The sequence below is a fragment of the Anastrepha obliqua genome, chromosome 1 (genome assembly GCF_027943255.1).
Source record: "Anastrepha obliqua isolate idAnaObli1 chromosome 1, idAnaObli1_1.0, whole genome shotgun sequence".
NCBI classification, from domain to species: Eukaryota; Metazoa; Arthropoda; class Insecta; order Diptera; family Tephritidae; genus Anastrepha; species Anastrepha obliqua.
The window spans coordinates 169,630,301-169,702,389 of NC_072892.1; the positions used below are offsets into that span (position 1 = coordinate 169,630,301).

Consider the following 72,089-nt stretch of genomic DNA (forward strand, 5'->3'; position numbering starts at 1 on the left):
ATAGCACGAAAACTCGAAAATTAAATCAAGCTAACAAAGAAAATGTAAAAATATTTTTATTAAAATTAATTTAAATTTAAAATAAACTCGAAAATTAAGTCAAGCTAACAAAAAAAAAAATGAAAAATATTTTTATTAAAATTAGTTTAAATTTAAAATAATGTTTTTTTATATTTTTAAAATAACTTAAAATAATTTTTTTTACTTTTTTTTCGAAAAAAAAGCGAGAAAATAGTACGAAACCTCGAAAATTAAGTCAAGTTAACAAAAAAATGAAAAATATGTTTATTAAAATTAATTTAAATTTTAAATAATGTTTTTTATATTTTTAAAATAATTTAAAATAATTTTTATTTACTTTTTTTACGAAAAAAAGAGAAAATAGTGCGAAATCTTAAAAATTAAGTCAAGTCTATAAAATATTTGAAAAACATTAAGAAAAAACTTAGCCATTTTTTCGTATTTTTTTTCGCGAAAAAGCCGTAAAAGTATTCCAAGTTTTTTAACTTTCAATATTTTCAATTAAAATTAAGTTAAGTTACTAAAATCGCTAAAAAAATAGTTACAAAAAAGTCTGTCATTTGTAACCTTAAACTTTAAAGACTTTTAAAATTACAGATACCCGAGAATGAGGCTCTCATAATGAGATATGCGCAGCTGAAAATACTGATAAAGTATTTAAAAATTATGAAATTCACTAATTCAAATGCTTAGACAGCAGCCTCCTAATGCTATACCCAAAAATATTTCTTTATATTATCAGAATTTTATTTGTTCGACAGTTTTGACACAGTTAACTGAAAAATATTAAATTTCCCAATTACTTTAAACTTAAAACTAATTAAAAAATATATTTATACACTTTTCCGTACAAATTAGGCTGCACCTGCTGTTGGCAATCGGGAATCAGTCACTACTGCTCCTTGATTGATGCGAATGCGCGTTGGAAGGTGTTCAAACGCATCATTGGCATATAAGTCACCCAATCTTGAGCGCGTGCGGGTAAAAGGCTACAGCAACAAAATAAAAACAAAAAGTTTTATAACTACCTTTTTGATTTAACTGTAAATGACACTTACGATATTAGACGATAGGTGAGCATGAAGAAGCCGGGTACCGCCACCTCCACTTCACGCTGCAACATGCCTTGCACAATTCTCTTCGCCACATCCTCACCCTCCAGCAGCGGATATAAATCTGAGAAACCGCTGTCGGTGGCAAACTGTTTGACCCGAGCATGCGTTTGCAGGAAAGAGGGAAATACCGTAGTAGCATCGATATTCAGTCCTTCAAGCTTCAGTTCGGCGCGCAAGACACGCATTAGGGCGCGCACAGCGTTTTTGCTACTGCAATAGGGTTCGCTGTAAGGCAGTGTGACGAGACCTGGTTATCAAAAAAAAAAAAAAGAAGCAAAAATAAAACTTGAAATAAGCATACAAAACTATGGAATTAAAAACGCTTACCTGCCACGGAGCAAATGGCGACAATGTGTCCTTTATTGGCCTTCTTCATATCTTCCAAAAATACGCGATTTGTCTAGCAAAAAAATGAAATGAAAATCAGATTTATACTGCCAAATAACAGGCATTCCAGCTTTTACCCAAAAATGTGACATATAATTGACTTTCACCATCAACTCTATTTCCTCAACTGTTGGATTCAGCTGATCCGAGTGGATCAGCAAGCCGGCATTATTGACTAGAATTGTGGCGGGGCCAATCTCTCTGGTTAGTTTTTCTTTGAGATCTACAACTTCTTCGTATTTAGTGACGTCCACCTGCAAGTTGAGACAGCGCGATTATGAGAAATATTTTTTAAATAGAACTCGCAATTTATTCACCTTATAAGCGTTTGCTTTGACGCCATATTTATCGGCAATTTCCTTGGCCGTCACCTCTGCTAGTTTATAATTAATGTCGCATATGGCGACATTGCATCCTTTGGAGGCCAATTCTGCAGCAATACTTTTACCCAGGCCGCCTGCTGAGCCTGTGACCTTCATTGGGGGGAGAAAAGAGATAAACGAAAATATTAGTAAAATTTGCATTTACAGTGGCAAATGCTGCGAAACATTTATTCGTACACTTTCAGTTCATGATATTGTTGCTACAAAAGTAACAGTAAAAATCGTTTCAGTTTTTACTAGTTTTGCTGAAAACGAAGCAAAAATTGGTTTTTCTTAGTTTTAATCGCCGATTCAGTTTCAGTTGCGCGTAATATCTCGATTGAAAGTGACAAAATGGGACGAAGTGCAGATTTAGCATTAGAAATGCGTAAAATTGTTGTTAGATTGTACTTTGAAAACAAGTCTCTGCGCGAAATTGACAGAAATTTAGCAAATCGCTTTATACGGTGCAAAGTGTTATTGCTAATTACGGGAATACTGATAAATTGGAAGCTAATCATCACCAAGCCGGAAGGCGAAAAATATGGACTTCTCGTGCGGAACGCAACATAGTAGCATCAGTCGCGCAAAATCAACAAAATAATCTCCACGATACTATGCCGAAATATTTCAGTGCCTTTCCATAAAAAAGTAAGCCCTTAAACAGTGCGTATTTGTCTGCAAAACGCTGCTTATCCAAGCAGAGTGGCACGCCGCAGGCCCTACATTTCAGATATTAACAGAAAGAAGAGATTGGAGTTCGCCAAATGCTATATAAATGAGCCAGATTCTTTTTGGGAACACGTCATATTCAGTGATGAGTCAAAATTTAATGTTTTGTGAACAGATGACCCTCCAAAAGTTTGACGAAAAGAAAATACGGAGCATAATGAAAAAAATCGTATTCCTATCGTTAAGCATGGAGGAGGAAATGCAATGGTTGGGGGGTACATAGCTGCACGTGGAGTCGGAGAAATGGTTTTTATTGATTATAAAATGGACAAACATCTGTATTTAAACATTTTGAAGAATAATTTGCATGATAGTGCCGTTAAACTTGGACTAATTGCTAAAGGGTGCTTGTTTCAACAACACAATGACCCAAAACACTCATCTTATCTCGTGCAAGAATGTCTTATTTACCACTGTAAGCAGCTTAAAATTCCACCTCAATCACCGGATCTGAACCCAATTCAGCATGCCTGGGAACTCTTAGAAAGGAGAATCACAAAACACAAAATAATATCAAAGGCGTCATTAAAGACAGCTTTAAGTGTGGAGTGAGAGAAAATTGCCGCTAATGATACTAGAGTATTGGTAAAAAGTGTGCAATGACGTTTGGAAGTAGTTCTTAAAGCTAAAGGCGGTCCAGCAAAGTAGTAAAAACTCGTTTTTTCTATTATTTTTTTAATAAAATATTCTTATATAGCTATTTACGAATAATAGTTTTGCATAAAATTGTGCCCAATCTCGTTATTGTCTTAAGTTCTCTCATTTCAGAAAGGAATTTGGAAGTTTTTGTTCCTTAAATACTTAAAACAATGTTATTTTTTACGACTATATTAAAATTTCGTTCCTTTGTATAAATTGTGCTAAGTTTCAGGTGTATCTGTTTGTAAACTGTGAGTGTACGAATAAATTGTGTGTCCACTGTATTTATAAAATCGTTAAATGCATGCACACTCCGTATATCAATCTTTACTTTAATATAAATCAAATGACTGAAATATTAATATTTATGCTGTATCAAATAATATGTATTAAAATACAATTAGTGATCGCCCATTCACTTGAAGTAGCTGCTGCTCAAATATGAACGAGACGTTATCAATAAAACGGTCCGCGGATGACATATGGCAAAAATAAATTTTTTGTTTTTTGCTAGGACTGTTATAAGCTTACATGGCAAATTTCAGCGTGATATGTCACATAGTTTGTTTTCTGTGCTACTGTAAACAATTCAAGCTCGAGTGTGTTCTTCGAATTCTCTTTTATGACTTCAATTGTCTCAAAATGTTTCCCACGGAGCGGCAACTTGAGCTTGGGAAACAGGAAAAGGTCACATAGAGCCATATCAGGCGAATACGGTGCTTGCGGAACGATATTAATATTATTTTTGTTCAAATAATCGCGAACAAGACGTTATGTGTGAGCTGGTGCATTATCGTGATGAAAGAACCATGACTTGTTGTCCCACAATTCCTTCCTTTTAAGACGAATGTTCTCGTGCAAACGCTTTAAAACGTCTAAATAATATTCAGCGTTAACCGATCGGCATTGCGGAAGGAACTCCGAGTGCACCACACCTTCGTAATCGAAAAAAACAGTCAGCATAACCTTAATTTTTGAGCGACTTTGGCGTGGTTTTTTGGGTTGATGTACGGCCCTCTTTGAACGATTTGTACCACTGGAAGACACGTGCACGCGATAGAGAAGAGTCCCCATAGGTTGTCTGCAACATTTTTAAGGCGTCTGAAGCAGAAATTTTGTTGGAATAACAAAATTTCAAACAAATTCTTTGTTCAACTTGAATTTCCATCTTTAAATTCGAAGAACACACTCGAGCTTGACTTGTTTACAGTAGCACAGAAAACAAACTATGTGACATATCACGCTGAAATTTGCCATGTAAGCTTATAACAGTCCTACCAAAAAACAAAAAATTTATTTTTGCCATATGTCATCCGGGGACCGTTTTATTGATAACGTCTCGTTCATATTTGAGTAGAAGTTGTGAAAACAAACACACACAGATACTTGCGAGTTACTGTACAGCTTAGAACTTTGCTTACTTATAACACTCATGTAGATCAGGGGGAAATTATTTCATTGGTTAGAATTTTTAAATTTTTAAATTCAAATTTAATTCAAATTTTAAGAATTCATAAGGGAGCCAGTGTATTAAAGAATCATCGACCTGCTTGAATAATGTGAATTTTCCATTCACTCTGTTCTTTGATCGCCATTATGGAGGTTGCGATCAGTGGCGTAAGTAGGGCATGGCAAGCAGGGCACGTGCCATGGGCGCCACTCAATTTTGTATATTCAATGTATATTCAATCGCGATTTTGAACTTCAGTTTTAAATAAAGATACAAGAAGCCAGGATAGTCGACTCTGTAATCTGTATACTCGCCAGCGAGAAAAATTGAAACGTATACTGTCCGCGTCCCTCTACGCTGTTTAAATTTAAAGCCGGTTAAGCTGATGACTGCCGGTGACTCGAAAAACTTCGAACAGTGTGGAGGGGCGCGAGTGCGACGGAGAAAGCAGTATGTGCGATAGAGAGAAAACAACGAGGTGTAAAGCGGTCCTTCGAAGAATCATCGAGAAAATTTGCACAGTGGAAAGAAATGGAGCTCCATTTTATTCGAAGTGAAGGTTTTGTTGATGCACGAATATTGTCACAGTTCGAGACAGAAAAACTTAAGGGGGGACCCTCATTTATCGGGTCAAAAAAATCGATTTTTTGGAAATAATTTTAATCTATTCTACAACTATTTAAGAATATACTTTCAAAATTTCAAGTCGATATCTGTATTTTTGAAGGAGTGACAAAATTTTTAACAGGACGCGACGGGTGGCCTGATCGCCTGTATCCAAAACTTTAAACGCGTTTTTCTCGAAACATCATTTTTCGATTTTGTGTACACAATTGAGAACGCTGTATTGAACCAATCAGGCTTTACAATAGCTCATTTTAAAGATAATTAAATTGTTTTCAATGTGACATTAAGTGTTTTTTAAAAAAAAAAGATTTTCATATTTTTTTGTAATTTTAAAGTCAATTTTTATGCATGAAAAATCACTTTTAACATAAAACCGGGTAAAAAATATCAATTTCGACATTTTTTTTTTAAATCAAAATGTCACATCGAAGGTATTATCCTAAAGTTTTAAAAAAAATTTGGTTTTTTTATTTCAGAAAAAAATTCAGAGCGCTAGAATGTACACAGATAGAATGAGGTGCCATGGACGAGGTGTATATTTCCATACTTAAAATGTTTTTTTTCTTCTCCGAAAATTTTTGTAGACAGTCAAGACATTTATTAAAGTACTTTATGAATTACAAAACGTTTGAAGTTATTTTACCTGAGAAAAAAATTCCCAAAAATGATGCATTTTTCGACCGTCTAAATGAGGGTCCCCCCTTAAATGACGTGAAATTTTGACAAGGATTCTTCAATGCATCAAGTTCCTAGCTACGCAAAATTCGGCTCTGCGAGAACACAGAGAGCTACATCATACGCTTAACAACTCGAATGTCGGAGATTTTCTTGGTTTGCTGAAACTAGTATCTGTATTCGAACCAGTTATGAAAGAACACCTGAGAAACGTTGAAAATAATCCTGGATCCACTTCGTAGCTGAGCCCACGCATTCAGAATGAATTCCTTCACCTTATGGCATCTGCTGTTCGCCAGCGTTTACTTATGGTAAAAGCATTCATGTGGCCAAATATTATGGTCTCATGTTTGACTCAGCTCCCGATATTGCCCATCACGATCAAATGTCAGAAGTTGTGAGGTTCGTGGACATTGATTTTGAAAAAAAAACAGTACAGGTGAAGGAAACCTTTCTTGGTTTTATTGAAATTACCGCGAAGAATGCTGAGAGACTGGCGAATAGTATGGCATGAATGGAAATGACAGAAATAAATAGACGTGCATTGTTTGTAAACTGTGACAATCACTCACTCAACTTAGTTGGTGTACATGCAGCAAAACAAAATGTAGCAATGGTCACTTTTTCTGGAACGACCGAAAGTCTGTATGCATTTTTTTCTCATTCAACACAACGTTGGGAAAAACTTAAGGAAGCTATACCAGTTGTCATGAAATCCAAATCTGAAACCAGATGGAGTGCAAACGTAGAAGCCATAAAGCCAGTTAACAACCATTTGGATCAAATTCTGGAAGTTCTTGAAGAAATGACCGAAGACAAGAATCAAACAAGTGAAACAAGAAGTGATGCCCAGCAACTAAAGAACCGAATGTTGCAGTATGATATGATTTCTTGATTTTGCTGGGATTTTGGAATAAAGTACTAATCCGCATTGACCGCGTTCAAAAGAGGCTGCAAGATCCCACGATGAATTTTCACGATGCTGCTGCAGATTTGAAGGCTCTTTAAAATTATTTCGAAAATGAAAGAGAGGCCATCGTTCATAGTTCACTCGAGGAAGCGATAATTTTATGTCAAAAATGGGACGTTGCAAGTGAAAGACGCCGAAGAAGAATACAAAATATGGATGGTGAGATTTCGATTGATGCAGGTTTGAGTGCCATCCAAGAAATGAAAAGGTCTTGAAAGAAATAGTTGACCGACTATTTCAAGAAATGAATGGAAGATTCGTACGATTGAATGAAATCGTTGGAAAATATGGATTCCTTCTTGATGTCAAAGGTCTTATTTATCAGGGAAAAGAATACGATCTCAAAAAAAAAAAATGCAATGAATTAGATAAATTCTACGTGAGTGATATTTATGGAAATGAACTTTACGAAGAAATTCTTGACTGCCCAGAAATACTCCTCGAATTCATTATTCAGTTGGTTTAGCGTGTTCCCGAATCTTTGCGTCGCAATTCAAATTGTACTGATAATAGCAGTTCCCAGGGGATTCTGCTGTTTCCGTGGCGCCGCAATCTTATGGCGGATTCTTATAGAACTCGACAAAAGAAAACGAAATGAAGGAGTAAAATTGTTTGATATCTCACTTAGTTTTCGAGATATTGAATAAAACTACTGTGGATTGCGTAGCCGGAGTTGGACTGATGAGGGTTATTTTTTTGAAGCGTGGGATATCGAAAAATTGTACTCCTATATTTTGTCTTATCTCGCTGAATTCTATCGAAACTGAAGAAAAAATTATTATTATTATAATTATTATTATTATTTTTTAATAATGCTGCACGTGTTTCCATAAGGGGGATTGTCAGTTGTTCAGCCAATTCTAATATAAAATGCCTTCGTTGGTCTGACTTCTTGCTTGGTCGCAAATGCTTGTATATAATATAAGAAGCCAAGCCAGTAATGGCAAGCATATTAAAAAAAAATGGCCAATGGCCACCGGTTTGTTGCACGTTTGCAACTGTAGCCAGAAAGCATTTTGTCCGTTGTATCAACCCCAGACTTATTTTCATTGTAGTCTAAGACAGCTGCAGGTTTATATTTGTTTGAAGTTTCTGTGGCTTGCGTGTAATGTTGTGTCGACAAAACTAGCACATATTTGTCTACTTTGGCAACGTATGATAACATAGATACATTTTCATCCAGGAAAGCAAACAAAGTCTGATATAGAGGTCGACACTTTTTATACGGCCTTGTCTTTTTGTTCAGCGGAAAGCATAGAGGAACAAATTTTCTATTTGGGCGCACTGTGCCTACGACAGCTTCCCTTCTGCATAAGAGACTTGGCCAATTCGAGTGATGTGAAAAAGTTATCGCAATATACCGTTCGGCCGGAATTACGATACCTCTCTACCAAATCCAGTACCACTCTTTCACCTTGGTTAACTTCTCGTTCTTCATTTGGTCGTTTTCCTGTGTAAATCTGTCCCTTGAGAGGGTAGTTTGTTGAAGAATCGCAGACCCACCAAATTTTTATTCCGTACCTTGCCGGCTTAGACGGAATATACTGCGTAAACCTAGTTTGCCCACGGTACGGAAATAGTTCCTAGTTGCTCATCTACTGTTATTGCTGCATTTGGAGTATATGCTTCTTGCAGATTGTCATTCATCATAGTCCAAATGTCGTCGATTGGTGCAGATTTACTCAACAGCATACGTTCAGAACGAGTATTAGCTCCATCAAAACGAAACAAAACGGAACATTTCTGTTCCGGCACAAAACACTTTATGAATAATACAGATCACTATTTCAATTGTTAATAAATACTTACTTTTCTCCGCTCAAACAAAAATGATTGCAAAAAGCAAAATCAATCATACACAATAAAATGTGCACCTGTAATAAATAGAATCAAATTCAATTCTAACGGCATATATCTGGCGCCTGTTCTCGTGTTACTAAAACTAGTAAAACTGTCGAAAATGCGGTGAGAGCGAGAGAGCGACTAAAGTTTCAACTTCTGAGTGAGAGAGAACCGTATTCACTCTTTCTTGTACTCTAATTAGTCAGAAGACCAAGTACGGTGCATGATTATACTAAAATTACAGTGGTGGCCTGTGCAGGCCATTTACCCTAACATATGACGTTTTTGTGTAAAATGTATTTTTTGCTCATAATCACTTCGCTGGAAATGGTCATAAACTTTTCAGAAGATTCATCTAACAGACCTGTATGGTATATTTTCGCCGTTTTTTGAAAACTTAACGAAACAAAAAGATATACCCCTCTAAAGTTCGGAATGGCCTGCGTAGGCCACATCACACAACGGACGGTTAAATTCTTTCACTGCCATGGACGCTACGTCCTCCAGGTACGCCTCTGGTTGCGATTTTCGATATATAGTATTTACGTTCATTGAGCTCTTATTACGTTTCTACCAAAAAATGTTCAAAATGTACAAAAATGTTTGTATTCGCACTTATTGGGCGCATTTTGATGGAATCAAATTCTGTTAATTTTTGGCGGAATAAATGAATGGCACGTCCGTTTTTTTTGTGAAAAGTAGTTAAGTGCCTACCATATTTGCGCACGACGGTACGTGGGTGTATTGTATTTATGCAGATACTTTATTATATTTATTTAATGAGCACGATTAACAGTACAAATATGTGAAGCGATCTAGACTGCACGTGAGCCCAATTTTATATTAAGAAATTATAAAAATATTTATTATTAAAATATGAACGGAAGCTAGACGCTGCCAAATATTGCCAAACATTCATTTAACGACAAAATTGAACTTTTCTTTTATTATACATAATAAATTTAACATGCATGGGATGTTAAAACTGGGATGTCAGTAAATCTGGGTTTTTAAAAATATTCTTTGTTTTTAATATTTTGCTTAAAAGAATTTCAAAATTTCACTTAGCAATCAGGATTCAAAAATTCCAATATCCAATAGCATACAAATGGTGCTCTGATGGGAAAGATTTTTGATATCACGGCTTCCTATGTCAGCAGGCGTATGAAAGAGGTGAGAACCAAGATGCTTAAATCTTGCTCCTTCGAGAGCGAGGCAGCTAAGCAGCAGGTGCCGAAATAATTCTTTCTCATTCACCATACAACTGCAACAAAAAAGAACTAGCAGTAATTCCGAGTCTCACCGCAAGTATACCCCGCGGATAGTTCCCAGTAAGGATTCCCTCGAAATTTGAGAGCTGAGATTTTGTCATCCTCAGAATATTCCTCGAACGCCTCCTATCCAAACGTGGCCAGAAGGATTTCGCAACTTTACAAGTTAGTGTACTTGCCCAGCGCTCCCTGAGTTGACGCTTAGCCCATCTTTCCAGGAGTGGAGCGCAGGTTATCAAAGGGAACCCAATCCTCTCACTTCGCGGGGAAATCACAACACAAGTCCCAAGTCCCCATAATAGAGCCCAGGGCCCTAATTGCCGCTTGGCTATCGGAGTAGATGTTCAACAGTTATTTCGCAGGTAAGTAGCCAATCAGCTGCTTCTTTGAATGCGGCCACACACTACAGTGATCCGGTCGCCTTAATTTGAGTCTGATGAAGAGCTCTTTGCAGAATACTCCTCCTCCAATCCAACAGTCGAACTTCGAGCCATTCGTGAACAGGTTAACTAGACCCTGTCCCCAAGTGTAGCACCCGACCCACTCCTCCCTTGATGGGATATGAGTGGGGAAAGTTCCGCTTGGACTAAGAGTGGTTACACAATGATTCGTTATCGGGGGAATGAATCCAAAGTTTCTGAGTATACTTGAGTGTCCGCAAGTGAGGTGGAGCCTGAAGCCCAAACCTCTCAGCCTGATTGCAGTACGTGCAGCGGCAGTACAACAGGTACCACATTTAAGATTCCATTAAGCGCTAGAGTAGAAGTGGTTCGAAGCGCCCCACTGGTTCCAATGAGTGCCGACCTTTGGACTCTCTTCAGCTTCTTAACCGATGTCATCCTCTTCAGTGAGTTCCACCAGACAATGACTCCATATAATAAAATTGGCTTTATTATGGTATTACAGAGCCAAAATACAATTCTAGGCTAGAGTCCTTATCTTTTTCCAATGGCGCGCTTGCATCCAAACAGAGCTAATGTTGCCTTCCTAACTCTCTCCTCAGCGTTAGTTTTCCACGTTAGCTTACTGTCAAGGATTAGGCCTCGATACTTCACCTTGTCAGAAAGCAACAATGGAGCGTCCCTATTGATGGGAGTTGAGCGGTGGGTATTTTATATTTCCTCGTGAATAAGACAAGCTCCATCTTAAGAGGATTAACCGACAGGCTGCAGTCCGCTGCCTATCTACGTTAAGATATCACTGCATCAAATCGCACAGACTATCTACAAACTTTCCTCGGATAATCAGTGCCACGTCAACCGCGTAAGCAATCACCCTACAGCCCCACTTAACCAGCTCCTCCAGCAAGTCATTGACAACAAAAACTCAGAGAAGTGGTGAGTGAACACCGCCTTGCGGAGTGCCCCTACTTACTGCCGACGGAGAGAAACGCCGCCCCACTCTGCCACGACCGTTCTGCCGCTAAGCATTCTGTAGATAAATTTGAAAAGTGCGGCTCCAACCCTCAACTTACCTAGAGATTCAATGATTGCCCCGGAAGAACGTTATTCAAGGCCACCTGAATGTCGAGGAAGGCGCCAAGTGCAAGTTTTTTCTAATATAGAGGCAAATAAGACAGATCTAAAATCTTAAGTGCAAACAGAGGAATTTTTGTTATTAAACAAATTATCCCAATTAACATGGAATAATTGATCTTTACAACTTACAAAGTCATAATTAAATGTTAATTTATTGTGAGTAATTGCGTATAATTGCTAAATACTAATAAACTACTTCTAACTTTTTAACATAATAAACTAGTTCTAGTTCCAATGAGTTATAAATTATTAAAATCGACTGAGGCTCGCGAAAGCTATTGCGCCGTGATAAACGACTTTTTTAAGACGGAAATTGAAGCCTGTAGTTACCACAACATTTGGTTCTAACGAGACGGCGCTACTTGCCATACAGTTCGTGAAACAATGGATTTAGTGTGTCGTTGTTTCGGTGAGCAATTTATCTCTCGTCTCGGACCAGTGCATTGGCTATCAATATCATTATTTGTGGCGGTATGTAAAGTCTAAATACTTTGGAGATTATTCACAAGATACCGACCGAAGTCCTGCAGCGAGTCATTCAAAATCGGTGTTTACGGATGGCCGAATTACGGCGCATTTGTGTGCAACATTTGAAAGAGATTATCTTTAAAGAAAAGTGCGTGTAGCGTAGTGCACTTAACAGAAGTGAAACTTTCAAGGTAGACAAAGAAAGAGGGAGCGACTCGAGCGCGAATAAGAGAGAGAGAGAGAGAGAAAGAATATATATATATTTCTAAATAAATTCAAAACATTTGCAGAGAATACAAATAGACAAAATTTACAAAAAACGGAGAAGGGTCGACCGGTGTAGGTAAACACCGGACACAAACCGTGGCAACAACGCACACTACTCCGAGCGTTTATCACCAGCAAAAACGCAGCGATTCCAGGACCGCAGCAACGCCACAAATTACCGCAAGTCAATACCAATTAATCCGACGCCGGAATGGATAGCACTTTATAGAACGCACAAGCATTAGCCAGGAAACGGAAATAAGCTCCAAAAAGTGGGCACCAAAAAAACGCCAAAAAAATTGAGACCAAAAAACGCCCCAAACAGTAGGCACCAAGCAAATATAATGCCAAAAAGTAGGCCCCAAAAATATATTTCCTATAAGTTTGCACCCACAAACAAGCACCAATGAAGTAGGCAGTGTTATTTCTCACTTGAAATTAGCAACCATAAGAAAAAACTCAGGAAAAATAGCCTAATGTGCATCTAAGATATGTATAAGGTATAGCTCTTCTCTCTCCTTTTCCTCTACGTTAAATCTTTTTTCTCTCTCGCGGAACGAAAATGCCCAAAACGTTGCATGGCCTTGCAATTTTACTCTCCATTGTCGCTCGTCCATTGACGCCTAAGAAGTTTCACTTCAATAAATATCATGAATGCTTCTACTCAAAATTAATAAAGATTGCCCAATCAATTTGAATTTTTGTTGTTTCATTTCACTTTAAAATCCGATATCTATAAATTGATCACCCTTTATAGGTATTTTAATAAAACAAAGATCAAAATCCAACTCAATCCCTAGAAATACTCAACTCAAAACAACAAATTGGTTAAAAAAAAATTCTAAAAAAAACTAAAAATGCAGACTTCCTACAACTGCGCTCTACTACCGCAGCCATGTCGCCTGATTCTATTACGTATTATTATACCTATGCGCAATAGATAACTACATACATACATATGTATGCATATTTATAATATTTTGCAACTGGTGCATTGTCACTTCGATAGTTTCATTAATAAGCTCACATAAAAGATTAAACGTGAATTAGAGGCCACGCCATGACATGATGCAGCAAAAAAAAAAACAAAAAAAACAAAAAACAAAAAACGACCGGTTAACCAGCAACACTAATGCACCAACAATATTAATTAACGAACACAATCAGTGAGCGAGTATTTAGTGGGTGAGTATGTGCTAGATAGCAAAGCGATACACACATACATACGAGTATGCATATGAACATGGACGACTGCTTGCACATTGATAATTGTTGTACCTTGACCGCCCAGTAGCCGAAGGTCGTGAATTAGAAACGGCTCACTAATAGCTGTTCGGCAATCGACTTTTAACGACAAAGTGTTTCTAATTACAAATGCGAGTAATATTGAAGGGAGAGGAATGAGAGTGATAGTGAAGGGCCAATGCCCTCAAACTCATTTGGAAGAAATATTCATAGCATTTAAAACGAGTGATTAACAACCAATGACAAATACGATTAGTTGATAATTAATTACATAGATTTTGCAAGATCTTTTGGTGAATTAAAAAATGAATTTATGCACTAGAATGGGTAGAAAGGGAGCCAACACGCAGACCACAAAACATCGTTGAGATCCGGCTGCTATTAATTGTTGGAATTCGTGCTCATAAGTATGTTTTTTTTTTTTTCATGGGCGTTGTGGTAGCGCGCTACCCTCAAGTGGCCCTTTGAAACCAGGACAAGCCTGTTGTTTCGTCGAAACTCCACACCCCACGGGACAACCACCAAGCATTACATCGTAGGGGGGGGAAAGGCGAATTAGTCGCCGGTCATTCGTCGTAATCTTTCGAGGGTCCTTAGTTTTTTCATGGTCTCTGCTATGAAATCGCATACTGCCGTCCATTTCTCCCTGCTTTGTAGCATGGATTGTACGAATGTGTCTGGATCGTAGTTTCCATCAAATATGCGCCGAAGCTTCGATCTAGAGCCATAAAAACGCTCACATTCGAAGAATACGTGGTGAACGTCTTCTATCGCGTTTACCCCACAGTAATCGCAAGTGGGATCCGATTCATGGCTGAACCGATGGAGGTATGCTTTGAAGCATCCATGCCCGGTTAAAAATTGCGTCAGATAAAAATCGACTTCTCCATGTTTTCTTTCAATCCAGCTACGCAAGTCTGGAATGCAGCGATGTGTCCAGCGGCCCTTCGTTGTCTTTTTCCATTTTTGCTGCCAAGTTTGGGTACTATAATATTTTCCCGTGCTACGATGCGTTTCGTTTCACTGTCGGCCCATACTGCAGCTTCGTTTGCCAATATCTCTATTGGATACATTCCAGCGATAACCAGCGCTGCTTCTTCTGAAACCGTTTTAAATGCGGAACAGACTCGAAGCGCACATAAACGATACGCTGCCTTTATACCGCGGAAATATGAAGGATGTTGCGTAGCCATGTGCCAAACCGGAGCACCATATAATATTTGGTTCTTCACCACGCTTGCTAGAAGTTGACGTCGCCGTTGTTTTGGCCCGCGGGCGTTTAGCATTATTCGCGATAAGGCTGCTACAGTTACTGATGCTTTTTTGGTCGTATACTCCAGGTGAGTTTTAAAGGATAATCTCCTGTCTATCATTATTCCCAGATATTTAACTTCTGGTAGTGTCGTGATGCTGTGATTGGCAACTTGTATAGTTGCCACTTCTACTTTTTTCCGGCTTGATATGAGAACGGACTCCGTTTTTTGCTCGGCGAGTTGAAGGCCGTTTTGCACCAGCCATGAATTAACGGACGCTATGGTTCGATTTGCTTTTTCGCAGATGTCGCTCAGTCTCTTCGCCGTAATAACTACTGCTATATCGTCCGCAAATCCGATAATGTTGGCACCATCGGGTATGTTGAGACGCAAAACACCATCGTACATGATGTTCCAGAGCAGTGGCCCAAGGACTGAACCTTGAGGGACCCCACCTGAAACCTTATAACTTTTTTTGCCTACTGCTGTGTCGTAATCCAGTACGCGGTCTTCGAAATAGCTTCGTATTATTGCTCGCAGATAGGGGGATACTCCGATCTCGTCCAGTGCGTCCAGTATTTTGGCCCAGTTTGCGGTGTTGAATGCATTTCTTACATCCAATGTTACTATTAAGCAGTACTCTTTGGCACCTTCGAGCCATCGGGTACCACTTATTGCCTGTTGTGCAATTTTTTTTGGCGGTATTCACCGCATCAACGGTGGACCTTCCTTTTTTGAAGCCAAACTGGTTGTCCGATATTCCCCTAGCGGAATCGATCTCGTTCTCGAGGCGGTGGTAGATTATTCTTTCCAGTACTTTACCTTCCGAGTCGAGCAGGCAAATCGGTCTGAAGCTAGACGGTTCCATGGGAGGTTTGCCGGGTTTGGGCAGTAGAACCAGCCTTTGTCGCTTCCATATCGATGGGAACGTTCCCTCCGCGAGGCATGTGTTAAATAGGCGTACGAAATTCGGTGTGGCCTGGGTAAAGGCCAGCTTAAGTACTTGGTTAGGCACCCCGTCTGGGCCAGGAGCCTTATTATTTTCAATTATATTGACTGCTTGAAGGACCTCGTCTGCTGAGATTCTTGGAAACTGATGTGAGATTAGCTTCGAGGTTAAAGAAACTAACTTCCTTTGTTTGGGGAAAAGTGTGTTTACCACTTCACTCAAGAAAATCGGGCATGTTGATATGGATTCCTTAGCAGACTTCAGCTTCTTGGTCACCACCTTGTATGCTGTCCCCCAAGGGTTGTTTTCAGCATCATCGCAGAGCTCAAGAAAGCTTTTACGCTTGCTTTCCTTTATTGCTGTCTTGAGTTGACGTCGCGCAGCTTTATACGTTTTGTCTGGCTTCTAGGAAGTTAGGTCTACCTCTTGCCCGTTGGAAGCTTCTTCTAGCCTTAATGCATTCTCCCCTGAAAGAAAGAATGCTCTCGTTCCACCAGTAAACCATAAGTATGTGTATATGTGTGTATGTGTGTATATGTGTATGTATGTATGTCTGATATATCTGGTTCATCAGCTGATAAGCACAGCGAATAATTGTGATTTCATAAACGCTGATAACGCATACATACAAACGTATGCACTTGAAGTGCCTCATTATCGGCACTGATTAAATCTTTTAGTGACACACATGACGACACGATGCGCGACAAAAAAACCAAAAAAAAAAACTTTCACTTGTTGTGTCTTCCTAAGAAGCAATGAAGATATACACTAAGGTGGAGCGATAGTACAAAGAATGAACAACAAAAGGTTGGCCGGGTGAAAATTATTATTATAGCATCAAATTTAGATAAGCCGCCAAAATAATTTCTATTTAATATTCTTCTTTATTAAGCGTACAAACGTGCAAAAACGCATATCAGTGCTCGTTGCTATAAACCAAATGGTGCAATTTAGATTTGGCTTCTCGCATTAGGCGATGGGCATTAGTTTTTGTTGCGGTATCTGCCAAAAATGATAGAAACAAGATGGCACCCATCAGGGAGTGTGTGACGCCGCATTAGCTGAGTTGTGCAGTGTTGCCAACCATTTGCTCTTTGCAATAAATTTGGTGTTTTTTTATACCCAAAATGCAAAAATTTTTAAGTTTGGTGTTTGTTTCTTTTTTTTCGTTTTTTAATTCAAAGCTACCGAAACTGTGAATTAAAAATAAAAAAAACAACAAAAACAAAAGCAGGTTAAAAAGGTCACTTTGAGAAGATTTTAGTGCTAATGAAAATTTGTTGATTCTTATAATAAATATGCAAAGCTTTCAATAGTTCAATAGAAATTTGGTATTTTATTTTCTTTATATGGGAATTTGAGTGCGTTTTTATATCCAAAGCTAGGCAACACTGCAGTAGCGAGAGAAAGGTTTGACTGCTGAAAGCAGAAGAACACCAACAACAACTGGAATCGCGGGCAATGCGACCAGATGTTAAAAAAAAGTAAAGTTAAATAAAACTGAGTGAATTATTAAAGTACATTACATTTACATTACATTTTAATTAGAGCAGGCAAGAAAAATACCATGAAGAAACAACTAAAACACCGAGACTAAATAAAAAAAAATGTTAAATCAAGTTGCGAAAATGGTAATCTGGCCTTACTGGTCACCAATTGTGCTAATATGACGTCACTCATTGTCAAATTCGCTGAGAGCAAAGTAACGGGGGGAAATGGCAACTGCTTTCCAAACAGAAGTTTGTGCCATCCTGAAAGTAGCCGAATGTATAATCGAGAGGAGATAGAGCGGGAAACATATTGGAGTTTTCAGTGACAGTCACTGGCACTGAAGGCCCGGTAGAACGCAAAGGAAACCTCAAAGATTCTTCAAGCATGTAAGGAGAAGTTTAATTCTGTCGCAAGACAAAACAGGCTTGTACTTATATGGGTTCCAGGACACTCCGGTGTTCAAGGAAACGAAATTGCCGATGAATTGGCCAATCGTGGATCAGCGATTATGTGTGCAATTTCCATAAATCGCTACAGAACTGCAAAGTGTTTTGTGACAAGTCCGAACAGAAAACTTTCAAACTTTCTACTAAAACTTGGAAGGAAAGACGTTCGGTTGATGGTCGGTATCATTACAGGACACAACCCATGGGGTCAGCATATGACCACCATTGGAATCATTGAGAACCCAATGTGCCTGTTGTGCTTGGAGGAGGCGGATAACACTGAGCATTTTCTCTGTGAGTGGCCTGCCTTTACTAGAGCAAGGCTACGAGTTTTGGGTTCCGATGTTGTGAGAATGAGTAATATTCGTTCTCTAAGACTGGAGGATATTTACAGATTTCCCAAAGAATCTGGAGAATTATCCCTATCTCTGACTCTATTCTTTCATATCTCTTTCTCTGATACTTTTCTCCTTAACTCCTTGACTATCTACCCTCTTTCCAGAGCATTAAATACAATGGGCTTTTTAGCCTGATTGTTTTAGGAGCCACCAAATCTCCTGGTGCTCCCTGGCTTGACGTTTTCAAATTTCAATTTTTCAACGGTACCACGATAGACGCCATCTCATTATTCTTTCCATCATGGGTACTTGCCGCTCTCTGCCAATTCATTTTAAACTGCTGCTCATTTTTAATTTCTTTTTTTGCTGTTAGCAATTTTCTTTTAACGATCGCTCAATATTTTGTTGCGGGCCTTTTGAATAATTTTTACCCCACGATTTTCATACCACTTCATGGCAAAAAGGTTATAATGACACGATGCTAAATCGGGCCAGAAAAGAACTGGGTCTGCATGTTTTTTTATGAATAGCAGCAAAAGTTTTCGCAAACACTCTATCAAATAAACTTCTTGATTTTTAGTGCCCATGGTAATGAACGCTTTGCTTTTCATACTACACTGGCAGATAGCTTCCCAAGCCAAGGAGTTTTTAGAGAGCTTCCCAACATTTTTAGCTTTAAGGCCCCTGTGACTCTCTTGTTGAGGTATAAAAAGCAGCGCCTTGAATCTGCTTAAAGTCTTTGACGTGGGGTCTTTGTGGATGTCTGGCCTGTATAATTTGCGCTCACGTGCTTTTGCACTCTTATTTGGTTTATCATTTCAATTATATATTTCTCCTATTTGTGTCGTGCGCCTCGATGTTGTTCCACAAATGGAGGGACCTACAGTTTCAAGCCGACTCCGAATGGCAGATATTTTTTATGAGGAGCTTTTTCATGTTAGAAATACACTCGGAGGTTTGCCATTGCCTGCCGAGAGGCGGCCGCTATTAGGAAAAACTTTTTCTTCATTTTGGTCTTTCCCCGTGATTCGAACCTACGTTCTCTCTCTGAATTCCGAATGATAGTCACGCATCAACCCATTCGGCTACGGCGGCCGCCTATCATTGGGTTCTACGAACTGTTGATATGATAACCTTGATTTTATATGTAAACCCTCACTTTTGCGCACTTTTTGTATGTAACCTTTCGACATATGGACCTGTTTTGCAACATTTCGAAGTGAAAACAAAGTTTTTTTTTTCTAAATATGACATCACTTTAACAATTCTGCGAATGTTCATCGAAATTTCAAACTTTTCAATCAGAATTTCTCGAAAATTTTCGAGTACCCAGTTTTGTAGTCTATTGAATTTTGATATTTATGGAAAGTGTAAGTTTCAAGTGGCTCAAAAATTGCGTTGATTTATGAAATTTTTTTCTACTGCCTCTACCAGAAATTGATCCATAGTAATACCAAGTGTTTTTATGGAGAGTTTAAGAACTGTATATTTTGTCTTTAATACTCAGTTTAAGATGCTAAGAGCGATTTAAAAAAATGTTAGTCCACTCACATATGGACGTATGGATGGAATAGGACGAAGTTTACATAAATTGTACGGACTTGTCAACAAAATTAGGCGCTACTTTATGTCTTGCTCTTCCTGCTTTTCACGCTTCAAAACAAAATAATGAAAAATTTATGAAAAGAATTAAATGTTTCGACTCAACTCATATTCCACCATGCTGGAAATCCTTGAAACAAAAATTATTGCGGACGATCTTTGTTAATTCGATGTGGCTAAATGCTACTGAGCCAAATTGTATCAAGTTCAGCGCGGAAAATAATGGTTGGCTGGTATCAAATGGTTTCTTAAATAAAACCTACATGGTTCTTGGGAGACTCAACTCCAACGCAAGTGGAGAGTGTGCTGTGTGATTCTGCAAACAAATCCTCCAATAATGACGGCAATTCTGATATTTGCAGCGATGAAAGTGATAGCAGCGATGATAGTATAAATGAAAGCTCCGATGATTCAGATTTTTAAAAATAAGTCACGGAATTACAAGATATATTTTTTTAATTTTCCATATACTAGAATATTTAATCTATATGTACCAAATAATTGATTTCTTGAATAAAATCAAAAATTATGTCATACAGTACTTGCACAATAGAATTTTTAACTTCCCGTTAAAAAAATTAAAAATGTGGATGTGTGGATGTGTGTGTGGGTCAACCTCGTTTCTAATTTTTTTTTTACATAGTAACCTTGGCTTTACTTTTGATCAATATTAATTTTTTGTTGTATTTATAAAATTTGTAGTTTTGAAAGAATGATTATTCTTTTGGAGTATTTATTTCTTTGGTCGATCTTGCTATTGTTTGAACTGGTGATTGAGAACACCAGCATCTGACGCATGCGCAATAGCCTTAAAATGTCGCTATCCTTGTTAGACTAGTGATGTTACGCGCTAGCTTCCTCTCACTCAACCTTCAATTTTTCCCATCTTTAACTGCTGGCAACCCTAACTTGCGGCCAGATTTAATTAGGTTGCCGTATATCATAATAATGAGAAAAAAATTAGCTATATTTTGATCTATAACAGATCAATATACGTTATGGATGTATAAATATATCGAAATCATACCCGTTTATACCGTTATACCGGAGAGGTGCGGCCAAGCGCGCAACAGCAACTACGGTTTTTTTAAGTCTTTACACCTATTGCAGTAAACCGAACGATATTTTATCTCAAAACTTGGTTAATGAAATTTTTCCCGCAAAATCAATTAACAATAATTTAATTAAAAATACTTTCGGCCACATTTCTACTGGCACCTTGGTGAATTTTTATTCTCCTAATCATAAATGTGGGTAAACATGTGGATTTCAGCATGTACTCGATGACTACACCAAATCTGCAGCCGGATCTTAGACTATAACCATTTCACCTATCTGACTCTTTTAATAATGAAAAAAGAAAAATGATTTTGAGTGATGTAAATCTTTTTGTTTTCTCCTTTTAAAGTTTCTTTGAATCTACCCGTCCACCGAAGAAATCTGAGAGTAGATCTTGTGGTGCCAAGGAGACAAGGCGGTTGCTTCTTCGCACATCAGTGCCAAAGATCTCAAGCCTAATTCGAACGAAGGCCGTGCACAGACACACAAAAAGTGGTCCGCCTCCACACCACAGACTGCGCAGAGTGTACTTTACTGTGACTTTACGTGCTCCATTGCTTGTCAGTTTGTATTGTGCAGGTGCCAAGTTCGATGCCAAAATTATATTAGAGTGAATAATTTTGCGCCACCAGCTTTTTAGTTCACAAGTGTCAAATATGATTAACATACGACGCCATTGCAAAAATTATAAATTTTTTATTAATCTGGCGCCACCTTGTAGATACCACTAAGACTTTTTTCAACAACAATGGAAAAAAAGAACCGGCGGTAATTTCTGCAAACTTATCTAAAAAACACAGTTTTTAATTACAACACCGTTCCAGTAAACGAGTGAATTTATATGTATGTATGTATATTAGGGTGCCTAAAAAAATGACAAAAAAATGAAAAAAATTGCGAATTTTCCTCTGCAATTAAAAAATTTATTATATTTTAAGACATCCGCCAAAATATTTCGGAAACTTTTAAGATTTTCGTGAGAAGGACAGCTATAAAAATATGTAGACAACCGCTTCAACCTAACCTAACTCCAAAAACGTAGTTTTATAATATTTGTTTTTAAAGATATTTTTTTAAAGAATCAACGCAGGTTTTAGCAGATTTTAAGTTTGGTTAAGGACGGCATAAAAATGTTTACGAATTTCTTAAGGGACTAGTGGCAGGCAGGATAAAAAAAAAAATCGCATTTTCTTAAAGTATAATATTTTAAAAATGTTGTTCGAAAATTGAAGTGAATCCGACAAATATAATACTTTTTGAGTTATGCAACAATTAACAAAGGGCGCTCGGGCGCTCCGGAGCAGATAGCAAAACTTTAAATGCAGTTTTCTCTAAACTATGTTTTTTGAACTGGTGATTACTGTAACTTTGAAGCCGCTTGGTATTCAATAAAATTATTACTGCTTTTGAAACATATAAAAAACTCGGGCCTGATGGAAGGAGTTTCTCTCAAAAATTTCGGTTTCTTTTAACAATTTTTGTTTTTAACGGTATTTTTCTCGAAAATCTGAACAATATTTCCTGAGGCCTCCATATTGTTAATTTTGAAAAAAAAGTGTCTATCAGGCACAAGATTATCTGTTAATCAAAGTAATTTCTCTTGTCCGATTGATTTTAGATGAATCTCCAAGGACCTGTGATGATCACCGTAAGAGACTTCTGGAGAAACAGGCTCCACAAAAACAGCGATAACTTTTACAATTATGCATTTTTTTTTTTTTTTGAAATTTTGCTAAAGTCAAGTCGAAACATGATGTATTAATGCTATGCTTTTATTTTTGTAAAATAAAGCAATTAACTAGCAAAAAAAAAATTATTGAAAATCACGAAAATAAAATAAAATAACGAAATCAATATAGTGAGATTTTTAGTGGTACTTTCAAATCGGCCCAGTTCACGTAAATCTCAATATTTTTCCGAAATAGTTTAGCACAAGTCCGTAGATGTAATAAATTTTAAAATTTCGTTGGACAAAGATAACCTTGTTTGTGTTTTTTTGCTTTGTTTTTTTTTTTTGTTTTTTTTTGTTTTGTTTCTTTTTGATTTGTTTGCCTTTGTTTTTTGCTTCTGTTTAAATTTTTATTTATTTTTTTTGTCAGTTTTTTGCATGGAGTTTTTTTTTATATGGAATGTGTTCCACCCTAATGCATGCATTTATATAATGAATTATTTACCACAGCCACTTCGCCTGCAATATTTTTGCACGCTTTTCTTGCCACAAAAGTGTTATAGAAATATATTGACACTGCAATTAGAAGCCCGATCGGCGTGAAGAACAGCGCCACGCCTAATACCAGACAAGCGCGCCCTACTTTAAACGTTTCATTCGACATTATTCGAGTTTCGAGTTTGCTAAATATTCACAATTTTAATATTCTATACAACTTTTTTGTTTTAGTTCATCGAATTGCGGTGCAAGCCGTTGCGCTCTGTGCTGCTGTTGTGCCAGCAATGATGGAATGTTTTGGCAAATCAGCAAATATCGCCGCTGATTGCAGTGGCCGTTGTGCAAGCGCTGATTGATAAGCTCTGCGCTTTGCTTTCAGTGCAGTACAGTCTGTTACGGATATATGGATGCGGTAAGAAGAGTGAGTGCTTTCAGCAAGTTTGGCAAGGTGAAAAATTTTGAAAAATAATTTCCGAAACAATGACGGCCATGCATGAAGAACTTTTCGAGAGTAACTTTTGATTTTCAAAAAGTGGGTTGGAGGCTAATTTCCTGCAATTAATATTTGGCTCTAGTCAGACGATATTTTTTTGTTTTCAACTGTCAAAGTGTTAATATACACAATTTATTTAAAAGAAATATGAAAATAATTCAGGTTTCGATAGATATATCGGTCAGTCCATAAGTTCGTGCGTTTTTTAAAAGCTACGGTACGGTTCAAAAAACTTTCATTTTCAAGCCGTTGCAGCAGCTGAGAACTACACATTCACTCTCTGCTGAAGTTTGGCGACGGAAAGTCTATGCGGAACCCATTTTCCCAGCTTTGAAACCTTTCCCAACTGAACCAGGTGCCTGTGAACTGTTCCAGGCGATAAATTTAACCTCTGAGCTATCATATCGGCTGTCAAATTTGGCTCAGCTTCCACGAGTTCGAGCAAGGCGTCGGAGTTAAAGACTTCCGGACGACCAGCGCGCGGGGCATCCTCCACGTCGCAGTTACCACTTCGGAATTTTGAAAACCACTTTTACGTAGTCCTTACACTCACGGTATTCTCTCCATGAACAGTGTTTATTTCTGCAGCAGCAGTTGTTGAATTTTTACCACTATTATAAAAAAAAATACAAAATATGCCTCTTATACGCGTTTGAGGATTCAATTTTATTTTGTAATACAGGTAAAACGTGCTTCTATCCGCGATTAAAATCACTTGTTGAGTGCACAATATATCAAAGAAAATATAAACAGTTCCGTTATATTCCGCGAGCAATTGTTTGTATGCAAAAATCGTACAAAAGTGAAATTATGGGTAAAATACGCACGAACTTATGGACTGACCTGATAATAAAATGAAAAATTTGCAAAAAAGAGAAAACAAATTACGATAAATTTTTTTTTTTTTTGGGGGGTATCCGATGGTGATGTATGCACCAATGTAGCTTTTGTTTTCCTTGTTTACGCCACTCGGGAGCATAGGGCCTCGACAAGACTTGTCTTGGTTGGCGTTGGTTTCATTAATTCGTTTTCATTTCTGACAGGGTAGGTGATTATCCTGCCGCTACCAGTCCTAAGTAGCGGGAATGCCCACCTGCCATTGCTTAGGGAAAACGCCTTCTTACTGCTTGGAGCACCACCTGTGTTTAACATTTTTCTGCCAGAAGGATCACACAGATGGTTGAGGTCTTCGCTAAATTTCGTGTGTCTGCGCTGGCGCCACTGATGCAATGTGTAACTTTGTTTTTTGCGTTGTTTTAGCAGCCACAATGCTTGTTTGTTGTTTTTTTAGAAACTTGGAAAGGTGCGAGGATCGTCTTTTACGTGGGATTCGAACCTACAACGTCTGGGATTGCAGGCTAGTCCACTTACGCTAGACTACCGAGACCGCATGCACCAATTATATTAGTTTGTTGAAAAACATAGACCACGCAATCTGTACGGGCTGTCTAATTAATATTACAAGAGCTATAGTTTAAGACTTTGATTTTTGCATTGGACCGCGTGATGAAAAATTCTTTTTCCATTTTAAAATTTTTTATGTGTACTTTATTCGCTGTTCCGTTTAAGTTGCAGTTTTTATTGTAAATGCCATTAAGCATAATGTAATGAATTCCGGCACCTTTGCACGTTGGCAACGGCGAATATCGCAGGCGATGGAACGATGAGCTGTATGAGCTTTAGGACGACATGGACATAGCGCAGCGAATAAAGATCCAGCGACTACGTTGGCTGGGTCATGTTGTCCGAATGGATACAAACGCTCCGGCTCTGAAAGAATTCTATGCGGTACCAGCTGGTGGTAGCAGAGGAAGAGGAAGGTCTCCTTTGCGTAGAAGAGATCAGGTTCCGAAGAACTTGGCTTCACTTGGTGTGTCCAATTGGCGCCGGTTAGCACGAGAAAGAAACGACTGGCGCGCTTTGTTAAACTCGGCCAAAATCGCGTAAGCGGTATCGCGCCAATTAAGAAGAAGAAGAAGAATGAATTCCGGCTTCAAAAATCCATGAAATTTTAAGTTTTCCCATGTCATATTTAAAATAACTTTGACCTACACTAAGGTCCAGTTTTTTATACTCAGTTGCCATAAATTCTGTGACAAATTTTATAACGCAAACGGTGAGAACAAATTCATTGAAAAAAGTATTTTTGTTATTATTATTTTTCCTTTTGTTCATATGCATATTGTCATATAGTTACATAGTTACATTTAAGGTTAGTCTAAGGTAATGTTAATAACAAAAGAAACAACAACTGTTAAATATTAAAAATAAAGAGAATAACTGTAATAAGTAAATAGAAAGTAAGAGCATAGTTATAAGTTATTAATGTAACTGGATTGAAATAAAGTTTAGTTCTTGAAGTGACATTGAAGAGGTTTGTCTAACTTGAATACATAACTATTATATATGCATACTCATAAATTACACTCAGTTTCGTAGCACATTTCGCTCGTTAACAATGGAGTGGTGAGCTAAGGAAAATTGCATTGCGGTGATTGCATTACAAAAATGTGGCAAAAAGGCAAATGAGATTTACGAACTGCTGAAAAAATTTAATATTTCCAGAATTTATAAATTATAAATCGTTTTTTCCAAACGTCTGGTTGCAGCGAACGAATGCAGCCATAAAAGCCGTTCGAGAAAGAATTCGCAGAAATCCCCTTAGTAAGCAGAAAAACATATCCAGGGAAATGATTTTATCGACCAGATTCATGTCAAGACTAATTAGAGATGATCTGCATATGAAAGCCATGCGTCACTCAACTGGTCATCTTTTGACAAAGCGCTTGAAGGAAATTAGACCCGACAGATGCAAGCAGCTTCTTCGGCGGCATGCGGTCAACGGCTATGAATATTTGTTTCACAGCTGAGCAAATTTTCACTGTTGAAGAAGTTTTTAATAAGCAAAACAACAATACCCATCTAAATCTTCTAAGGACGCAAAAAATTATGTTTCAAGAGTTCAGCGTGGCCACCATTCAGTCTCCTCAATGGTTTGGTGTTGAGCGTTTTGTAAAGGCGTTACATAACTTCATTTCTGCATAGAGGGGTTAAGTCCGGTGCAAAAGTGTACCAGGAGAATGTCGTAGAAGACGTGGTAAAGCAGTTGCGCAGTACTCTCTTCAATGGAGAGCGTTGGATCTTCCAGCAAGAATCCGCTCCAGCCCTTAAGGCAAAAACCACCCAGCAGTGGCTAAAAAACAATATTCCTGGGTTCATAGCCGCTGAAGATTGGCCATCTGGAAGTCCAGATCTGAATCCATTGGACTACAGTTTGCGGTCATAATTAGAGAATATGACCTGTCGAAGACCTCAAAAAGACTTGGAGAGTGTCAAATAGTCTTTGGTTCGAACAGCGACAGCAAGCGCCATGGAAACCGTGCCTGCTGCAATAGTTGAATGGCCTAATCGTTTGAAGGCTTGTGTAAAAGCAAATGGTGAGCATTTTGAATGAAAATTTAAATATTTTTTTTTGTAATATTTACATGAATAAATAAAAATAATTTCATTAAAAAAAGTATTATGATTTCATATCTATAACGGACTTAACTTGTAACAGAACTTATGGCATCATCATCATCACCTTCATTCGGCTCTACAGGTCTGTGTGAACTGTGGTCTGCAGCACAAAATATCTCCATTTGACCCGATACTTGGTTATTTACAACTTTGTCAAAGGCAATTTTAAAATCAACAAAAACGGCATACATCTTTCTCTTCTTGTTAAATTGCAGGTGCACTATTGACAGAGTTTGGCCTTTGGAGACAACTCCCTGTAGGGCATAGCAGCATCTTGAAGCAGATCTCCCCTTCCTTCTCTGATATTCGCACCGACCTCTCCATCCGCAAACTGTGCTTTGAGGGTTGTGCTAGGGCTATCTTTCCGAGCAGGCAAGATTGGAAAGAGGGGAGAGTTGTTGCGGATGTAGATGCCTCTGTTTTCACTGACGGATCCAAAATGGAGTCTGGAGTGGGAGCGGGGGTCTACTCCAAATCATCCAGCATTTCGGTCTCCTATAAACTGCCGGAGACAAGCAGCATCTTTCAAGCAGAGGTCTTCGCGATCCTGCAGGCATGCAAAATGCTTCGGGATCGCTGTTGGGAGGGAGACATAAATATATTTTCCGATAGCCAAGCTGCAATCAAGGCACTGTCGTCGCCGCATTGCAGCTCTCTTCTCGTAAACTCCTGTAAGGAGGAACTTAAACGCCTCGAACGGGCAGGAAACATCTCCCTCATCTGGGTTCCTGGGCACAGGAATATAGAGGGAAATGAAATTGCCGATGAGCTTGCCAGGAAGGGGGCGGCAGAACCGAATCCAGCTGCCCTCTTCTCAGACATCGGTATTCCTTTGGCCGTCGTTAAAGGGAAACTATACAACTTCTTTCTAAGAAAAGCGCAAGACAGATGGAGGTCTGTCTCATCGTTTGCCATTTCAAAAGCACTATGGCCTCAATACGATATAAACAGAACGCTTAAGGTGATGGGAACCCCCCGCCATTCAATTTCCAAACTCATTGCGGTGATCACTGGCCACTGGGTGATCGGCACTCACGCGGAGAAGCTTGGAATTTCGTACAACCCCCATTGCAGAAGCTGTGGGGATCCTACAGAGAAAGAGACTGTGGAACACTTTCTCTGCAGATGTCCGGCTTTGGCGGCTAGGCGCTTGAGATTCCTCAACGTACTCTTTGGGGATGACTTGATGAAATTCTCCAGCCTAGATCCATTTTCTCTCATCCGCTACATCAACAGCACTGGATGGCTGTAGACGGTCTTATCTCCTCCCTTAATCCTTTCACAGGTAGTGGTCCACTTTATGGTATCAAAACGGCACGTAAGTGCTACTTGTAGCGTACCTGGGGTACTGTTGCCATCTTACCTACCTACCTATTGACGCAAGACTATAGACATTGTCAATCATGAAATATTTTAGCCGACAACATTTTTTTTCAACCCACTGAACCAGCCGATAATTTAAAACACCCATTAGAAATTTTGCACTGCTCTGTAATCTGTGACTTCTCCTCTATAACCTTGTTTGAAAATCGGAAAAAGAGAATTTGTTTGAAAAGTGTCTCCCATTTTACCCGTTGCGTATAACTTTTTGTAAATTTCCACAAGTTGGTTCAAAAAACTCACTGGTTGAACTTTTGGAAAATATATATGAAATCCTGTTAAGCCTAGGCGCCGTATTTGCTTTCGTTTTGTTAAGCATTTTAACAATTTCGTTTACAGTAATGGGGCAGCCCAAAAAATCAGCAGCATAGAGAATGTTATTTCCTGTCTGGGTCGGATTTAAAACTGTTTTGAAATGCTCCATTAAGAAAGGCGGATTTATATTTGAACGAAAATCAATTTGTTGACCTCTTTTTTTTTTTTCCAGAGCCCATCAATCTCTGCTGCGCTTAATATCACTTAATATCAGCTGTATAATTTCGTTGACTACAAATGTATTTTTATGATTAAGGGACTTCTACGTGAAAAGATAAAGTATTTTTAGCCCACCTGTTCGTTCTAAAGCACAATAAGAATAAAAGTGGCTACCACTCATAGATGGTAGATGTTGAACCCCTTCTTTTAAATTATTTTCATAATGAAACGATGCTAGGAATGTAAATCTGAGTATATTTGTGGGGTCATGAGGCCAAGGTGGTCGCTTCTTAACACATCAGTGCCAAAGACAACCTCAAGCCTGATTCGAGCAAAGGCGGGGCAGATGCACAGAAAGTGGTCCGCCGTCTCATTATCTTCTCCACATACTGGGAAGAGTGCACTGTCTGAGATGCCCACCTTTTCCATGCGCTTTGCCCTACATCAGTCCAACCAACTGTCTGTATAGTCCCTTCTGCTTAATGACAGGATAATTTTCGACAGTCGATCAGTCATCAGTTTAGTCCATCTGCAGCCTCTCTCAGCCTGCCAAGCTCACTTGTAGGGTATGGTAACCCCTTTGCTAACCGTGGCTTTGATGGCTGCAGAAGGGAGTGGAAGAACGGATTCTGGGCCAAGGAAGTTGGCCTCAGATCCCATTCTGGCTAAAGCGTCAAAGATCTCGTTATTCGCGATGTGTTCCGGGACTCAGGTTAGCATTAGACTATTATGTCTATCGGCATAGTTCAGCCTGGATTTACAGGACTCGACTGCCCGTGAAGTGGTTATGGGGCTGTCTAAGGACATGAACGTAGCTTGGCTGTCACTATAGACACATGCAACTCTGCCTCTCCATCTGTTTTCCACAACAAAGTTCATTGCTTCTTGAACAGCTTCACATCAGCTTGAAACACATACCAAGAGTAAAGTGCAGTTTTGTCGCGCTGGATTCCATGTAGACCCCAGAGCCGGAGCCGTCCTTGGTCTTGAAATCATCCGTGATAATGGGAAAATAGTATTTGCCAGGCTCTTTTTCAGAGTTTGACCACAACAGAGCTTCTGGCAGCACTACGCTGTATCTCTTTTCAAGTACGACTCTGATGGCATGGAGTCAAGGGGCATGTAGAGAATCATTGGATCGAAGTCCATGCTTTCTCTGTTGTCCAATGCCGGACAGGATTCCTACCATTTCCCATTGTGTTTCAGGCTGTAGATGGCCTTCAAGGTCTCTCTTTGGATGAAAGCATTAAGTGGTGGTAGATCAACCACAGCTTCTAATGCCGCGCCTCAAGCAGTCGGAAAAGCTCCAGTGCAACAGACAGACACTGTAGTCTTGATAAGGTCCTCCTGACTCCCACGATAGAGAGTCTACTCATCCAGACCACTGATGCATAGGTGATAATAGGTCTTACCATAGCCGAGTAGATCCATAGGAATTTGCTAGAAGAAAGACCCCACGTTTTCCCAAAGACACCCCTGCACCGCCAGAAAGTTGTCAGTGCTTTGGATGTATTTATTTCAACGTTTGACTTCCGACGAAGTTTACTAACGGGGATTACTCCAAAATATTTGATTTCTTTGGTTAGCTGGATTTTGACTCCTTTTATCTTAGGCAGAACGATTCCATCAAGCTTCCTCGTTCTGGTAAAGAGAACAATACTAGTTTTGGTGGGGTTTGCCGATAGCCCATTAGCACAGCACCAAGTGTCAATCATATTCAGAGTGTTCTGCACTTTTCTATAGATTCAAACAGGCAATGTCGTCCTCATATGCTTGTGTATAGACTCCAGCATCGTTTAAGGTGGCAGAGCCGCACATACTGTCGAAAGTGTCATTATCAAAAGCCCCCACTATATCCAAACAGCTATCCATAGCGCAGTCCCTTTTGTCGATGGCCTGCTCTACCCTAGCAACAAGGTTTTGCAGTGCCGACTCGTAGGATATTCCGCTTTGATAGACATGCTGAAATGGAGAGAGTGGGTGAACTTTCAGCGACTGCTGTTGCATATGCAACTCCCCTAGCCGTTCGAGACTTTTCAGCATAAAATATGCTGGTGTGGACATCTCTCCCAACCTTAGGGATGAAGGAGACCCTCAGCATCCTCCAAGAGTGTGGTATATAGGTCAGTGTCAAGCATGTAGTGAAGATTTTCTTCAGGGCCACATCCCTTCTATAAGTACGATATTTTCGATTGCGAGTTTTGCTTAATGTTCAAATTGTAGTTGCATCTCAAGGAAACTCATGACTGAATGAACTTAGGCGGGGCAACGGTAGAAACTTTCTGTGGAGTTAGAAAGAAGTCGATAAAAAAATGTTGCTTGTAATTTTATTTGCTGGCATTTTATAGAGAAATTTTCGGTACTTAATTGCCACTCCTCGTATACATACTTGCGGTGCTGCATATGATGATAAGGGATTAAAAGTCCATGTAGCGATAATTTTTGCATATAGACAATTTTTCTTAAATGTAAGACGTAAGAACAAAAACAAGCAAGCTTATTTTTCAAATACTTAATTATTTTTTTATTGTGCCTCTGCAAGATTTTACCTTTAACTAAACAATCATTGCCTCAGAATTATCTTCTTTGTCTGTCCTCTATTTCCTGAATAAGATAGAAGGAGTTACCCTTTCCGAGGCCGCAAAACGGTTCTGGACCTATAAATGGGGAGGCCAAACCGTTCCTGGCTAAGTGTAACCAATTTCAGACCACTCGAGCAGCTGATGCACGAACATCAGCTGTCTGTAAGCTGAGTAATTGACAGTCCAGAGTTTGTTTATAAGCGCACGGAAGCAATTTGCCGAAAGTAAACGCGAAAAAAGAAAAGGAATGGATTTCAAACGTAATAGTGTGATTGAATTAAATTTGGCTGGAAAATCACAACCGGCGATTGTTCGTGAGCTCGAGCACCTTAAAGTAAATCAAGTTTTTGTTTATCGCTCCACTACTCCTTACAAATATACTGGTAGCATCGCGAAACATCATGGAGGTGGTCATCCAAAAGCTGCAACGTCACGTGAAACGGTTCAAAAAGTGAGGAAGCGACTTGAGCGAAATCCCCGATGAAGTGCCAATCAAATGGCGAAAGAACTGAAAATATCTGACCGTCACATCCGCCGCATACTGAAAAATGATCTCACAGTTACACCTTACAAGATCCAAAAAACGCATGATCTCACACCAAAGCAGCAACGAGTCAGACTTGAGAGAGCGAAGGAGTTGCTCCGCTTGGTCGAAAGCGGCCAATTTCCCAACGTTGTGTTTTCTGACGAGAATATTTTTCAAATTGAGCAATTCGTAAACTCCCACAACGATAGGGTTTATTTGACCGACCTTTCATACGACCGACCTTTCATGGTTTGGGCCGCTTTAACCGCAGATGGGCTCTCTCCAATCATTTTCATCGAGCCTGGCGTTACGGTAAACGCGAAATATTATCGTGAAAGTATTCTAGAGGTTGCTTTGAAGCCGTGGGCAGACAAATATTTCGGTGGCAGACCATGGACGTTTCAACAGGGCTCGGCACCGTCTCACAAAACTCGAGTGAACCAAGAATGACTAAAAACCAACGTTCCGAACGTTCATAATGTCCACACAATGGCTTTCAAATTCTTCAGACGCGAATCCGATGAATTATTCTCTTTGGGCCATTTTGGAGAGCAAAGTCCGAACTTAAACATTCACCAGTCTCGTGACGCTGAAAAAAGTCGTTGTCCGCGAGTGGGTCAAAGTACCTGCAAGTCACATTCGGGCAGCTTGCGATTCGTTTCTGGACCGTCTCAAGGCCATAGCCAAGAGGAAAGGTAGTCATATCGAGCATAAGTAAATTGATACTTAATTTTGTATTATTATCACAATTTGTTTACTTTGAATTGAATAAAAGTAATTTTCCAAACTAAATTTATGGCCTTTTTAATTGCTTACACTTCGAGTGCCGGATCCTGTAATTTATATGCCGATTTGTTCCCAATAATTCTATGTGCCCGGAACTCATAGCCTTAAATATTCAGCTTTTCAAAACATTCTAGCAAACATTTGTAATGGTACCTTTAAAGGTCAAATCATCAAAAATGTCACACGGCATCAGTGGGCAAATGGTTAAGCCGCAGCTGCCAGAAGAAGCAAAACTTGTCAGAACAAAGGTACCAAATTGATGGTAGCTTTTCAAATATTATAGAACTGCGTGCTGATAATTGCAGCCACGCCATCCACACTCCCTTTCCCAATTTGGTTGCGAAAGAATTGTTTCTTAAACTGCATTTTAGGTATTGACACTGGATAATGAAAATATTTGCTCACAAAATGAGTTCGAAGCGAGCTTTGCTTGCCACGTCTGACTGCATCTTAAAGACTTTGGAAGTCAAAATACACAAGTACAAGTAAAGATTTCACAATGGAACGGACATTTGTTGCCTTCACCGCTCCGATCGGTAATTTTTCTGGCCTCACCGCAGCTGGGAGTTTTCGCAGAAGCCTGCCCATTTATTGTATTTGATTTTAGGATAATCCCCTTGGATGTGAGTAGTTTCTCGTCGGCGCTTATCACACTTTATCAGGTATTTGGGTCTCTTAGCTCTCCGTCAGCCCTGCTCTCTTTTTAGAAATTAGTACCTGGCGATCCTGGAGATGTAGCTCCGCTAGAGCTGCCAGTTGAGATGTGGTTCGCGAACCCGCCTGCTTTGCTATTTTTCTATTATTTTGCTATTTTTAATTTATAAAATATTATTCACCGGCATTTTTCAGCGCCCAACTTGGCAGTTTATCCACTTTATTCTATTGGAAAGTTGTCATATTTAAAAAAATTTCATTTCACTTACAACGGCCACCTCGCCTTCAACAGACTTTTTCTCTTTTAGCAGCCAATTATTTACGACCATCAGCGCTAAGGATATTAGGAAAAATACTGGGTATACGAACACTGAAACTACGCCCGTCATGCACCAAGCAAAAATTTTATGCACAGTTCGTCCAATCATTTTGAATTCACCAACGGCGGCTCACGATCGACTGAAACAATTTTGAAACCTTTTCACAGCTCTCGTAGGCATACTATTTATAGGCAGCCATTACTTGGCCTTAGATAGTCAAACTTTGCAAGAAAAAAATATATAAAAAATGTTAAGTAGGAAGCGCGAGTGCAGCTGCAAATGTATCAGAAAAAGTTAATATATTCTTAAATAAATTCAGCTGAAATGCTTTGTTGCAAAAAAAGTTAATATCGATGTGCAAGCAAAGGCTTGTTGTTGTTGTTGTTGTTTTAACAGCATTGGTAGCCCTGTTAGTGTAGCGTAATCACCGGTCATCTTCGTCTAGCTCATCTAGGGCCTAAACATGCTGTTTCGACAGGTTGGGTACAGAGGGAGTGGGGTGTTAGATGAGTCGGTTTGAGGGGGCATGTGAAGAGGTGGTTAGTGTCGTGCGGGGTACCTTCACATGCCGGACATGTGTTTGGTATGTCGGGGTCGATTCTGGATATGTAGGAGTTTAACCTGCTACAGTATCCAGAACGTAGTTGTGCCAGTGTTACACGAGTCTCACGGGGAAGCTGGAGCTCTTCGTCTGCAATAGGTGGTGGTTGGACTCCGATTACGGCATTCACAGGACGGGAGTTCATGAAGGTGGATGTCATTTATAGACTGTCTAAATACTGTCCGGTCCAGTAGGTTGCGGTCAGTTTTGTCCTGGATTTCGTCAGCGTAGTCTAAGAGGTGTCTCCTGACGTGCCTGGGAGACGGCTCAGGCTCAAGCAGGTGTCTGCAGGGGTGAAACCTGCGGTAACATCCAAGCAGGAACTGCTTGCTGAGCAGTTTGTTGTGCTCTACTACTGGGAGCATTTGTGCCTCTTTGTGTAGATGTTGAATGGGAGACATCAGGAGGCACCCGGTCGCTGTCCGAATGGCGGTATTTTGACATGTCTGTAGTTTTGTCCACTGCGTATCACTAGTTCCAGGCGACCAGACAGGCGCGGCATAGTTTAGAACCGGCGCCTTAAATGTCGAAAGCAACAGTTCTTTGTCTTTGCCCCAAGTGCTGCCGGCCACCGATTTGAGGACCTTGTTGCGATTTTGGACTTTAGTGGCAATTGCGGTTGTGTGCGGAGAGCAAGCTGCCAAAGGTTACACCCAAAATTTTGGGGTTATTTACCGTCGGAATTGGTGTGTTGTCGACTTTTACCTTAAGGGACAGCTTGACCTCCTTTGTCCAGGTAGTAAAGAGGGTCGCCGTGGACTTAGTGAGGGAAAGTTGGAGATTCCTCGCAGTGAAAAAGCGAGAAAGGTCGGTGAGGTAGTTGTTCACTTTGGAACACAGGCCATCGATGTCATTGCCCGACGCCATTATCGTGCAATCGTCAGCGTATGAGATCAGGGAAACTCCCGCTGGTGGTTGGGGGAGCTTCGAGATGTATAAGTTGAACAGCAAGGGAGAAAGGACACCACCCTGCGGTACACCTTGCTTAATCTTTCTCTGCTTTGATGTTTGATCTCGAAAAATCACTGACGAGTGCCGACCGCTCAGGTAGTTTGCGGACCACCTCTTCAGCCTGACGGGAGTGTCGACTGATAAATATCATCTAGTAGCGTGGAATGGCTGACTGTGTCGAAAGCCTTCTGCAGGTCCAACGCTACTAGGACAGTCCCTAGCAAGCAAAGGCTATTCTACGGTGGTTGCTTTGGGGTCACAAATGAAATTATTCTGGGCAGTGCATAGTACGAAGTAGACAAACCCTACACATTCATGAATGAAATATTTAAATTCTCAATCATTTGTTGGTGACCTCAAAAGTTTATCCCAATAAAAGTTGAATACAAATAATAAATTATTCTATGAAATATCAGGACTTATAAGCAAAACTTGTTGACATCGAAAATGTTGTATATCATTAATTCTGCCCACCTATTCTTAATAACATAGGACACATACACATACATACATCAATATGTGAGCATTAAGTAAGTAAGCGTCGACTTAAATATACAGTTCTAAGAATATGAAATAATAATTAAATAAAAATCACTTTTTTACAAAGTGCACATTTCCACACAATAACATGGCTTTTCTCCGAAATTATGTAATTGTACGAACTTTGTCATATTTATTAACTATGTACAGGGTGCGACACTCGAAGTGTAACCAATTAAAAAGCCCATAAATTTAGTTTCATTATTCATTCAAATTAAGATTGAATTTACTTTTGCTCGATATGACCACCTCGCGCCTTGACTATGGCCTTGAGATGGTCCAGCAATGAATCGCAAGCTGCCCGAATGTGACTTGCAGGTATTTTGGCCCACTCCCGGAGAATGGTTTTTGTCAGCACCTCGAGACTAGTGAATCTTTTAGTTCGGAATTTACTCTCCAAAATGGCCGAAAGAGAATAATACATCGGATTCGCGTCTGGCCTGGCTTGAGAGCCATTGTGTGGACGTTACGAAGTTTGGAACTTTGTTTTTCGCCATTCTTGGTTCACAAGAACTTTGTGAGACGGTGCCGAGTCCTGTTGAAATGCCCATGGTCTGCCACCGAAATGTTCGTCTGTCCACGGCTTCAAAGCAACCTCCAGAATACTTTCGCGATAATATTTCACATTTACCTTGACGCCAGGCTCGATGAAAACGAGGGGAGAGCGCACATCTGTGGTTGCAGCGGCCCAAACTATTACCTGTGGCGGGTGCTGCCTCTTGGTGGCAAATCGATGACTCATATGAAAGGTCGGTGAAATAAACTCCATCGTTTTTGGAGTTTACGAATTCCTCAATTTAAAAAATTGTCTCGTCGGAAAACACAATGTTCGGAAATTGACTGTTTTCGGCCAAGCGAAGCAACTCCTTCGCTCTCTCAAGTCTGACTTGTTGCTGCTTTGGTGTGAGATCATGCGTCTTTTGGATCTTGTAAGGCTTGACTTTGAGATCATTGTTCAGTAGGAGATGGATGCTACGGTCAGATATTTTCAGTTCTTTCGCCATTTGATTGGCACTTCGTCGGGGATTTCGTTCAAGTCGCTTCTTCACTTTTTTAACCATTTCACGTGACGTTGCAGTCTTTGGATGACCACCTCCATGATGTTTTGCGATGCTGTAAGGAGTAGTGGCGCGATAAACAAAAACTTGATTTACTTTAAGGTGCTCGAGCTCACGAACAATCGCCAATATAATGCAATTACACCCGTCCATCAGCTGCGCGAGCGGTCTGTAGTTGGTTACACTTCGATTGCCGAACCCTGTACAATTAAGTGTAACAGAGAATTGGTTTTAAGTGGATGTTCTTTATACTGATTTTGTTAAGATTTTTCATAGCAGAAGGCATAACTTACTGCTGGCCAAGTTAGATAGACTCTAACTAGAGGTACACTCCTTTGCTCTTAATTGGCTTAAATCGTATCTGAAGCACAGAAAGCTGATTGCTTAAATTGCATGTTAGCCATTGGGGTCCATTTTGGGGATGCAAATACTTCGTCTTCTTGATCTTTACTTAGGATTATTATCCTGTTTCTAGCAAAAGCTTGTATAAATATTGATATGCAATACAAAAATCAGTGTTATTAATGATCGGATACTGATCCCGATGTCTAGCACTATTTCCATCTCTTTGGTGGTCTTCCTCGCGGGCGTGTAGTTTTTGGTTTCTTGGTCATCTCCAGTTTTGCTAAGCGGTCGTCGATCATTCTGAGGATATGTTGCTTCCAATCTCATCTTCTTTTGTGGTTCCGTTTGACTATACCGAGTAAGTTGTACATTTCTCATATGCTTTCGTTCTTCCTAAGATCTCGTGGAATATGACCGGTTATAGCTCTAAGAGTTTGCATTTCGATAGTTGAGATAGCAGCTTCTGTAGCTGTTATGTCTGCGCGTGCTTCAATGGCATCTGTCATTAGTGGTTGAGTGCTACTCGTCTTACGCCCTCTCGTAAACAACCACAGGCTCGCGCTGCTTATTGTGTCTACTTGATGCTTCTTCAAATTCAAAAAGTAGCCTTTGCAAACTAACTTCTGGGATAAGTGCGGCGCCGACTGCATACCAAATTATTTGAATTTTCGAGTGTGATAATTTATATCCTTTGGAAACTTTTTTAACGTCGCTTATTATTTTTTCTATTCTGAGGTTAAATAATATGGGGCTCAAACTGTCGCCTCATGTGCGATTTTAGAGAACTCTGATACACCTCATGGCAGTCATTTAGGCCCGTTTATTGATGCAAGTTTTATATTCACTAATTCATCATTGAACTATGTTTTGTATCGATGTTCTTGGTACACCTGTTAATGTAGGTTGGTTGCATGCCATTTGTGTCTTCAATAATACAAATTCCTTAAGAGCATGGCAACACTGTTAAACAGCTGTCAGAATACATTGGAAGTCGCAACTTGCAACGTTTTTTATGTGTACACTTCTTTACACGAGCAAACTTGAACGAAGCTCGTTCTTGGGCATTGCAATCGCATTAGATCCGCTAAATAAGGTGCTTCTTTTCAAGGATTCGACTGCCAAAGCTGAAGTATTCACTTACACTTATAACGGGTGATCAATTAAGAGGAGTTTTTTTCATTTGCGTTTTTTTTACAGATCGCGCGCGAGTTGTGGCAAACTGTCATCGTGGATTTGTTGAACAGCGTTTGGCATTTCATCATGGAAAGACTCACACCGCAAGAACGTCTGCAAATTGTTCAACTGTATTATGAAAATCAGCGTTCTGTGACAAATGTTTTTCGTGCGCTTAGACCGCATTATGGTCAACATAATCGGCCTGCCTTAAACACTATTCGACATACCATCAACAAATTTGAATCCGAATATTCATTGGTGGATAATTCTTGAAGAAGCATTGAGAATATAGCGGCAGTAGCAGAGAGTGTACGTGAAAACCGCGATTAATCGATTCGGCACCGTTCTCAGCAACTTGGACTGTCGTATGGAACAACTTGGTCAATTTTACGGAAGGATCTTCATTTAAAAGCATACAAAATACAGCTCGTACAAGAACTAAAGCCAAATGACCTTCCTGCACGTCACCGTTTTGCTGATTGGGCTCTTGAAAAGATTGAAGAAGATCCGCTGTTTTCGAGCAAAATTTTGTTCAGCGATGAGGCGCATTTCTGGCTCAATGGTTACGTCAATAAGCAAAATTGCCGTATTTGGGATGAAGAGCAACCAGAACAGGTTCAAGAGCTACCTTTACACCCAGAGAAAACAACGGTCTGGTGTGGTTTATGGGCTGGTGGAATCATCGGTCCATATTTTTTCAAAAATGATGATGGCCGCAACGTAACTGTGAATGGTGCTCGCTACCGTACCATGATATCGGACTTTTTGCTACCTGAAATTGAATCCGAGCTTTGTTAAGTTCGACCAAACTCGCTTAAGCGGCTATCGCACCAATCAAAAAGAAGCAGAATATATATTCGTGAGCGTGCAAGCTTTATTTGGGATACTGGCTTCACCGTATATTGTGATTTTTTACTGAGCCTTTCAAATAAAAAATAATTTCATAGGTCAAAGTGGAATGTTGGTACAATTTTCCTCTATAGTGTCGCAGAGTTTGAGCGTGACCTGTCAATTAGCTTGGTTTCGGCATTTAACTATATCAGGCAACCGAAGGTGTGCCCTGCGAGTTTCTATCTACTATGGATAAGAATAACGAACAAAGAATTTGTCTGAAATTTTGTTTTGAACGGGATTTCGAATGTCGAATCGTTGAAAATGTTGCAGTAAGCGTATGGCGATTGTGGTTTAACAAAAACACGGGTCTACTAGTGGTATAAAGCTTTTGGCTTTTGCAGAGGGCCGAGTAGTCGTGGAAGATTAACCCCGATCTGGTCGCCCCGATCAACGCCTTCAGCGGATGAAAACGTCGACAAGGTCAAGGAAATAAAATATTTAGGGGTAATGGTCGACAGAAGACTTAGTTATAAAAACCATCTGGAATACGCAAGCTCCAAAGCTGCAAAATCCTGCAATGCTTGATGCCCAATGTGGGTGGAACGAGACAACAATTGTTAGCATGCATCGACAACTCGATCCTGTTTTACGCTGTGGAAGTGTGGGGTGACGAGAATCATTAGAGGCTGTAGGACCATTTCTGACGAAGCAGCAGGGGTAATAGCAGGCAGAATCCCGCTCCATATAAAGGTAAAATGCATCAAACAAAAATACCAGCATGCGAAAAGCGCGTGAGTATCTGGTAACAAAGCCTCACTGAGGGACGCCCTACAAAGGATCGATCATACCGCTCTGCTAAACTGGCAGACCAAATGGAACGATAGTGGGAAAAATATGAAACTCCTGCGCATGCCCTGTTAGAATTCTCTAGATTTGGTAGGGAACGAAGCATGTGGCGCTCAAATATCGACGAGAGCATGACAGCTGCTGGCCTAGTACAATATATGCTAGAATCTAAAGAAACGTGGAACTATGGTTGTAACGTACCCACAACATTTACGCGAAAGCTGAGACTCTGATAATAACGAACGCAGACAAATGAGTGAATAAACACATCCTACCTCCTCGAAGGAATATCTTAACTGGTAATACCGAGGGGGAAAAGCAGAACGGCGAGGCGATGGGGTGGTTTAGTCTGCAGGCATTACGAAACTCTGTTCAAAAGAGCCGGGGAATACCGCATGTAAATCGGGCATACGTATGAGTCGGCTCATACGTAGCTTTAGAAGATGGAGGTGGAATCTGGTCCGCATACCCAAAAAAAAAAAAACAACTAGGAAATGGTGCTGGAAACGCATGATTTAAGTTTGAGGGAGGTCGCACGTGCCCTTAGCGTATCTCACGAATCAATTCGCAACACTTTACACCATCAATTGGGCATGAGACGCTAAGACGCGTGGCTGCTCCACTCATTCCAGAAGAGTTGAATTTCTTTCAAAAAATTCATGAGAAGAAGGTGGCTGCAGACATGCTTGAGCAAGTGAATTCGGATCCAACGTTTATCCATAAGCGCATCATAACAGGTGACAAGACGTGGCTATATGAGTTTGACATGCAAATCAGTCAATAGTCAACAGGTGACTGAATGGCGCTATCCACATGAGCTGAAACCCAGAGAACTACGTCAAAGTTGGTCAAAAGTGAAAGTCATGCTACTCGCTTTCTTTGACTTTCATGGTGTTGTGCACTCGGAACTCGTTTCCATGGTTCTACGGTAAATAAAGAATATTATTTGAAAGTTATGCTACGTTTGAGAGAGAATGTGCGTAGGAAACGGCCCAATTTGTGGAAAGAAAACTCATGGATCTTGCGCCATGATGATGCACCGTCTCACAAGGCTCATATTGTGAACACTTTTTTGACCAAAAACTCGTCACATATCATCGTGACTTTTCCTTTTCCCAAAACTTAAATTGCCACTCCGCGGGCGCGTTTTAAGTCTATAGAGGCCATGAAGGAAAATTCGTTGAAGGAGCTGAAGAAGATCTCTTCAAACACGTTGAAAAGGTGCTTTGATGACTGGATTAAGCGTTGGCATATGTGTATTGCTTCGAATGGAGCCTGTTCTGAAGGCGGCAAATAAAATTTTGATAAATTTTGTGTTTTGTTGAAGAATTGCCGGTACTTTTTTGACAGAATGTAAGCCTGAATATCAAGTATACATTTGAATATATGACTTTAGTAATTTTTATTCAAATATATGTGCCACGGTTTTCTGGGGACTCTGTCAAGGCCTGCTTTGAATCCACAAAATAGGCGTTTACTTTTTTGTTTTCGTTGAATTTTGAGTGTTCAATGAGCGCCAAATTATAAATATTATCCACAGTTGAAAAGTTTTTTCTTACACCTGCTTGAAGCGCCGTTAATATGTTATACTATTCGACTCAATTTGCTTACCTTTATTTATTCTTCCATCAGTACTTTTTCATGAATGAAATTTCTCTAAACTAAATATGTGGAAAATGATTGCATTTAGAATTGTCTCATCTATTTTTCCTTTTTCAACAATCACATTATACACCTTTGTCAGCTCTTGTAGGAATGCCGGTGTGGCATTTTTTAGTAATTCATATGTTACTAGGTTCTGTCCGGGATCTTCGTTTATTTTGGTATTTCTCACAACTTCTTCAACTTTCATAATGGTCATCTCCTTGTCGAGATAATCATCTGTGTACCGCAGCTGCGTATTGAATGCCTTTCGTTAGTTGCGGCTGATTTAGCATAGCCTGGAAATATACCTTAAACTCTGCCGCTAAAATGTCTGCCCCCACTTGAGAGGAAGCTCCTCTTATTTCCGTCCGTTGTACTCCCTCCTTGCACCATCGCATACGTTTTTTTATATTATTTGATGTTCTAAACTCGTTCGTGGCCGCCGTAGTCGAATGGGTTAGTGCGTGATTACTATTCGGAATTCACAGACAGATCGTAGGTTCAAATCTCGGTAAAACACCAAAATTAATAAAAACATTTTTCTAATAGCGGTCGCCCTGGGCAGGTAATGGCAAACCTTCTAGTGTATTTCTGCCATGAAAAAGGTCCTCATAAAAAATATCTGCCATTCGGAGTCGGCTTGAAACTGTAGGTCCCTCCATTTGTGGAACAACATCAAGACGCACGCCACAAATAGGAGGAGGAGCTCGGCCAAACACCCAAAAAGGGTGTACGCGCCAATTACATATATACAGGGTGAACGATATGAAGTGTTACCAACTTCACACTGCTTGTATCTGTAAAACAGAACATGACATCAACGTCAAAATTGTTCTAATGACAATTCAATATATTGTTTATAAGCCGCCAAAAGCATTTGCGTCTCAGTTTTGTTGAGTTTTTTTTTCTGTGATGGAATTCAAACGTAATAGTGTGATTCCGTTATATTTGGCTGGAAAATCACAACCAGCCATTGTTCGTGAGCTCAGTCAACTCAAAGTGAATAAAATGATTGTGTATCGCACCATAAAACGTTACAATGATACTGGTAGCATTGCAAAACGCTATGGAGGTGGACCAAACAAACCGCAAACACGCCAGAAATGGTTCGGCAAGTGAAGGCTCGATTTGAGCGAAACCCACGTCGAAGTAGAGGAAAAATGGCCAAAGAACTGAAAATATCGCAAGACAGCATTCGACGCTTATTGAAAAATGAGCTCAAGGTCAAGGCTTACTAGTTCCAAAAAGCACACGATTGTTCACCCGAGCAAAAAAAAGTTCGGTGCGAAAGAGCAAAGGAGTTGTTGCGCTTGCACGAACGTGGCGAATTTCCTAACATTGTGTTTTCTGATGAAAAAAATTTCCCAATTGAGCAGTACATAAGCACTCAAAACCAACGAGTTTACTTGACCGAACGCTCATACGAGAATTTGAGCCTACGTATGGCCGCTCGAAGAAATTTCCCATCGCAAGTAATGGTTTGGGCCGCAGTGACCGCTGATGGACGCTCTCCAATCGTTTTTATCGAGCCTGGTGTCAAAGTGAATGCGACTTAATATCGGGAAAATGTTTTAGAAACTGCTTTAGAGCCGTGGACACGCAAACATTTCGGTCGTAGACCATGGACGTTCCAGCAGGACTCGGCACCGTCTCATAAAGCTCGTGTGAACCAAGAAAATTAAAAAATCATACCCCACACTTCATTTCGTCCATACAATGGCTTTCGAACTCGCCAGACGCAAATCCGATGGACTATTCCATCTGGTCCATTATGGAGAGCAAGGTGAAGACTAAAAAATATGCCAGTATGGATGCGCTGAAAAAAGCGATTATTCGAGAATGGGCCAAAATACCTCAAGATCACATTCAGCAGCATGCAACTCATTTTTTGACCGTTTGAAGGCTATTGTCAAGGCAAAAGGTGGTCATATCGAGCTAAAGTGAATATATTATATGTATGTATGTTAAAATTGTAATAATTTTTGAACAACTTTGTCTTTGAAATCAATAAAAACTAATTTCATGCAAAAAAGTTGTGGTGTTTTGAATAGTACCACTTAATAGGTTCATATTTTTAGCTGTGCCTGAGACGTCGTAGCTACGCTTAGAGATAATTTTAGCAAAATGTCAGGGCGCATTTCATGTCATACTGGTCCTAGTCCTACCAATACAAGCCCTTTGGTGTTTTTTTTTTTTTTTTTGTAGGTGGCAAAAAGCATTGAAAGCCGAAGAGTGTGAGACTTGTCTTTCGACTCACCCACTAAAACCCACCCTAGCTCCGTTTCCCTCCCGCGGGACCACCGTTAGGTAATACTTCACGGGAGGGGGAGCGGTCTATTGCCTCTACGTAAACATCTGCGCTGTTGTTCAGTGCGACGCTGCTTAGTAATTACTATTATTGCCTTATTACTGACAGCAGTCCAGTGTTCTCCTGAGTCAAGGATGATATCTACTAGGTTACTAACCATTATTGGCTTCCAAACCCTATCACCCAAATCTACTCTTTCCAGCTCAAAACGAGGGCAGATAAAGAAACCATGTTCTGCATCTTCAACTAGACTGTCGCAAAAGGTGCAGTACGGGTCATCTTGGTGCTTAAATCTATGCAGATAAGCCTTAAAGCATCCATACCCACTAGGTACTTGGGTCAGGTAGAAATCTATCTGTCCATTCTTTCGATTTATCCATCTTGTGATATTCGGAATCAATCGATATGTCCATCGTCCGTTCATGGAGTTCGTCCATTCCTCCTGCTTCGCTCCCGTTCAGTCCATCGGTTAGTCAGCTGTGCTGGATCCGCTCGATGGTTTTTTATTTCGGCGAATTCGAGTGCAGTCAGCTTAACTGGTAGCATACTCGCGAGGACTAATACAGCATCCTTCGATTCTGTGCGGAATGCACAGCACACCCTGAGGGCACATAACCGGTATACTCGTATCGATTTATTGCCTTTCGTGTATGTGCTGCAGCTTGTTGCTTCGACCCAGGCTGGTACCGCATACAGCAAGATAACCCTTAGGTGTGTTGTTGCTCATACGCACACGATTTTAAAAACTTTTTATTTGCATAAATTTTATTTCTCTTCCACTTTTACTCAAAATTTCTAGATTTAGCGATCCAGTGTTTTTTTAAGGAAGGCAATTTGCCAAGAGGGACCGAGAAAGCTGCTTACTGAGCAAAACCCTTTATTATTGAACCTTGAGATATAAAATGCATTATGGATATACATACATACATACATACATATAATATGTAATTACAAAAATGGATATATGAATTATTAACATACAAATCTTAATTCCCACCTTGCTATGAATATAATAATTCTCATACTTTTGTGTTTTAAGTATCCAGCTGATAGAGTATAGATTTCTCTGTAAATTAAGTGAAAACGATATCAAAGCCATTTGCATCAATATTTTCCCATAATAAGCCATCAAGCATTTCTAAGCAGAAATCGAAATTCGAATAAATCACTTAACAATTTTGGAAGTAGCTACTTATTGATAAAATCCTAAGTAGCTACACACATACACAAATACAAGTACGAGTAGGTACACATGTCTGCATGTACAGATACAAGAGTAGCAGTTGTGGTTGTTGTAATAGCATAAAATACTGCATTAAAAAAGTGTGCGAAGAGCAGCTGGAATGAGAGTGCTTGGCCGGGTATTAAGTCGGATCCTAACGGTAGCACAAAACACTCTGGTGGGGAACAAAGCAGGAGAGGAGAGAGCACAAGAGTGCTAATAGTTGCGTAATGGCTATTACTGGGAGGGTTGTGGATTCCATGCGAACTGTGTGGACGTAAAGAAAATACAAAAATAATAACAAGGGGATGGAAGAATCATTTTATAAAAGTTTCACGTTCAACTATATAAGAACTCTTAATTACTTTATGAGAAATTTTTATAAATATTTATGCAATAGCTTATTAACAATTTGTTTGATTAAGTTCTTATTAATTAAACAAGTTACAAAGTTCTTAATCTACATCAAAATGAATAAAACATTAATTTCTCATTTGCCTTCACCTCACTGTTTTCATTACACGTGTTGCAATTACTACAACTTATATACACACATACATACATACATACATACATACATACATACATTCATAATAAATAAAAATATTGTATGCCATTTTTTGTGTGTTGCTGTGCCGCTGCTTGCATAATAAAAATAGATTGACAAAAAGTGGCAATCAGTGACTGACACAAATAAAAAGAGAAGCATAAAAAAGCGGCAGAGGAAAGCAAGCAAGAAAAGCATTTAATTTTAGAATATAAGTACATATCTATGTCTATGTACATACTTATAAACACATTCGAATAACACACAAATAACAACAAACAATAATTGCTCAATAATATTGACCCCATGCTAAGGTGCAACTGCGTGTGTACGCGAGTATTCATGTGTTGAAGCGAATGCCTTCCATTGAGTTCCTCTTAAAGAAGCTGCCGATAGCTTCAGCTGCAGACTTGCACAGCAGTGATGTGAGGTAATAGAGGGTGATAAATTTAGGGGTATCGGTTTTTAAATTGAAATAAAGTCACGAAAACTCAAATTGATTGGTCGGATTTCACTTTTTTTGGTGTAAAACCATTCATGACATTTATGTAGGGTAGGGTAGGGTCACAAAATCGAAATTTTTTTTCTTCACTCATCTTATAGTAAATCATTTGAAGAATGTTGTGTCAAAATTTTAAGTGGATCGGAGCAGAACTCTCAAAGTTATAGCCTTTGTAGGCACTCTACCTCGAATGCGGAGCATCGATAATTTCTCAGAGTCATTTTTTCAAACGCGTTTTTCCCGAAACGACTTCTTAAAAGTCGGTGCCAATCACAACTCCGAAACTATTCAACCGATTCTTTTCAAATTTGGCACACGTTTTCTAAATCAAAAATACCTCCCCCCTACACTGTTTTTTTTTAATTTTTTTTTTTAAGGTTGTTTTTCACTTACAAATATGGCGAAATTTTTCGCCAAAAATGCTCGTTTTACGTTTTTTTGCCACCAAAACTACAAAAATGAAAAGAAAAAAAAAATTTATTAATGTAGGGGAGAGCATTACGTCATACTTTAACTGAAAAATTCGACTTTTTTAGTTTCAGATGATTCTACGACGAATGCCGATTGGCACCGCAGAGCACCTCTCGAAAAACATATCTCCAAAAAAACTCTGCCATGGGCTTATTTGTGAATATTTTATTATTAATATTTTTTAAAAACTTATTGAAAAGATGTACAATAACATGCAACTGATTTTATTAAAGTATCTTAAGCCATATTTCTGTAAAAAATTCAAAAAAAAAGTTTTTTTTTTTAGCGCTAAACCCTACCCCCCCCTTAAAATCTACTCGCTGTTGTACTTAGTTGAGATGATCGGCCCATCGATGGCATGTACGAGACACTGGCTGAAAATCAATAGGCAGTCGAACCAGTTCAGCGGAAAATCATCTAAAGCCAGGATATTCACTTTCGATTGAATGGTTGAATTAATAAGCAGATCCTTACGAGACTCTTGTGACCTCTTTATATCTAAAAAATTGCAGCTTACAATTTTCTAAATGAATGATTATAAGTGGCAACCGGACGACTGGCTCATGAATGTTCCCCCTTCTTCGCCAACGAGTCTTTCATAACAGCCAATTGCATAAAAAAACATCCAATCTGCGAAAAAATCGCAGTCTAGCTAGAACTTAATAATAAATAATAAGGGTTTTCCAATAAGAGGTGTTATTTTGATAAAAGATCAATGGTTTCGTTGCTTGTGTGGCACGTAGCGTCGTCTTGTTGAAAATAAACGTTGTCCAGATCAATACCATCCAATTCCAGCCATAAAAAATCGATAACTACCTCTCGATAGCGCAACCCATTCACCGTAACTGTTCAGCTTCATTTTCGAAAAAGTAAGGTCCAATGACTTCGCTGAACCATAAACCGCACCAAACAGTCACACGCTGAGTATAGAGAGACTTTTAAACAATAACTCTTGGATTTTATGAGCCCCAGTTCCGACAATTTTGCTTGTTGACGAAGCCAACGAGGTGGAAATGGGCCTCTTCACTTAAGATGATTTTTCGCTGGAATTCCGGATCATTTTCATGCATTTGAACGACCCGATCAGTAAGGGCACGACGTTGTTGATGATCGGCCGGCTTGAGTTATTGTGTTAACTGGACTTTATAAGCCTTATCTCCCAAATCTTTATGCAAAATACGGTGTAATGACGTTTGTGGAATGCCTAATTCCAAAGAACGACGTGGAATGGACAAACCTGGGTTTTCTTCAACACTTCCGGCTACAACAGCAATATTTTCGGCTGTTCTTGACCGACGTGCACGGGTTTTATTCTTCACATCACTAACTTGTCCCAACAGCTCGATTTTTTTCACCAATTTCTGTATTGCAGTCCGACAAGGTGCTTCACGATGACCCAAAAATGTTCGAGTTTTACGAAGCGTCTCTGCCAAATTTTCACCATTTTTTTAGTGAATTTTAATAATTTCAGTGCGTTGGTTAGGCCTGTATCGTTCCATTTAAATTAATGGCATAGTTTCTACTTGTCAAATAGCAAAAAATGACAGCTTTAAAAGTGACATCTACCGAAATAGCGGGCTATTCAAAATAGCATCTGTTATTGGAAAACCCTTTATAAAGGAATAATTTATTTATTTATTCATTCAGTTAATAACCCAATCAAATGCAGTATTTCTTACAGACTATGAAAAACAGATTAATTCTATGCAATCCAATTTAAAATAAATTAAACCTATAATTTACTGGTTTCATTGTATGAATGAAAGAAAATGTAACATTTAAAACTTGCAGGGAAAGAATATTAAGGAATACTTAGAAAACTGTTAAACAATTTATTTAGTACCAATTTGAAGTGGTTCTTTGTGGAAGAAAAATCTGAGCCAATGTGATCTGAAATATGCTTCTCTCAAAATCGGGAATATTGAAATTAATTTCATCGAGTAGCGATGGGGAGTCAATCACGCACTTATCAAACCAAAAACAAAAGTGAGGGAGAGAGAGAATACTCCTTCTATTATCCAGTGTGGATCAGAGAAATGCAAAGAGCGCAAAACCATAACGAGCGCAAAACCTAATATGATAAGTATAATAAGGTCCCCAAATCAAAACGGCATATTCTCGAAGTTGAGAGAGGTATGCTATATAACAGCTTTAGCGTGTATGTATGTAGTATACGAATCGGATAAAAGCAAAAACGGAATATGACTTTGCAATGGTGTAATTTATATGCCTTTGGCAAGCGAATTTAGAGTCAAATGCCACACTAAGATCAATCATTTCACTTAGATTAGATAATCTACGAGAACTACTAATAGCAAAAGAAATCACAAAGCATATAATTTGCTAGCGTTGTTTTTTTTCATTTATTGGTAAAGCTATTAAAACTTACCTCACTCTTCAAGTATAAATTCAAACTAAAACTAAGAAGAAACTTATTTTACATACTAACTTCTACAAAGGGGAAAAGGGAAAACTGTAAATATACTATACTAAATATATTATACTAACGGATTTTTGTGTGCACAATTATGTGGGGAGAGATCCGATTAAGTAGAACATCATATTGGAATGAAGAGAGAATTACATGACTCAATGCAATAAGAAGTAGGTATAGAGAGTAAGATTTTAGGTAAGAGGCATGAAAACACTTGCTTATACTTAAATTTAACGTATTTATTTTAGAAAAGAAAATTTGCGTTATTAAAAAAACTGGAAATGTCACCAAGTATACTTTTCGTGGGGTGCACCAGAGGACGCAGTAAAATAAATATATGACGCGACAGCAATATAAAATACCAATTTCTGAGAGGATAGATATAATTTAATATTATGCAAGGTAAATTCCAAAATAAACAAGATTGGCGTCATAAAAATGTTTTTGATGGTACCATTTGTTTAATGATTTTGTGCATTGGAAGGTAAATCCCTAGCTGACTTCCAGCGAAAGCTTGGTGACATTCGGTTCAGTGGAAGCAAAGTTATTGCGTCTAAAGTGTCAGTATGTTTGTGTCATCGGTACAAAAATGAGTTTCGAACAAAGAGCTAATATCAAATTTTAGTGTGAAATCGGTTGAACGTTTACCGAAACATTTGAATTGATGAAAAAAGTTTATGGCGGTGATTGGCTGTTTCGTGCTAGAGTTCATGAGTGGTTTACATGTTTCAGAGATGGTTGTGAGGCCGCCCAAAATCAGTAATCATCGAAAACTCCATCGAAATTGTTAGTAAATTTAACTAAAATAAACCGAAATCATTACTGAAGTTCATGGAATCGGAGTTGAATATCTCGAAAACAGCGATTTATCGCATTTTAACTGATCAATTGGGCTTACGAAAGGTCTGTGCACATTTCATTCCGCACAAGTGAACTGAGAACGAAAAGTTGCTCAAAATTCAACATTGGAAAGACCACATTAAAGCGGCGAGAAATGACGAGATCTTCCTTTGCAATATCGTAACTGGTGGTGAAATGTGGTGTTTCCAACATGAACCTAAAACTAAGCGTCAAAGTGCCGAATGGGAGGCCCCAGCCACCATCCAAAAAATCGCGTTTGGAGAAGTCAAAAATCAAGTCGATGCTCACTTGCTTTTACGATTCCAAGGGAATTGTCCACAAGTAGTTCGTACCAATGGGCCAAACCGTTAATGCAATTTTCCATCTTGGCGTTTCGAAGCGTTTGTTGCATCGTATTCCTCGAATTCGCCCTGAACACCGCGAAGGAGGAAGCTTGCGCTTATTGCATGATAATTCCCCATCTCATCGATCCACTCTTGTGACTGATTTTTTGACTAGAAATCACATTTTAACCATCAATCACTCACCATATTGTCCTGATATGGCTTCCTGTGACCTCTACCTATTCGGAAAATTGAATTTGACCATGAAAGAAAAACGTTTTGGGTCTGTAGAGGTCATCCAAAAGGCTTGTACCGACATTCTGATAGACATTCCGGTCAATGACCTGAAATACTCTTTCGAAAACTTTTAGATTTTAGGGTTAATGATTGTTTCTTGAGAGGCATTTATCAATTCATTGGATTCATTAAATATCAATTAAAGTGGATAGGCAATTTGAGAGGAAATTTGGTCCTTAGTCAAGTTTGGAGTTAACTGCAATAGTTTTTGAAACTCCCATGCAGCCAAATGCGAAGGACTGTCAATATCCCGGAGCAAAACTCGATCCGCTGTTTAAGGGCTCACTACCCCCTCTTCACGCGATAAGTCATAAGGCAAATACTGGAAAGACGTATGCGCGCTTTTTTTTAATAACTTTTTAATAATGTAAACTCCACCTTTTTAGTTAAAATATCTAGTTCTTATTTGCTCGTTTGATTTCTTCTTCTTTCTTCTTCTTTCATAGCGTTACAACGCGGAGTGCGTCAAAGCTTCCTTCAAAATGCTCCTCCAAAGTGGTCTATCTTGAGCTGTTGCTTCGTAGTTACGTATTCCCAACTTCTTAAGATCGTGTTCCACTGCGTCTATCCAACGGTTCCTCGGTCTACCTTTGGCCTTCACGCCCATTAGCCTTCCTGTCAAGGCTTTCTTCACGGTACAGTCAACAGGCATACGGATCACATGACATAGCCATCTTATGCGCTGCGCTTTAACAAAACGCACAGTTGTCTCTGTTCTGAGTAAGATCGTTAAGTTCAGAGTTCAATTAGAGTCTATGGGTACCATCATCCATTCTTATTGGGCCAAAGATCTTTCTTAAAATTTTTCTTTCCATGCGAGCAATCTGAGCACAATCATCAACCTTAAGAGTCCATACCTCACAACCATATGTTAGGATTTGTCGAATACGAGTCTTGTACATAGTGAACTTTGTAGCTTTAGACAAAAGTCGGGGCTTGAACAAGTTAAGGTGGGCGTAATACGCTTTGTTGGCAGGGTTGATGCGATCCCTGATGGCGGAAGTTGAATTACCGCTACATGCGAACATAACTCCTAGGTACTTAAAATGCTGCACTGTTTCAAAAGTATAGGCTCCCACATGGAAATTTAGCATCTGTGCAGGCCGCCTCTATTTCAATAGATATTTGGTTTTGCCCTCGTTTACAAAAAGGCCAATATTGTTCGCAATTTTGCTAATTTTTAAGAAAATTTCTTTTAAGTCATTCCTATTTCTTGAGAGCATAGCGATGTCATCTGCATAAGCACATATTTTGGTTGTTTTAGTTGTCAAGGTACCACCTTAGTTGATTTCCCTTACGACAAAGTACAGCATCAAAGTGAATATGACTGTTGATAAGGCATCACCTTGTTTTACACCTGTTTCAATAGGGAACGACTCTGTGAGCTTCCCTTGAATGATCACATTTGCTAGTGCATTTGTGAGCGTTGCGCTAACGAGCCTTATTAGTTTGGCAGGTATTCCAAGAATAAGCAATATGTGCTGGATCCTATCTCTTTTAACACTGTCGAAGGCTTGTTTGAAATCAATGAACAGGCAGTGAACATCTAGCCCGTATTCATAGTGTTTTTCAAACATTTGGCTGAGAATAAAACATTGGTCGATTGTAGACTTGCCTCTACGAAATCCGCATTGGTAGTCTTCAATTATTCTTTTAGCATATTCGTTGATTCGTTCATAGAGAACATTTGTGAAGAGCTTGTAGGCCTTGTTAAGCAGTGACATACCACGATAATTATCGCATACTCTCTTATCACCTTTTTTGTGTACTGGGAAGATTATGCATCCTAGCCAATCAGATGGTATGGATTCTTTTTCCCATACGTCTATTATTAAATGGTGAAGGCATTTATGTAACTCCTCACCACCTTCTTTCAGGAGTTAAGCCGCTATAGAGTCTTCGCCGCTTGCCTTTCCATTTCGAAGCTTTTTAAGGTCCATGATGTTGATGATGCTGATGTTCTCAGCTGTAGCTATAGGCCCCCGAGGTGAATGCTCTTCTTGATGCTTACTATTTAGAATATTGTCAAAATGTTGTCGCCATCTTTCTTAGATTTCTTGGTCAGTTTGTAATATATCACCATTTTCAGAGAAGCAAATATTTATTCTAGGCTGAAATACTGTCGTTTGGTTTTTAATTTTCCGATAAAACTTTGCATTTAATTCTATTTCCTTAATTTTATTTTTGATGGATCCTTTTTTTCTTTTCATTTATAACTTTTCAATTAAACGACACCAAAATTGTTGTCGTTCAGTTTGCGATAATCGACTCGGTAACCAAAAACAGCTCATTTTGTCTTATCGATTTTTGTTATGAAACGAGTTACCGAATAGCAAAATCGTTAAAATTGTCGTTAAGGAAAGATAACAAAGCGATTGTCGTTAAGATATAATATTTTAGTGAATTCTACTGCAGGTAGAAAGTTAGGTAGGTAGGTAGGTAAGATGGCAAGAGTACCCCAGGTACGCTACAAGTAGCACTTACGTGCCGTTTTGATACCATAGAGTGGACCACTACCTGTGAAAGGATTAAGGGAGGAGATAAGACCGTCTACAGCCATCCAATGCTGTTGATGTAGCGGAGGAGAGAAAAGGGATCTAGGCTGGAGAATTTCATCAAGTCATCCCCAAAGGGGACGCTGAGGAATCTCAAGCGCCTAGCCGCCAAAGCCGGACATCTACAGAGAAAGTGTTCCACAGTCTCTTTCTCTGTAGGATCCCCACAGCTTCTGCAATGGGGGTTGTACGGAATTCCAAGCTTCTCCGCGTGAGTGCCGATCACCCAGTGGCCAGTGATCACCGCGATGAGTTTGGAAATTGAATGGCGGGGGGTTCCCATCACCTTAAGCGTTCTGTTTATGTCGTATTGAGGCCATAGTGCTTTTGAAATGGCACACGATGAGACAGACCTCCATCTGTCTTGCGCTTTTCTCAGAAAGAAGTTGTGTAGTTTCCCTTTAACGACGGCCAAGGGGATACCGATGTCTGAGAAGAGGGCAGCTGGACTCGGTTCTGCCGCCCCCTTCCTGGCAAGCTCATCGGCAATTTCATTTCCCTCTATATTCCTGTGCCCAGGAACCCAGATGAGGGAGATGTTTCCTGCCCGTTCGAGGCGTTTAAGTTCCTCCTTACAGGAGTTTACGAGAAGAGAGCTGCAATGCGGCGACGACAGTGCCTTGATTGCAGCTTGGCTATCGGAAAATATATTTATGTCTCCCTCCCAACAGCGATCCCGAAGCATTTTGCATGCCTGCAGGATCGCGAAGACCTCTGCTTGAAAGACGCTGCTTGTCTCCGGCAGTTTATAGGAGACCGAGATGTTGGCTGATTTGGAGTAGACCCCCGCTCCCACTCCAGACTCCATTTTGGATCCGTCTGTGAAAACAGAGGCCTCTATATCCGCAACAACTCTCCCCTCTTTCCAATCTTGCCTGCTCGGAAAGATAGCTCTAGCACAACCCTCAAAGCACAGTTTGCGGATGGAGAGGTCGGTGCGAATATCAGAGAAGGAAGGGGAGATCTGCTTCAAGATGCTGCTATGCCCAACAGGGAGTTGTCTCCAAAGGCCAAACTCCCTCAGTCTGATAGCACTCTGAGCAGCAATGGATTTAACCTGCAGATCCATAGGAATTAAGTGGAGTATAACGTTGAGCGCAGCGGTGGGACATGTTCTGCAGGCACCAGTGATGCCCACACATGCAGTTCTCTGCACTCTCTCTAATTTAGTGAAGTTGTAGCCCTTCTGAAGAGCTAACCACCAAACCGTATGTCAAAATTGGCAGAACCACTAAGTTGTACATCCAGAGTACGACACGTGGCTTGAGGCCCCATTTTTTGCCGAACATAGATTTGCAGGCATAGAAGGCTATATTAGCCTTCTTAACTCGATTTTCTATGTGCAGCTTCCAGTGGAGCTTGGGGTCAAGTATTACACCAAGATACTTGACTTCCGATGAAAGTGTGAGACACTGATTGTTAAGTCTAGGAAGCTTAAACGGTGGGGGCTTGTATTTTCTGGTGAATAGCATCAACTCCGTTTTGTCAGAGTTGACTCTGAGACCGCTACTGGCGGCCCACCTGCTGAGTGTAGCCAGTGCACCTTCCAAAATTTCAGCCATTACTGATGGGAAGGGACCTGAGACCATCAGGACCAAGTCATCGGCATATGCTACCACCTTTACCCCCCCCCCCTGTTTAAACGAGTTAAGGCTTCATCTACAGCTACTAGCCAAAGGAGGGGCGAGAGGACGCCGCCCTGCGGTGTGCCCCTATGTACGAATCTGGTGATTCTAGCCCCTCCTGCCACCGCATTTATTTCCCTACCACCAAGTAGGGACGAGATCCAGCGGTAGATAGGTGTTTCTACCCCTAGCCTGTTTAGAGCAGTGACAATTGACTCTGCCGTAATGTTATTAAAGGCGCCCTCTATGTCTATAAAGGCCGCCAAAGTGAATTGTTTCCCCTCCAGGGATTTCTCTACAGTCCCTACTACCTCATGTAAGGCTGACTCGGTAGATTTCCCTTTTCGGTAGGCGTGTTGGGCTGGAGAAAGTCTGGTTTCACAGTGCTCTCGGATGTGACAGTCGATCACTCTTTCCAGCACCTTGAGAATAAAGGAGGTGAGACTTATAGGTCTAAAGTCCTTGGCCAGGACGTGGCCCCTCCTTCCTGCCTTAGGAATGAAGACCACTTTGGTTTTCTTCCAGCTAGCAGGAACGTGGTTCAGCGAGATACACGCCGAGAAGATCTTTTGAAGAACGGGCACCACCACGGTCTTAGTCTTCTGAAGCATTACTGGCATGATACCATCGATGCCTGGAGATTTGAAAGGGGAAAAACTCTCGATTGCCCAGTTTATCCTGTTGACGGACAAGACCGGTGTCAGGGACATCACAGGTAACCCCTCCTGCCGGTTCGGGTCTTCGTTACAGACCGGATCAATAGAGTTTTCCGGGAAATGGGCATCAATAAGGATTTTTAAGGATTCGCCTGCAGATTCAGCCCACTCCCCGTTCTCTCTTTTGACAAGAGTTTTACAGGAGTGGTCCTTGGATAGGATCCTGCTGAGTCTGGCCGAGTCTTTTACGGATTCGATGGATTCGCAGTACTCTTTCCAAGAGTTGCGCTTCGCATCTCTAATGGCTTTCTTATAAACTTTCAAAATTTCCCGGTAATCTTGAAAGTTCCTTATTTGATAACATTTGTTGAAGACTCTCCTAACCTTCTCTTTCAAGTCGGTCAGCGTTTTGCTCCACCAGGGAGGAAAGTCTTTCTTGCTAAAGGATACTGAGCAGGCCACTTTGAAGGCAGTCTGATAAGACCCTTCTAAGTGTCTAACTTGCGTGTCCAGTTGTTCCTTAGTGGTAGTCAAGAACTTACTCCTATTCAGCTTCTTGCAGAAAACCCTGTGGAAAAGAGACCAGTCTGTTCGTTTAGGGTTTCTGCGGGGTAGCAAGGTCTCCCGAATGAAATCGATTTCGTAGAGGATCAACCTGTGGTCCGAAAACGAGTTCCTCCGGGAGACCGTCCAATTTTCAACCCTAACAGCAGATGAGTTTGTAGAAAGAGAGATATCAAGAACTTCCTCCCAACCATTTGATGTTCCCGATGCCGGGAAGACAAAAGTTGGGGTGTTGCCCTTGTTACAGATAAGTAAATTACGGCTTATTATAAAATCAAACAGAGACTCACCCCGTTCATTGATCTCGCTGCTGCCCCAAATGGTGTGCCTGGCATTCGCATCGCATCCGATCAGGATGTTCTCCTTCTTGGGCTGGAGAGTATCCACTAGATGCTGCAACTCCTCAGGAGGCGCCGATCTGTCGTGGGCCATGTAGGCAGATACCAGGCAGAAGCAACTACCACTGGATGGTTCCACCCTGACCGCAGTCACATCCGGTGAACTGAAATTAGATAGCAAAAAGGCATTAATTGTGTTCCTTACTAGGATACAGGCCCTTGGCTTACCATCAGTATGGACATAAAAGAGGTCATAGGATCTGTCTCTCAGTCCCATGATTTTATGCTGCCAGATCCAAGGCTCCTGTATCAGGCAGACATCGATGCCCTCCTCCCGGAGGGTGACTCTTAGGTTGTCTGTGGCTAGTTTGGAATGACGAAGGTTAATTTGTAATACTTTTAACAAACTGTTCAAAAGTGTTACTTACCTTTATGACTGCTCCCCCAGTTCAGAATCTGCGTCCGTCCCAGACAGCCGCAGATCGTCGAGCAGCTTCTTGGTGTCGTCCCCCAATTTCTCCAGGTCATCGTCCAGGGCGACAGAGGCGGGGAAGACCTTCACTTTGGCCAACCTGAGGCCAAAGCGAAGTTTGTACTGCTGTTTTTCGAGAGCCTCCAGCGACTCGTTGTTAATCAGCAGTAATATGGCTGAGCTGTGCTGCTGAGGTTCTTCTACTTTGATGACAGACCAGTCATCCATAGGAACCTCAGGATTCTGAAGCTTGAGGCACGGGACAATTTCCGAACTGTCCAGCTCCATTTTCGGCAACCAGATTCTGGCTCGTGGTCGCCTGGGAATTTCTGAGGCAGGGATGAGCTTTAGCGAAAGCCCCTCCCAGGCGTTACTAACCGTAGCAAGACTCTTCTCCAGAAATTCCTTCGAGTACTGATTGGCACATTTTATCACCCTACAGCCCCGACAGATTTCGCCCGAGTCGAAGAGAGGTGCTGGCCCTTTTTTATCCATGAGGTGTCTGACGACCATCCCCGATAGCCGTCCCTCAATGGCATCCCAAAGGGGTAACACCGCTCTTCCACTTTTGGTTTTTGCGTCCACGAGGGCAACTTGGAGATGGTCTCTGGCCACCTCACTATAAGCCGCCCTCGAGGCCGCGCCTGCCGCACTGGTTGAAGGGCCCCCAGCCCCCTGGGTTGAGGAGTGTTTGCTCCTTTTGGCCACACGTTCACTCACATCCTGTGAGCGGTTACGTTTGGCCGAGCTCCGTGCCGGTTTTGGCTGTTGTTGTGGTTGTTGTTGTGGCTGGGTTAATTTTACTGCAGACGCGGCCTCGTACTCCTTGATCGCGGCCTCGTACTTCACCCGGTCCTCAGCGTCCCGCTCGTGCGCTTTACCGGCTTGTTCATTCTTGGCAATCTTTGCCAGAATGAATTTCGCTCTCAGGTAGCGCGCTTTGAGCAGGGTACCGGACGACTTCTTCTTCTTTTTGGTGACCTTCGCAGTGGTCGCCGGGGCATTGCCAGGGGTCACCTTGGCGGCCTTACCAGAGGCCCCCAAGGAAACCTTTCCAGAGGCCGCCTTGATTTCCTCACCAGAGGTCGTCTTGGTAGCCGCCTGGAGAAGGCTTGGTCGTAGAAGCGGGGTGCTATGTTTTGCACCGCTTGAACATGGCTCGACGATCGTTTCCTGGCTGGAGGCCAGAAGATCGTCCTCGGAGAGAGTGCCCAGCACACTCTCCGTCAACTCCTTAACTACTTCCTTTGTTGTTTTATTTTTAGAATCCAGCTTTTTGGTCCCACGAGTAGGCACGGAAGGGATGGTCCGCCACGGCAGAGCCGGCATGCCGTGGTAAGGCACTTAATACAACCGACCTAGCCTGGGCGCCGGAGGGGACCGTTAAAGACTGGTTGTTTAGACACTACCAGCCATGCAGCTCTCGGCACGGGTACCTCGACACCTTAGCTTAAAGTGCTGACAAGGATATACCGCCTTGTCACCGGTCGACAGAGCCTCGTTAGCGAAAACAGGGAGTACCAAGTCCAGGGCAACAGGTCCTGGACAGTGGGTAGAGGTTGCCAATTGGAGAGGAGTGGCTATATTGTTCGCATCACTTTCCCATTTAACCCCCAGGTAGAAAGTTAATAACTTCCAAAAAATTATTGCAGTATTCCATATAAAATTTAAGCACATATTTTGTAGCTCAGCTGAAAGGCCTAAATTTTGACAAAGAAAAAAAAAAATCAGCAAGCATCTTTAAGTTGTGCGCACACACACATGCGTATATATGTATGTAGGTGTGTGCGCATATTATAGTTTCTAGTGAGAACTTCCAACCTTTTAATTAAAATTTCAATTAAAATTCAATTTTCGAATACAGAAATTACAATCAATATTAATACCGAAAAGTTTGAAAAGAAAAAATTGAGGAAAATCTATGTATGGTATGTATATGCATGCATGTGTGTGTGTCCATGAATGTAAGGTGTGAACAACATACGAGTATGCAGTAGTTAAGAAGTGTGAATATTTCATTTTAAGGCAAATGTTTATGATTGCGACATTGTCATTGCTTTGCAAATTTATCAGCAACAGGTACCATATACACTCACACATATGCACATACAGGTACCACAATTCTACATATAGTACATGTATGAGTATTTCCATGCAAATATTTAAACTAAAATATCTGAACCAGTGTTGTTTGCTGACTTTGGCCAACTTGAAATTTTACAGCGCAGCCGGGCGTGAAATGCATAAAATATGTATGCATGTAAATATTATATGTGGGTGCGTATGTGGGTGTAGGTATGTTTCCAAACCACTGCCTGTGCTTGGTTTTTAATTTCTCCAACAAACGATTACTACTGAGTAGACATTCCTGAAATTTGCTGCCTTTCTACTGCATTCTAAGCAATTTTCCATAGGTTGTGTTCATTGAAAAGTATTAATAAAAGTGCATCAGTGTAAAAGCCTTATGTTCTCACTAACACCATTACCATAACAATAATGCCTATCGTATGTTCATGATAGCACAATATGCACGAATAATAACAACAAATTTTTGTATCATATTTGTACGCATATACGAGTATACTCCATATGCTCTCACACAACACTAACTGTATTCAAATTTGTTGGTGTAATTTGTGTATAAACTATTCCAAGTGGTTTGTGAGCAATTATTTTGTAATAAGTAGTAGACACACTTTATTGTTTTTGCCTCATGTGGTTTCTTGCTCAGTAATCAACTGAGCGAGCAGCTTGGGGGAAAAATTGAGTACATACACACACATACTCGTATTTTAGAATTCAATTTCATAAATTTTTAAAGCGCATTGGTAGACAGCAGAGATTTAAGAAGAAGAAGAATTCGAGAATTTGGTTAGGAAAATATGCAATGTTATAAAGAGATAAAAAATGTAAGGAGAAATATTTTTATAAATAAAAAATGATAAAAAAATAATAATAATAAAAAGATAATTATTAACTAATTACAATGTGTCGCAAAATTAGTCACTCTAGTAAATGTTGCTGGAGCTCGCAAGAGAGGCTCGGCCAAACACCTAACAGGAGTGTACGCGCGAATTATTATTATATTGGGTAGTCGAAAACGTCTTTTCGTATTTTGTCAGTAGATGTCGTTGGAGCCATCTATCTCCAGTGCTACCAATCACATTGTGTCATAACATATGGTGTTAGAAAGGTGACATTTTAAGCTTCATTTAACCAAAAAAAAAAATTAAATTCGGAGAAGTTGAAAAAAAGTTATAGCTGTTCAAAAATGAGTGAAAATAATAAAGAAATTCGCTATATTTTGAAATTTTTGTATAAAAAAGGGAAAAATGCCACGCAAGCCACAAATGAAATTTGTGAAGTTTACGGAGACGATGCTGTATCAGTTCGTGTAACACAACAATGGTTCGCTCGCTTCCATCCTGGAAATTTCGATGTGAAAGATGCAACTGGCTCCGGTCGACCTATCGTTGAATCGATGAAATTATGGAAAAGATTGACCAGGACCGTCACATAAGCTGCCATGACATCGCCAAGGCGCTAAACTTTCATCATCAAACGGTTTTGAACCATTTAAAAAAGGCTGGTTACAAAAAGAAGCTCGATGTTTGGGTACCACATGAATTGTCTGTGAAAAATTTAATGGACCGAATTAACATCTGCGATTCTTTGCTGAAACGAAATGAAATCGAACCATTTCTGAAGCGATTGGTAACAGGAGACGAAAAGTGGATGAAATACAACAATAATGTGCGAAAAAGATCATGGTGCAAGGGTGGTGAAGCTCAACAAATGGTCGCAAAGCCAGGATTGACGTCTCGAAAGGTGATGCTGTGTGTTTGGTGGGATTGGAAAGGAATCATCCACTATGAGCTGCTCCAGCCTGCTCGAACGATTGATTCTACACTTTACTGTCAACAACTGATGAGATTGAAGCAAGCAATCGAAAAAAACGGCCAGAACTGATCAGCAGAAAGGGCGTCGTCTTCCATCAGGACAACGCTAGGCCACACACATCTTTGATGACTCGGCAAAAACTGGGAGAGCTTGGCAGGGAAGTTTTGATGCATCCACCATATAGCTCTGACCTTGCGCCATCGGACTACCATTTGTTTCGGTCAATGCAGAACTCTCTTAATGGAGTAAAGTTGGCTTCAAGAGAAGCCTGTGAAAATTACTTGTCGCAGTTTTCCGCCGAGAAACCACAAAAGTTTTACACTGATGGAATAATGTCTCTAAAAGAAAAATGGCAAAAGGTGGTCGACCAAAATGGTACATATTTGGTTTAATAAAGTTCATTATAAATATGAGTTAAAGTTTGATTAGATATACGAAAAGACTTTTTCGACTACCAATATAATTTTTTTTATAGCAACTGCTGCGCTAGCACTGCTGATCCCGGGATTTCGGTATGTTTAATAGGACTATGAATAAGTTCGTGCGGTTTTTTTCGAAATTTGAAACTTTATTGACGTAAAATGGTTACAAATTTAATATTCAAAGTATTGTCCATCGCTTACTACTACTTTTTCCCATCTTTCTGGCAATTCACGGATTCCCTTTGTGAAAAATTCGGTCGGTTTTGCCGCAATCCACGAATCGATCCATTTTTTGACTTCATCGTAATTACGGAAGTGCTGGTCAGCCAGGCCATGTTGCATCGATCGGAAGAGATAGTAATCGGATGGCGCAAGGTCTGGACTATACGGCGGGTGGGGTAGGACATCCCATTTGAGCGTTTCTAAGTATGTTTTGACCACTTGTGCAACATGTGGCCGAGCATTGTCATGTTGCAAAATAACTTTGTCGTGTCTATCGGCGTATTGCGGCCGTTTTTCTCGCAGTGCTCGGCTCAAACGCATCAATTGTCGTCGGTAGACATCCCCCGTAATCGTTTCATTCGGTTTCAGTAGCTCATAATACACAACACCCAGCTGGTCCCACCAGATACACAGCATAACCTTCAGGCCATGAATATTCTGCGCCGACGTCGATGTTGAAGCATGGCCAGGGTATCCATACGTTGCCCGACGTTTTGGATTGTCGTAATGAACCCACTTTTCATCGCCAGTCACAATTCGATGCAAAAAACCCTTTCTTTTGTGCCGTTGAAGCAGTTGTTCGCATGCCATAAAACGGCGTTCAACGTCTCTTGGCTTCAATTCATACGGCACCCAATGGCCTACCTTTCGGATCATTCCCATGGCTTTTAAACGTTTGGAAATGGTTGATTGATCAACTCCCAAAGTTTTTGCAACCTCTTCTTGCGTTTGAGCCGGATCTTGATCGAGCAATTCCTCCAATTCGGTATCCATGAACTTTGGCGGCGCACCCTCGCGTTCTTCGTCTTCCAAGCCAAAATCACCACTTTTAAAGCGTGCAAACCACTTCTGGCACGTTCGCTCAGCTAGAGCATGCTCACCATAAACTTCCACCAAGATACGATGACTTTCGGCTGCTTTTTTCTTCATATTAAAAAATTCCCCGCAAAAACACATTATTTGGCACGAAATTCGACATTTTCAAGTGTGGTAAAAATATTGTTGTTTACGCTTCAAATAAAAAACTTATACTGACGTTTGTGCCTTACGACAGTAGCTCTCCAATGAATGTTTGGAAATGTGGATCGATGGAATAATAATCAAGTTACGCCATCTGTTGTAAAACCGCACGAACTTATTCATAGTCCTATTAGATTTTGAGACTTTCGGGATTTCGAGATTTGTAATAAGATATGTACAACTTTTTGTTAAATTTATTGAATTTATCGGAAGATTTATAATTTTGGCAAATGGTGTCGTACGCCAATCAAATTTGGCATTTGTGAACTAAATAGCTGGTGGCGCAAAATTAATCACCCTAAGGGAATATTAAATTTTTGGTGCGTCTATCAAATTTGACACTTGTGGCAGCTGCAGTATACAAACAGGCAAGCAATGGAGCGCATTAAGGTCAAAATAAAGATTTCAATCACTCAAAATAATTTTTTGTTTATTATTTATCTATTACTAATTTTAAATTTTTTATTTAGTTGACCGTAGGTTGACCGAGCGCGTCTATTCAAGTGAACCAATAAATCAAGCTCAGTATTACTGCTGCTGAAGTTTTACTGCTGCGAAATACCATTAAACGGAATAATATTGTGATGCATTGTTATTTCCGAGCAAAGTACAGTCTTCATTTGAATTATCAGAAACCCTTGTGTTACTAGATCAAATACGGTTAGCTCAAATGCTCCTAGTCATTGTTGACACCTACGAAACTCCGTGCGTTTATGATCATCATGCGTTACATGGGCTCAGATTCTCTTCCAGTTATCAGCTGATTTCAGCATAAAATATACAGTATTTTTCCGTTCAAGATTTTTAAAGGTTGTGGGAGCATAGCGTGGGCATTGGCACAGGACGTGTTCAACATCTTCTTCCATCTCCGTGTAGATTGGGCAGTTTGGGAACTGTCATATTTTTTAAACAATTTGAGGTGATAGTTTTTTCCCCTTTGTTTCTTTTCTAACCCCGTCATAAGGATGGGTTTCTAACACATGCGTCCCATCTATCCTTAAGTGATCTGTTGCATCGGTCCCGCCAGTGCGCGTTCGAACGAAATCTTTCTTCTGCTGAAATTTCTTCGCCCCTTGATCTACCGTCGTCTTCGGATAGTCTTATATATATATTATAATATTTCCTTCATTTCTTTTGTCAAAATGTCTACCGGGATTAGTTCTGCAAAGACGGCGTAAGTGTCATCAGAAATTGTGCGGAGGCCGCAGAGAGCCCACAAAGAACTCAGCCAATAGACGGCTACTAGTTTTCTTGGGTAGCTTTTTATGTTCCATGCAACAGCCCAGATCGTTGCCGCGTAGGAAAGGACCGAGCTGAAAACCCTGCTATATACTTAGTATTCTTTTGCTATGGCTAGAGCCACCGTTGCTGAGCATTATTCGTGCCAGACAGGAGTTCCTTGGCACCTGGCGACCAGAATTCGTTGAGTGCTTTTACGTAGTTTGAAGGCAAAAAAGTCGCCCTATGGTACATGCACAATTAGCATAGGAAGGAATGCACTGTCGTGAGTAATTTGCAGTACATATGAGAAGAAGAAGAAGAATAAAATCGTGGAAAAAATCGTAGCTAGCGCGCCTTGTACACCTGTGTATGTATACCTTTTTAGTGCTACGTATTTACTTAGGTTCCAAATTCGCTTGAATGTCAACGGCTCACAACCGGCGGTTGTGTGTGTGTGCTTTTTTTTAATAAAAATCCAATGACAGTAGAAAAACTTGTGTGCCTGCAACGTTTTTCTTATAATTTACATTAAAATGGGAAGCAAAAAATTAAAAAAAAAAACTGTATTGCATGGAAATGAGAAAAAGCGGCGAGTAGCAAAAAATTAAATAGATGCAAAAACAACAGGAAGTGAGCCATCGTGCATATCCAAACGCACACACACACACACACATAAGCATTTGCACGTACTTTCATATGCACATAATAAGTTGATTTGGTAAAAACGGGTCTGTTTTTGCATTGTTGGGCCAAGGGTTGAAGCTGGCGTTTTGCAGCTGGGAAACGGGTAGCTTCCTCTAGCGCAAGGATATGCAAGGACAATTGGAGCTGCATTTGGATGTGTATGAATGCGAGAGCGAAAAATTTTAATTTCGCAAATGTTTTGTGCACAAATTATGTGGAATATATGTAAGTACATAAATTTACACTCGTGTGCACAATAATAGCAGCGCGATAGATTGCAAGGTTTTGACTAATTATTTATTTTTTATGCTATTTTTTTAAATATTTTTTTAATATTTTTTCATTTTTATTTATTTTTATTTTTTTAATTTAATTTTATAACATTTTAGAAAATTTGTTTTTTTATAAAAATATAATTTATACTACAAGAAAAAGAGTATAATTCTAAGCTATAACTTTTTAAAAAATTTAAAGAAATTCAACAAATTTATTTATTTATTTATTCATCAATTATAAACTTTTTAATTATTTATTTTTTAAAATTTAGCTTTTAGAAAAATTCTGGATGGCGCAAAATTAATCATTCAATTTTTTTTTGAATCATTTTTTAGTAAATGCAAAATAAAAAACATTTTTGACCATGGAACATTTTTAACTAGAGTTTCTAGAAAAAAAAATAGTCTATACTACAATAAAAAATACTTTGTAGAAAATTTAAAAAAATTTGATCAAAATTTCAAAATTTTTTAATTAGAGCTTTTAGAAAAAAATAGACTATACAACAACAAAAACCGTACAACGTGAAGCTATCACTTTTTAGAAAATTAAAAAAAAAAATTTTATAAAAATGTCAAAATTTTTAATTAGTTTCAAAAAAAAATATCTATACTATAACAAAAACGAAACAACTTAAAGCTGTAGCTTTTAAAAAAAACTAAAAAATCCACAAATTTTCACCAAAATTTCATAGTTTATAAACAGAGTTTAAAAAAAACAGTTTTCTATAATACAACAAAAATCGTACAACTTTACCTTTGTAGAAACCAAAAAAAAACAAAAATAAAAATTAGCAAATTTTCATTAAAACTTGTAAGTTAAAAAAAAAATCATCAATACTTCAAGACTTTTTTTTTAGAAAAACAAAACAAAAAAATAGTCTGTACTCCAAAAAAATTATACATCTTAAAGCTAAAACTTCTTAAAAAATGAAAAAAAAAAAATCAAGAAATTTCCCCAAAATTTCAAGGTCTTTTGTCAGAGTTTTAAGAAAAAAAAATTGTCAAAACTTCAAAACTTTTTTAAGAGGGTTTTAAGAAAAACAAAAAAAAATTGCTATAAATTTTTTAAAAATTAAAAGAAAAACTCCACAAATTTTCATCAAAACTTCAAAGCTTTTAATTTTTAGAAAAAAAAATGTACCAAAATTTTGAAACTTTTTAATCAGAGTTTTTAGAAAAACAAAAAAAAAATGCCCATACTACAACAAAAACCATACAACTTAAAGCTTAGAAAATTAAAAAAAATTCAGAATTCCAGAGTTTTTAGAAAAAAAATGTATCAAAACTTCAAAATTTTTTAGGAGAGTTTTAAGAAAAACAAAAAAAAGTTTCAAGGTTTTGAATCAGAGTTTTTAGAAAAAAAGTCTATGCCACAACAAAAACCATACAACTTAAAGCTATAACTTTTTAAAAAATTGAAAAAAAAAATTTTCTCCAAAATTACAAAGTTTTTAACCAGAGTTTTTAGAAAAAAAATTTATTAAAACTTCAAAATTTTTTTAGGAGAGTTTTAAGAAAAACAAAAAAAAGTTTTAAAGGCATGTGCAAGGTGGCGCAAAATTAATCAACAAATTTTGTTTTTGAATAACTTTTTAATTGAAAACTAAACAAATTATTAACTTTTTTTGAAAACTTAAAAAAAAATATTTTGGGTGATGTAAATCTTCATGTTGGCCTTTACGCGTTCCATTCCTTGCCTACTCGCATATTTACGGCTAGTTCGATGCCATTTGCAAAAAATATAAATTTTCTGATGGGTGATTAATTTTGCGCCACCTTGTATTTTTACAGTCCATTAAATTCGTCCTAGATTAAAGTGGCTAAACGTTAAGGTCTAGCTCCATCTGGTAACACTAAGGACCAATAGGTCTATGTGATGGCTTTCAGCCAGCCAGGTCAACCTAACCTTACCTAAAGTGGCTACAAATACGCGTTGATTTTCAATTTTTTTTTTGTTGAATCAAATTTATTCCATATAACTCATAATGCTAAACATTTTTTTGTGTGAAGAAAGTGCACTAAACCAACAGCAAAAGAAAAAAAATTATAAAAAATCAACGTGATTTTTGAGCCACTTTAAACTTTAAAGGACTATAAAACTGAGTACATACTCAGAGTTTTCTAAGAAATTCTAATTACCGGATTTGAATTTTGGATGAAAATTTGTTTGAAATTTTGACGAAACTTTGTTGAATTTTTTCTTAATTTTGTTCAAAGTTTGAAACATTCATTTACATGGCTTTTACTGTAGCATAAATTATATTTTTATAGGAAAATATATTAAATTAAGCAAAAAGTAAATAAATGGTCAAAACCTCGCTAAATGTCGCGCTGCTTTTATTGCGAACACCGGCTTGTGCCCCGAATCCGTACTCGTCTAAGTTCGTAGGTAGTTCGCAGTGGAATTGGTTGTTATTTTTGCCATATCTGCGAAAACAAAAAACGCGCTCAAAATGCACGCCCGCTCCGAAATAACTGCACATTTTCTGAAATTTGAATAACTCAGAGTTTGCTTAAATAAACAGAATATTCATGGCAATTCACTATCATTTGCTGGTGGGAAAATATCTAAAATGCGCCTCAGCAGCATTTTCCTATAACTTTTGTACTATTTCCGCATTTTCGTATTTTAATTTCCATAGTTTTTTGTATGTTTTACGTCTCCTATTTCACTCCCTTCCCATGCGTGCGTGCCAAATGAGGCATCACCGAAGCCATATTTTCACCATCCTCCTAATCTCACTGCGTGTTTTGCTTGCCGCTTCGTTGGCAAGCTGAGTGATCAGCCTGCATGGCAGTTTGCTATGGCGGGGGTCGGTGCGATGCGGCAACCCTTCTCGTGCGGCTACATAGTTGTCACTCTGCAAATGCCTTAGGCGCATCGTTTTTGTTGCTGATTATCGTAGTTGCTGCGACTTTGTTGAGTTGAGTTGGTGAGTTGCGTTTGTGAGTTGCGTTTGAGTAGCCGTCCGTCGCACATTCGTTTTTATCGATATTTACGCGCAACGCTGACAAACAAGAAATTTCCGCTGGGAAGCACCCTTAATCAAACGGAAAGGAGTTAATTACTGCCGCCTGGTGACAACAAATGTCAACAAAGTAAACAATACTAACACGAACAGACAGTTCCAGCAAATGCCGCAAAGCTTTTAAATCAGCAGCGATTGATTGGCGTGAGAAAGTGTCAACAATGCGTAATTAGCTGTCAGACAATAAGCCGCGAAACGCATTGAAACGGATCAAATGATTGTTCTCAAATGCATCGCAATCTCAATCTCAAGCAGACAGAAACACACACACAGCCACACATACACGTACACGAAAGGATGTATGTATTTGCATGTGTGCATGTTGGTGCACACTTCCGAGTCACTTCCTTTGCTTGTTCAACATAAACGTCTATGTATTTGTACTTGGTTTTGCAGAGGGCGATCAAATTAGTTTTCTATTATTTTAGGGAAAAAGGAGCCCATTATTTTTGACTAAAATTTTTGGCAAATGGTTTGAAATTGTTTTATTTTTGAAATATCAGAAGGGTACTTTTTTCAGATTAACAGGAAAATTGACATTTGAACTGAGTATTGATTTGAAAAGATTACACAGTGAGCGTCAAAAGAAAGTGTATACAACATTTGAATAATTCTTTTTTTTTGTTAACAACAAGCAAGTACAGCACTCAGACAAAATTAAGTCCATTGTACTGCACTCGGATTCCCTTTTAATTTTCTTTAAATCTACCCGACCTCCGAAGAAATCTGAGTAGACAGTAGGACGCCAAGAAGCCAAGATGGTCGCTGCTTAACACATCTGTGCCAAAGACCTCAAACCTGATTCGAGCGAAGGCGGAGCAGACGCACAGGAAGTGGTCCGCCTCTTTACAAGCTGGACAGAGTGCACTGTCTGCGATGTCTACCTTTCCCATGTGCTTCGCCCACAGAGAGTGGCCCGTCATCAGTCAAACCAGCTGTCTGCAGCCCATCCTAGCTAAGGAGTCAGAGGTATCGTTACCCATGTGCCCCGGGATCCATAATACAGGGTTTGATTGAAAAGTAATGAGCGATCAACCGAATCGGCTGGTGGGGGAAAATGATCGTTGGACCTTCCCCTTCCACTAGAAACCGGTCCCAGTTCGCTGGCAATAGCGGTACAGTCAACATCGCTGCGCGCGTGAAAGCTGTTTTAAAAGTGTATTAGGATTTTGCAGTGGCGAAAATGCAGCGATCAACCATGCTGATCATCTTTTTCGACTCTCGAGGCATCGTCCACAAGGAGTTTGTACCTCCAGGAAGCACTGTAAACGCGGCATTTTACAAAGAAGTGCTCCTTCGGCTGAAAAATTGCGTCGCGCGGGCTTGGCCCGACCTCGTCTACAATTGGACCCTTCATCACGACAATGCGCCGGCGCACACCGCCTTCCTCTGCACCTCTGCATTGGCCAAGATGGGGGTTCCGGTTCTCCCCACCCTCCCTACTGCCCAGACCTGCCACTCCGGACTTCTTCTTCTTCCCGCGCCTGAAAAGTAAGCTGAAGGGGAGGCGTTTCGACTCCATCGAGGTGATCCAAAAAACTGTGACAGACGAATTGAACGCGATTCCGGCGGATGAGTTTAAAAAATGTTTCCTTCAGATGAGTTTAAAAAATACACCGCTACCAGCGTTGTATTGACGCTCAAGGGTCCTATTTTGAAGAATATTCGTTGTATAAGCCAAAAGGTTTAATAAAACTGCTTAAAAAAAATAAGGCTCATTATTTTTCAATCAAACCCTGTAGTTCAGCTTGGATTTACAGGACTCGACTAACCCTGATGTGGTTGGGGGGCTGTCTAAAGCCATGAGCGCAGCTTGGCTGTCGCTTCAGACACATATAGATCTACCTCTCCATCTGATTTCCACAACAAAGTTCATCGCTTCCTGAACAGCATACACCTCCGCCTGAAACACATATAAAGAGTAAAGTGCAGTTTTGTCCTGTTGGATTCCACGTAGACACCAGAGCCGGAGCCATGCTCGGTCCTGGAGCCATCCGTGAAAATGCGAAAACAGTGTTTGCCGGGCTCATTTTCTGAGTTTGACCACAACTGAAACTCTGGCAGCACTACTCTGTATTGCTTTTCAAGTACGACTCTTCAAAATAATTTTTCGGTCTTACCAACCACATTTTATCTTTCCTATCTCTCTATTCTTTCTACTGAAATCCATCCGGGTGTAGTACAATGGTCTCCTGACTGAGTGCTTGGAGTTGTCCAACCCCGACAAATCTAATCTAATCTAATCTACTATTAGTAGTCTTGTATGGATCGGAAACCTGGCTCACAAGCAATTGGATTGAAAACAAAATTCAATGCTGTGTGAACAGATGTTTACACAGGACAACTTATTACTTACTTATGATAACGACGATCTATTATATACTAGAGGTGTAAAATCCAGCCGCTAGCTAACATGGTAAAACTGTGAAAGTGGAGGTGGATTAGGCATACGTTTCGCAAGGACGTAAATGTAATCTGTCGTCAAGCACTGGATTCGAATCCACAAAGTGTTCGCAAGGTTGGCCGCCCGAAAATATGTTGTAGGAGAAAGGTCCAGAAGGAAGTTGAAAGGCTAGAAATAACTTGGAACGAAATCAAGCTTCTTGCAAAAACTAGAACCAGATGGAGGTGTTTTACTGAGGCCCTAAAAGTTACAGTTCCATACAAAAGTACGAGTAGTTGAGCACCCTTTGGCCAAAGGCAACATTTCAGCACCCAGTTTGTAGGAACTTTTTAAGACCGCGCTAATATTAGCTCCCCTACTCCACTGCTTATCATTTTGGATGTTCTTAGAATAAATATCACAAGTTACTGTACCCAAAATTAAAGAATTTCTTTCAATTTTTATCCTTGGGCGTTAAACCCTATCAGCTCATACGCCTATCTTTTTGGTCGTTCACGAGCCGTCAGCATAGGTAATACAATGTCTTACTTTCTTTCCATATTCAGCGGGGTTCCTCAAGGTTGATTATCGTCGTTCCTTTATTGTTTGTTTTGTATATCAGCCATCTGTCTAAGCTGATGATATCCGATGGTATTTGAGCTGCCCTTCACACTCATTGAATCTATGCATAGAACACCTTAAGCACCATAGAACCTAAACAATGACATGGACCTCGTCAGGGTGAGTAGAGTGGGCAAGTAACAAGGTTTTGGTCTTCAATCCGTGCAAATTCCAAGGTACAGCTTTATAAATATAAATAGTTTGGCATAGCAACCCCGCCAATACACTCAAGCAAAAAGACAAAGCACTCACACTATTACACATCTCGGGTGCCTGTTAAAAAATAGGAATAAGAAGAGTATTTTTACTCTTGTTTCTGAACAGGTGTCGCAGGTGAGAACTAATTGGGGTTGGATGTTTGACAAAAAAAAATTGTTTTGCAAAAAAATTAAAAAAATTTCCAAAAATAAAAAATTTCATTTAAAGTATTTTTTTTTTCTAAAAACACAAAACTATAAAAATTGAAAAACTACTCAACATATTTCATTTTCAAAAACTCTTGAGCTTCATGATCAATCACTAGCAATGCACTATGGTTCAATATCTTCGTCATATTCTTCATCTTCGTCCTGATAATCTTTGTCATTAATTGTTAAAATATTTAAAGATGGCGATTGAAGCAGCGCGAAAACTTCTTTTGGCATGTCTTTTTTTTTATTTTTGTTTTGTCGTTCTTTTAAAAAGATAGTGGACAGTAGTACCTTGTGAACAGTAGGAGACATAGGATACCAAGGATAATTGTAATGGTACAGTTCAAAAACCTTTCCACAAAAGGTTTCAAACTTGCTTGAGCTAATTTCATGCTCACAAAATTATATAGAAGTTTTTCAGTAATTGTTCTTCAACATTTAAAATTGAGGCTAATAAGGCTGCGTCGGAAAATGCCCTCCTTGCTGTGTTGCCATCGTTGGAGTTTCCGCTGCCGTTTGGAATAGGCTTGTCTACATTGAGGCCCATTTCCTTTGAAAGTGTCCTTTGTATTAATTGTTTTCGAGCTATTAATTGAAGTTTATCGCAATCTTTAACGTGCCACTTTTTCATCTCGACTCTATATGAAAGTTTCAACACAAACTCGAAAATGCGGATCCAAGCATGCAAAGGGCTGATTCCATATTGAAGGGCACGTGTTTTAACCTTGAAAACTTCTGAATTAATATCTTTAATATTAAGTAATTGTGTTGGCTTTGCTCCGCAGATGAGGCAAGACTGGCATGAGTTGCATCCCGACAATATATTTAAAACTGTCCCATCAATTAGGGTCATTTGTCCAAAATATTCCACAAATATCTTTTTACCATTATACCCGTACATATATGATTTCAAATTTCGAATCTACCTTAGATTCATTCAGACTTTCACCAATTTTTTTTAATATATGCTGCTTAACTGCGACCTCTGCCCGATTATTTTTGATATAAATATCTAGCAGCTCTACATTTCCGAACGTATATCCCTCTGTAAAAGGCGATTTTATCAAAAAGAGGCAAA

General features: G+C 39.6%; 1 protein-coding gene across 2 annotated transcripts; it reads right to left on the reverse strand.

Moving 5' to 3' along the window:
• Positions 1 to 746: 746 nt before the first annotated feature.
• Positions 747 to 33,796, reverse strand: LOC129240823 (17-beta-hydroxysteroid dehydrogenase 13). Of its 2 annotated transcripts, none has more exons than XM_054876846.1 (6): positions 33,601 to 33,796; positions 1,841 to 1,996; positions 1,601 to 1,777; positions 1,464 to 1,536; positions 1,080 to 1,383; positions 747 to 1,010 (listed from the first exon to the last, which is right to left on the reverse strand). In XM_054876846.1, exons 1-6 carry the CDS (start codon positions 33,757 to 33,759, stop codon positions 914 to 916), a joined length of 966 nt encoding a protein of 321 aa, XP_054732821.1. In that variant the 5' UTR covers positions 33,760 to 33,796; the 3' UTR covers positions 747 to 913. The 2 variants fall into 2 exon arrangements, with proteins under 2 accessions (XP_054732821.1, XP_054732813.1); XM_054876838.1 differs by lacking the exon at positions 33,601 to 33,796 and adding an exon at positions 22,925 to 23,207.
• Positions 33,797 to 72,089: the final 38,293 nt, after the last annotated feature.

Coding starts and splice junctions, on each gene's coding strand:
- LOC129240823 (XM_054876846.1), bottom strand. CDS start 33,759: ATGATTGGACGAACTGTGCATAAAATTTTTGCTTGGTGCATGACGGGC. Junction 1,537..1,600: donor ATTATATGTCACATTTTTGG/GTAAAAGCTGGA, acceptor TTTTTTTGCTAG/ACAAATCGCGTATTTTTGGA. Junction 1,384..1,463: donor CGCCATTTGCTCCGTGGCAG/GTAAGCGTTTTT, acceptor TTTGATAACCAG/GTCTCGTCACACTGCCTTAC.